General features: G+C 45.3%; 1 pseudogene; it reads left to right on the top strand.

Annotated features, from left to right (window-relative positions):
• The first annotated feature begins 21776 nt into the window (after window positions 1–21776).
• Window positions 21777–22742, top strand: LOC132583430 (olfactory receptor 14A16-like; annotated as a pseudogene).
• Window positions 22743–72089: the final 49347 nt, after the last annotated feature.

Raw genomic sequence — 72089 nt, 5'->3', positions numbered from 1 at the left:
AGAATTAGAGCTCCTCTGGGAGATGAAAGTCACCATCATGCCATTTGTCACTGTAGTCCTTGGAGCAGTTAGCTAGAAATATGAAGAAACAGTAGCTCAACTCCAGAAGATAGTGTTGCTTGGAATAGCAAGAATCCTATCAATCCTACAACCCCCAAGATCTTTTTTGTATAGTCCCAAATGAATTTATAGAACTTAGTAGTGTCAGATGCAGATGCAATAAGTGGGAAGTCTGAAGCATTCACATGTTTGACATTGATGTACACAGATATTAATGTTACTTTGATTAATTGAGTTGCACTAAAATATAATTAGGGGGAGCTTTGTGCACAGCATTGTTTCTTTATTTGGATATTATACTACTGTGAGCCTCTACTGTATATACCATTGGAACTCTGACACAATATGCCTCTTAAAATTAACATATTGTTTTAAAATATTTTATTGCATAAGAATATAGACGATAATAGATGTAGGATAACCATTCAGCTAACAGGTAGATAGTTGTATCCAGTTAAGTGCATACTAATACATGGTGATGTGCCAAGCACCATTTATATCTATTTTTGTATAGTCCCAAATGAATTTATAGAACTTAGTAGTGTCAGATGCAGATATAATAAGTGTGAAGTCTGAATCATTCACATGTTTCACATTGATGTACACAGATATTAATGCTACTTTGATTAATTGAGTTGCACTAAAATATAATTAGGGGGAGCTTTGTGCACAGCATTCTGTTTGTTTATTTGGATGTTGTAGTACTGTGAGCCTCTATTGTATATACCTTTGGAACTCTGACACAATATGCCTCTTAAAATTAACATATTGTTTTAAAATATTTTATTGCATACAAAAAGTAATTAAAGATATTGTGCTAGCTTAAAAAAGATCTCATCTGGCAGCATCTGTCTTCATTTTACAGGTATCTAACACACTTATAAGAGCCCTATGGTACAGAGTGGTAAAGCTACAGTACTACACTCCTAAGCTCTGCTCACAACCTGAATTCAATCCCAGCGGAAGCTGGGTTCAGTAGCTGACTCCAGGTTGACTCAGTCTTTCATCCTTCTGAGGTCAGTAAAATGAGTACCCAGCTTGCTGGGGGAAAAGAGTAGATGACTGGGAAAGGTAATGGCAAACCACCCCGTAAAATGTCTGCAATGAAAACACTGCGAAAGTAATATCACCCCAGAGTCGAAAACGACTGGTGCTTGAACAGGGGACTACTGTTACCTTTTTGAACACACATTGGACCTGTCGGCGGCGTTCGACACGGTCGACCATCGGCTACTGAAGGGTCGCCTCGCCGACGCAGGGATTCAGGGGTTGGCTTTACAGTGGCTTTCCTCTTTCCTTGAAGGTCGGGGACAAAGGGTCGCAGTTGGGGGGGAGCTGTCCCGGAGGTGCACACTTGACTGTGGTGTGCCTCAAGGGGCGGTTCTCTCCCCGATGTTATTTAACATCTATATGCGACCTCTTGCCCAGATTGCCCGAGGGTACGGGCTAGGGTGTCATCAGTATGCTGATGACACCCAGCTCTATCTATTGATGGATGGCCAGCCGACCTGCGTCCCGGAAAATCTAGACCGGGCACTATATGCCGTGGCTGAATGGCTCAGACTGAGCGGGCTGAAGCTTAATCCTGCGAAGACAGAGGTCCTTTGCTTGGGTCGCCGTGGTCCGGAAGGGGGAATCCCCCTACCAGCCTTTGACGGTGCGCCGCTGATAGCGGCGGACAGGGTCAGGAGCTTGGGGGTGCTGTTGGAGCCTTCCCTAAAGATGGAGGCTCAGATAGCAGCCGCTGCCAAGTCCGCGTTTTTTCATCTTAGGCGGGCAAGGCAGCTGGCCCCCTTTTTGGAGCGCGACGACCTAGCAACAGTGATCCACGCTACGGTCACCTCGAGGTTAGACTACTGTAATGCCCTCTACATGGGGCTGCCCCTGTCCCGAACTCGGAAATTGCAGCTGGTGCAGAATGCCGCGGCCCGGCTGTTATTAGGTCTCCCAAAGCGGGAACACATTCAGCCGGGTCTTCGGACCCTGCACTGGCTTCCAGTAATATACCGAGTCCGGTACAAGGTGCTGGTTATCACCTTTAAAGCCCTATATGGCTTGGGACCTGTCTACCTGAAGGACCGTCTTTCCCCGCACGTTCCCCAGAGAGTACTGAGGTCGGGAACACAAAATCTCCTTACTATCCCTGGGCCGAAGGAAGCCCGGTTGAAGTCCACCAGAGAAAGGGCTTTCTCTGTTATGGCCCCTACATGGTGGAATCAGCTGCCGGAAGAGGTGAGGGCCCTGCGGGACCTTGTTCAGTTCCGCAGGGCCTGTAAGACGACCCTCTTCCGGCTAGCCTATACTTAGCTTGAGAATTTTACTGTAACTTGCTGGATTCCTTTTATATATAGCTGAAATATTTATGTGTATTAATAACTAGGGTTTTATCTGTTTTATCTGTTTTAAATATGGATCCCTTTATATGTGTAATTTTGATGGATCTACTATTGGAAGCCGCCCTGAGCCACTTGTGGGAAGGGCGGGGTATAAATCTTAAATAAATAAATAAATAAATAAAAAACTTATCCTAATTGAAAAGGTAGGTGGAAAAACTTATTCTGTTGGCAATCCACTTATGTGAGGAAAATAGCCCTATTTCCAGAACATCGTAGTCACCCATTTGGTTGCCAGGGTGACTGGAGACTGAACTCACACACATTTGCTAGGAGAACGTGGGTTTTGTCTACCAAACTGGAAGGGACTTATGATTACTAACAGCCATAACGTTGTAGCAGCACTCCATGGGCGTTTTCGCACTCTCCTTCAGCCGGCGCGACCCCCCTCTTCACCGCGCAGGATCTGAGTGGATTTCACACGTAAAGCTGCGGAGCAGCCGAAAGAGCCGGAAACTCCCGGCGCAAAAGCCGCACAAACGGAAACTGCTTTTTGGCGGTTTACGTTTGCGCCGCAAAAGCGCCAGGAGTTTCCGGCTCTTCCGGCTGCTCCGCGGCTGTACGTGCGAAATCTGCGCAGATCCTGCGCGGTGAAGAGGTGGGTCGCGCCAGCTGAAGGTGAGTGCGAAAACGCCCCATGTCTCTGGAAGAGTGCTAGCCAGGAGAACAGATGGTTTCCAGTTGCTCCGTGCAAACTCCATCTCGGCCGTTGGAGCGGAAGAAGTTGTGCAGCCAGGAACTGTCCGGGCAAGCGGTTTTCAGCCTTGACCATAGAATCCTCTTTGGGAGGCTAACACCACCAGCAACTATCTTCCTTCAGTGCCAGACTCCATTACCTCAAAGCAGGAGGCTCACGTACTCAACAGATGTCACCTGTGCATGAGGGAGGCCATCAAGCTGTCTTTATCCTCTATTATAATATTCTAAGTATAGAATTATTACTAACCCTGAATTAAACCTAGGCACATCAAAGTAGCAACCCCCTCCTTTCTTCTTTGGCGTTTACTAACAAATGCAGGGATGTCCTCTTTGAAGATAAGACCTCTTGGGACTTGTTCTCAGGCTCAGCCAGGCCTGAACCCAGGATGTGCTAGCTGCAATATAGATAAGGGACCCAGCGTGTGAATTTCTCACGTGAATGTAGAATTGTTTATAGAACCTAGTGTTACAGAGTATCAGTTCCAATTCCCAGCTCGAATGAGCCACATGGATTATCAATAAAACCAATCTTTGTTTCAATATTCAAGGACTGGTTATTTTGAGATCTCATGCTTGACAGTTTGGAACTGATCCTTTATTAAGAGTTCATCTGACCTGGCAACTTTTAAGCCGGGTGGCTGAAAGAGCACCAGATAACAGAGAACCTACTGATCCATTTGAAGGAGTAGAGGTGTGAACCCCCCCACCAGGCACATTGTTGGGACTCGGAGAGTTGGGGGGTGCGGGTCCCCTCTGCATGTACAACAATTGTTTATCACCCCTCAGAAGTGGGAGCCGCATACCTCCACAGCACTCCCCAGCACGCCACAAGATCATCCGGTTGAGACCAGCACGAGGGGGCAAAGGCGGAGGGAACCCCAGGGAAAGGCGGGAAGAATGCCCCATAAGAAACAAGGATGAGTGGGGTGGACCCCAACCAGAGGACGGCTGTCCAGCTGGGTCCGAGTCAGAGGAGGAAGATGGGGGCAACCCAAAAGAGCCAGACATCCTGGAAACCATGAGAGGAAAAATGACTACCATGGCAAGGGAACTACGGGACGAAATCCAAACTAGCGCAAGAAATGCAGAGGCAGATCGATCGGTTGCTGAGGCGTGACCAACGACTCTGCCAATTGCATTGGCACCAGCCCCCCAGGTACCACCCATGCCGGCACTTCAAGTGCCTCCAGCGGTACCTGGGCAACCGAGAGGCCTTGTACCACTGCTGGGTCCCCCGGCCCCTCAGGATTATGGGAGGGGCCAAGAACTGGATGCCACCTTCAACAGCGACCCAGAGGAGATAGAGTATTTCACCATTCAAGCAAATAGTTACATGCACTATTGGGAGAACACGTTCCCTGATGAATTCAGCCATGGACTACCTCGCTTCGAAGCTGAAAGGAGCCGCAAGGAGGTGGTACGTAAGCCTGTACAAGATGAGGGGACACCATAGCCGGGTTCCTGCAGGCACTACTGACTCAGTATGAAGATCCCTTCCAAAAGACCCGGACCATCACCGCCTTGCATGAGATGCAGCAAGGGGCAAAATACGTGCGTGAGTATGCGGCCGATTTCAGGGCCCACTCGGCCAAGGTACTAGGTTGGAGTGAGATGATGAAGATTGGAGAGTTTCAGAGCGGGCTAAACTCAAGCCTGCTGGATCAAGCCCTGCAGCAAGCCTGCCCGACCACACTGGTAGAATGGGTACAGCTAGCAGGCAAAGTAGAGACTAATATGAAATGAGTGGCCCTCCAACGGCAACTGCAGCAAGGGGGAAAGGGGGGATGTGAGGCTTGGTCGGGGGCTAAGACAGACGGGAAGAAGAGTGTGGCTCAGGGGGGGACCCCCAAAACTCCCCCAGTGTGCAAATGCTTTCGATGTGGCAACCCAAACCACTTAGCAGCTAATTGCCCGGAGAAACCTCGAGCCCCCCCCTTACTCCGAAGCCGACTGCAGCAGGACCGAAGAAGACTTCGACCAGACCCAAGGAGTCAGTTCGAGGAAGCACCACAACATCAACGGTGCTAGATGAGAATACTATAATTCTGGATGACACAAGTGAGGAGTCTTGGGAAACAGAGCCGGCGGAAAACGAGAGCGACCTGCACTGAGGGGTGCCAGGAGGCAGGTCGTGGATCTAATGGCACAGTTGCGGGTGAGAGTGACTGGATCTTTATTTTTTGTACCATTGACATTGCTGAATCAAAAGCTTAAATGCTTTATCCATGCCTGGGCCCTAATTGACTCAGGGTGCACAATGGAGATTATCACCCCAAAATTAGTAGACGCTTTGGGGCTAGTGTGGAAACCCCTACCCCACCCGATCCAATTCGAACAAACGGACGGGTCCGTTATGAGGGGGGAGCCTTGTGTAGAGGAGGCTCAGGAAGTGCTGGTGGGAATAGAAGATCATTGGGACATAGAAATGTTCATGATCGCCCCCTCATCCTCCTTTGATGTAGTATTGGGGGTCAGGTGGCTAGCTAAGTACCAACCGGATATACAATGGGGAGACCAAACAATAGACTTCACCAACAGGAGGTGCAAGCACCATCACTGGTTGACAGCCTGGGGGCCTAATCCTCCCCCCAGGAAAAAAAAAAGTGTGTGTCAGTGGAGGAGGTGCACTCCATCCCCAGAGAGTACCAAGACTTGCGCAGAGTATTCAGCGAGGAGGAGGCGAACGAGCTTCCCCCGTATCGAAGCACCGACTGCACGATTGAACTAATCCCTGGCCAGGAGCTGCCTAAAGCCAAAGCTATATTCCATGGGGTGGGCTGAGAAGGCAGAACTAAGAAAGTTCATAGAAAAAAACCTCAAAAGAGGCTTTATTCGGCTGGCCACTGCCCCGCATGCCGCGCCGGTGCTTTTCCGGAAGAAGAAGGACAGGAGTCTTAGGCTTTGCACTGATTTTCATGGGATAAATGGGATCTCAATGTCTAACGCGTACCCCATTCCCCTGATCAAAGATCTCCCATTTTGGATTTTTTAAAGACTTTTTTGTTAAATATCTTTGCTTTGGGGGCTCAGAAACCAGCGAAATTGGGCTTGCTGGAAAGGGCAAGCCCTGCTCTATTGAACCTGACTGTCAGATTTTAAATTGGTGAGGTCAAAAATTTCGTCATTTTTTTAAAGGGGAAAAATTCTTCAAAAATTTATATCTGGGCCTGGGAAGCTCAGAAGAAAACAGAACAAAGTTTAATTGAGAGAGAAAATTTAGACCTTCTGAACTTGGTAGTCAAACTTGCAAATTGTGCGACGGAAATTTTTGGTATTTTAATTGCATCCCCCTTGCTCTTTGCTTAAATGTCAGAGCCCAGGCAGCTCCGAACAAGAGCCCTTTCATTAGAAAAAATGCAAGACCAAATGGAGGCTATGGAAGCCAGGATTATGAAAGGAGTTAAGAAAATGATGGAAGAGTTGAAGGAAGAACTTACTACAGTGATTAAAAAAGAAGTGGATGACCTCAAAAAACAAATTGGGAAAATAGACAAGAAAGTACAGGAGGTGGAGGAGAAAGTTAAAACACATGATACCACCTTGCTGAAAGTACAAGAAAAAGTGACGATTCACGACTGCAAATTAATGGAAAATCAGCTACGTTTGAGAGGAGTACCTGAGGAAGAGAATGATGATTTGAAAGGATATATAACAAACATAATCGCAGAATTCTTAGAAGAAGACCCTGATAAGACTAAAAGCATGTATGATCACATGTATAGAGTCAACTCGTTATATGCCAAAAAAAATAACTTACCAAGAGATGTGGTTGTAAGATTCATGACAAAGGAAATGGTGGGAAGGATTATGAAGAGAAACTTTGAACAATCATTGATAGTAAGAGGTAACAGAGTGAGAATTATGAAGGAGCTACCGAAAGAAGTGATAAATGACAGGAGAACATATAAAAAGTTGACAGAAAAATTGAAAGACAATGGCACAAGGTATAGATGGATAATCCCCGAGGGTGTGAGCTTTGAACTTCAGGGGAAGAGAGTCACGATCACAAATGCCCGAGAACTGAGGAGATTTTTTGAAGAAAATAAAGAATTTGCACCATGATGGATTACAAACTATTGTCTTGGAATGTTAATGGACTAAATTCACCACAAAAAAGAAGGGCAACTTTTCATTGGATTAAAAAGCAAAATTGTAATATAATTTGTTTGCAAGAAGTCCACATTAAACAAAAGGATTATAAATTTTTATGGAACAAACAATTGGGAAGGGAATTTTTTTCGTTAGCTGACCAGAAAAAAAGGGGAGTAGTTTTTTATATTAAACAAGACCTGGAGCCAAAATTGGTATTTAAAGATAAGGATGGAAGATTTGTAGCAGTGGAAATAACATCAAATGGGAAAAAAACGCTGTTATTGGGACTATATGCACCTAATGGTGCAAAAGATGTTTTTTTTAAAGACATTACACAACAACTAGATGAGTTGACCTACGATCAAATACTCTTAATGGGAGATTTTAATGGAACAGTTGAGAACTCATTGGATAGATCCGGAGGGAAAAAAAATAGTGGAAAAGAAGGAAAATTGCCAAAGTCTTTTTTTGAATTAGTAAAACAGGAAAATTTGGAGGACATATGGAGAAAGTTTAACCCTGAAGTGCGGGACTATACTTTTTTTTCTGCAAGACATAAGACATTTTCTAGAATTGACATGCTATGGGGAACCAGAGATTTAGGCCTCATAACAAGAAAGATAGAGATTTTGCCTAAAATTGGCACTGACCATAACCCAATAATGTGGATTACAAAACTGTCCAAAAGATTGAGAAGATGGAGATTGAATGAAGACTTGCTACAGAACAAAGAAACAGTGACTTTCCTAGGAAAAGAAACTAAAGAATTTTTCCAAGTGAATGATAAAGAAGATATCGATTTTCAGACGGTCTGGGATGCTTATAAAGCAGTAATGAGAGGGTTGCTGATTACTTTGAACAATAAAGATAAAAGGGAAAAAGAAAAACAACTACTGGATATTCAAAATGAAATAAAGAAAAAAGAAAGAGAGCTGAGGAAAAGACCAGGGAAAAAGAAAATTCTAAGGGAAATTTCAATATTGCAAACGCAACTAAGACATTTATTAAACAAAGAAGTAGAATGGAATTTGAAAAGGCTCCAGCAAAAATCGTTTGAAGGAGCAAATAAGACGGGGAAATACTTGGTGTGGCAGCTGAAAAAAAAGAGGGAAAATAAAATAATTAATAGAATTGTGATAGATGAAAGAGACGTAGTTACTCAAGAGGGAATAAAAAGAGAATTTTTTAAGTATTATGCCAAGCTGTTTAAAGGTGCTGAAGTAAAGAGAAAAAAGATAGATGAATATCTACAGAAAATAAAAATTGAGCCATTAACTGAGAATATGAGAAAAATTTTGAATGACCCAATTGAAAAAATAGAAATTGAGGCAGCAATCAACGTGATGAAAAATGATAAAGCTCCCGGGCCAGACGGTTATACAGCCAAGTATTTTAAAATGTTTAAAGATGAATTAATACCAAAATTACAGAAGCTGATGAATGCAATAAGAGTCAAAGGGAAGGTACCAAATACATGGAAAGAAGCTGTTATTTCTTTGATACCTAAAGAAGAAAGAGATGTTACAAATGTGAAAAATTACAGACCAATTTCACTTTTGAACAATGATTATAAAATATTTACAAGAATTCTGGCAGAACGTCTTAAGCAATATTTGATAAATTTTATAAAAGAGGACCAAGCCGGTTTTCTTCCCAAAAGACAAATAAGAGACAATATTAGAACTGTTGTAAATATTGTAGAATATTATGAAAGACATCCAGAAAAGGAAGTAGCGCTATTCTTTGCGGATGCAGAAAAAGCATTTGACAATTTAAATTGGGACTTTATGTTTGCAGTGATGGAAAAAATGGAGCTTGGAGAAAGTTTTATAAGAATGATAAAGGCAATATATTCTGAACAAAGTGCAAGGCTGTGCATCAACGCAGATCTTACAGATGAAATGAAAATTAGTAAAGGTACCAGACAAGGCTGCCCGCTTTCGCCATTGCTGTTTATAATGACTCTTGAAATTTTACTAATGCAGATTCAAGAAGAAAAAGATTTAGAAGGACTACAAATAAAAGGATTTACCTATAAATACAGAGCATTTGCAGATGATATAATGTTTATAAATGAAAATCCTTTACAAGTTACACCTTTGTTGTTAATGAGAATACAAGAGTTTGGGGAGTTGGCGGGACTTTATATAAACAAAGAAAAATCAAAAATCTTATGTAAGAATATGCAGAAAAATAGACAACAAGAACTACAAAGACTAACGGGTTGTGAAGTTACCTCTAAGGTAAAATACCTAGGGGTAGAGATAACAATGAAAAATATTGATTTGTTTAAGAACAATTATGAAAAGCTATGGCGTAAAATAGAAGAAGATATGCTAAAGTGGAACAAGCTCAATTTGTCACTGTTGGGTAGAATAGCTGCAGTAAAAATGAATATTTTACCAAGGATTATGTATCTGTTTCAAACCATCCCCATTGTGAAAGATGCTAAGCAATTTGATAAATGGCGAAGAAAAATTTCGGAATTCGTGTGGGCCGGGAGGAAATCTAGAATTAAAATGAAAGTCCTGATAGATGCGAAAGAGAGAGGTGGATTCCAATTACCAGATTTGAAACTGTATCATGAAGCAATTTGTTTAGTATGGTTAAAAGAATGGATAACGTTATTAAATAAAAAACTTCTAATGTTAGAAGGCCATGGAAAAAAATTCGGCTGGCATGCATATTTGTACTATGAAAAAAAGAAGATGGACGGTCTTTTCTCTCACCATTATATAAGGAGTAGCTTATTAAATGTGTGGATAAAGTACAAGAAATATGGTGATGAGAGGAGACCTTTATGGATAGTGCCGGCTGAAGTGATAAAGTTAACGGCCAAAACAGTCAAGGAAAAACAACTATCATACAACCAGTTACTAAAAATACAAAGCGGGAAAATAGAATTGAAAACTGCAGAAGAACTAAACTATAAATATGATTGGTTTCAAATGCAACAAATAAAAAGTTTGATGGAGAATGATATCAAAGCTGAAGGAATAAGGAAAGAACAAACAGAAATGGAAAGAGTTCTGCTTGGAGATAATGAGAAATTAATTTCAAAAGTGTACAAATTACTTTTACAATGGGCTACAGAAGATGAAGTAGTGAAATCTCAAATGATAAAATGGGCAATTAATGTAAATAAAGAAATAAAGATGGAATCTTGGGAATATCTGTGGAAAAATTCCATGAAACTCGCAACATGTCATAGTATTAAAGAGAACTGTTTTAAGATGATGTATAGATGGTATATGACTCCAAAAAAATTAGCAAAGATGAACAATAAGATGCCAGATAGGTGCTGGAAATGTAAAAAGCATGAAGGTTCTTTCTACCATATGTGGTGGACTTGTGAAAGAGCTAAAATGTTTTGGCAAATGATTCAACAAGAGATATCTAAGATCCTGGGATATGAATTCAATAAAGAGGCAGAGACTTTTCTGCTGGGATTACAAATGGAAAAATTTCCAAAAGAAGATAGAACATTAATATGGTACTTGCTCTCAGCTGCTAGGACATTGTATGCGCAGTTGTGGAAGCAAGAAAAAATACCAGAAAAATGGGACTGGATTATGAAAGTTATGTCATGGAGTGAAATGGACAAATTAACAAGAAAATTAAGAGACTGTGATTTAGAACTTTTTAACCAAGAGTGGAAGAAATTCAGAAGATATGTAGAGAAAGAGTGGAAAATAAAAGGACATTGGACAATTTTTGAGGATTAAGATTTTTAAGATAACAATATAACTCTTGAAGGGGGTTCTTCTTCCCTATGTTTCTTTTTTGTTTCGTTTTTTTTCTTGATAGTTAAGGGTACCTTTAATATCTGTTTTTTTAAAGAAAATAACACTGGCGGGGGTCAAGTAATTGGGGGAGGGGTGGGAGAAAGTAAGATGTGGGGTAGAATGATGGTCTTTTTCTTAATATATATTAAGCTTTTTATAAGTTGTAGTTATAGTTCTACTACCATATGTTACTAATAAAATTGTTTATTCACAAAAACACTCTAATGGGGCAGTTCGAGTACCTCGTAATGCCTTTTGGATTACAGGGGGCTCCAGGAGTGTTTATGAACTTTATCAATGAGTTCCTGAGAGAATACCTGTACAAGGGGAGGGTGGTGTACCTGGATGACATCATTATCTATTCAAAAGACATGGCCTCCCACGTACAGTTAGTGAGGAAGGTGCTTTCCACCTTGTATGAGCACCAGTTGTATGCTAAACTGTCCAAGTGCGAATTCCATCAAACCGAGCTTGATTATGTGGGATTCAGAGTGTCCGGGAAGGGACTTGCCATGGATCCCGCCAAGATACAAGCAGTATTAGATTGGGCACCCCCGAGAACACATAGACAACTACAATCCTTTCTCGGATTCACAAATTTTTACAGGACCTTCATTCAGGGGTGTTCGCCCAGGTGATGCTGCCCCTGATGGACTTGCTTAAGACTAAAGGGAAGGGACCGGAGGCGAAAAAAATGGGGGCGAAGCTGGCATGGACCCCCGTCTGCCAAAAAACATTTGAGAAACTTAAATGATTGTTCACAAGTGAACCAGTATTGAGCCACCCCGATGAACTTAAGCCCTTCGTGGTTCAATGCGACGCCTTCGATGTAGCCATAGGAGCCATACTAATGCAAAAGGACTCCGAGGGGAGATTGCGACCATGCACTTACATCTCTAAAAAGTTCCCGGCAGAGCAGCGCAACTGGTCGGTATGGGATAAAGATGCGTTTGCAGTGACTTTTGCATTAAAAACATGGTGGTCCTGGCTGGAGGGAGTGAGGGTACTATTTGAAATCTGGACCGACCATAAGAACTTAGAAGCACTGACTGGTCGTAGGAAATTAACTGAGAAACAGATGCAGTGGGCGGGATTCTTTGCAAAGTTTGATTTCTCCCTGAGACACATACCTGGGGCAAAAAATTTCTTGGCCAACGCGCTGTCCAGACTGCCCCAACACAAAAGTCAAAGGGAGGAAGTGTTGGACTCAACCATCCCTCTCAGTGCAGTGGCCGGTGCTGTGACCACCCGGTCGGGGAAGAAAAGGGAAGCGTCAGAGCTGTGGGTGGGCCATAGACCCGTAGAAGAAACAGAACCGGAGGGTGCTGGAAAACCGGAAGGGTTAACTAAAGGGACAGGGGGTTTCTGGTACCACGATGGGAAACTCTACGTTCCAAAAACACCAAGGCGGGAAATATTACAACATTGTCACTGCAATACGCTATCTGGCCACTTTGGATATGTAAAGATGTTACATCTGGTCAATAGGCAATTTGGTGGCCTCAGATGAAAAAAGACATTACTGAGTTTATAACCTCTCTCCCAGTGTGTAAAAAGACGGGGCGGAACCCCCCCCCCCCAGTCTCCTTCAGCCCACTCAAATGGCAGAGTGGCCATGGTCCGTGGTGTCTATGGACTTCATAGTGGAACTGCCTGCTTCTCAAGGCAGAACTGTGATACTAGTGGTGGTGGACACTTTCTCGAAGCAAGCGCATTTCATTCCCTGCAAAAAATTGCCTAGCACAAAGAAACTTGCACATTTATTTTTTCAACACATTGTTAAAGTCCACTCCTTCCCAGATAAGGTCATTAGCGACCACGGCACGCAGTTCGTTGCCAACTTCTGGCAGTAGTTCTGTAAACTAACAGGCATGGAGCAGGGGTTGAGTTTCACCTACCACCCGCATACGGACGGGCAGACAGAACGTGTAAACGCGCTTCTGGAGCAATATTTACGGTGCTACGTGAACTACCAACAGACTAATTGGGTAGAGCTGCTGCCGTTTGCAGAATATGGATACAACAATAGCCTCCACAGCTCAACTAAAGCATCCCCCTTTAAAATTGTAAACGGCTATGAGGGGAAGCCGTTCCCCCTGTTGCCCGGCGGCAGCGGAGACAAACCACCCTCTTCCTGTCAGCAATGGTGGGAGACACTGGGGAAAGGGTGGGCCATAATTGAAGAAAACCTGGAAGTGGCCAAACAGGACTATAAAGCACATTATGACAAAAAGCACTCTCCAGAATGGGACTTTAAAGTGGGAGAAACTGTGTTCCTATCTACGAAGAACCTGCCTTTGCCACAAACATCCAGGAAGCTTGCTTACAAATACCTGGGACCATTCAAAATAAAGAGAGTAATAAACAAAGTGACAGTGGAGTTAGAATTGCCAAAACTGTTCAGTAAAATTCATCCTGTTTGCCATTGCAGCCTTCTTCGGCGAGATCCGGGGTTACGAGTTGGCACCCTCGCCCGCCAGAGCCCAAACCTATTCAGGTGAAGGGCCAGAGTCATCATGAAGTGCAGGATATATTGGATGTGAGAGAAAAGAGGGGGGTCTTGTATTTCCTAGTACACTGGAAGTACTTTCCCCCCAGTTGTGATGAATGGGTGCAGGCATCCGACTTCCGGGCTCCGCTCCTCCTCAAAAGATTTTACCTACTGCACCCAGACAAACCCCAAGCAAGAGCTTGGGGGGGGGGGGCAGTATGTCAAGCATTGTATCTTTATCCTCTATTATAATATTCAAAGTATAGAATTATTACTAACCCTGAATTAAACCTAGGCACATCAAAGTAGCAACCCCCTCCTTTCTTATTTCGCTTTTACTACTAAATGCAGGAATGTCCTCTTTGAAGATAAGACCTCTTGGGACTTGTTCTCAGGCTCAGCCAGGCCTGAACCCAGGATGTGCTAGCTGCAATATAGATAAGGGAACCAGCGTGTGAATTTCACACGTGAATATAGAATTGTTTATAGAACCTAGTGTTACAGAGTATCAGTTCCAATTCCCAGCTCGAATGAGCCACATGGATTATCAATAAAACCAAACTTTGTTTCAATATTCACGGACTGGTTATTTTGAGATCTCATGCTTGACAGTTTGGAACTGATCCTGGAACACACACTTATCTTAGGCGTGGATCCTGTCTGACCACCTTGAAGACTACAATTGGTAATTATCACCCTGTTTGTCTATCCATGTGTTGTCTCTATATCTCTCTCTATTTTTCTTAGGACTGTATGTATGTTTCATGAGCACATTGCCTTGTATGTGAGTTCTATATTTTTCTGGAATACATTTTAATTGCTTTACTTAATTAGAGTCCTTGGTAAATTTAAGCAATAATTTCTGGATGTGTATTCTGTATAAATAGATCAAAAGATCCTTATTAAGCCAGGTGCCCTGTCAATTCCCCAACCTCGTTTTGAGGGCATTTTGGCTTACACTTCACTTGAGCCCTTCTCTTCTCTTCTCAGCCCAGCCATGTTTAACCTGCACTACTACTTATAAAAAATGACTGCTGATACTGAAAGAATGTGCCAATTCATTAATGACAACACTAGCTAGTGTTGTCAAAACATCCCATACACTTTGTAAGTTGAAATGTGGCAGGCCTTTGTATATACAATTTCAAAGTTCAAAAGACTCAGAAAGCTTTATAAGAATGGTTGCCACACTGCAAGACATTTATTCCTAGCAGGAAGTTTCCATGTATTTCCAAAATCTGATAAACAACTTGAGGGATTTGGTGCTTTTACAAGTAGCCTGTAGGGAAACTCACTGCTGTAGTTCAAGGATTTATGAGGGGAAAACAGGAGATTCCTTATGCATTTCCCATGACCCTCGCATATGTGTATCTCTTAGGACTCAGATACAAATGTATCTAACATCGCTGAGAGTACTTTCTTCAAATATCCACAACAGTACAGCTGAATGCATCTCCTAAATATAGTCCTATCCTATTACTTCACAACAGAACATCTGAAAGAAGGGGAAGAGATGAATAATTTCCTAACACAACAGCACTTTCAAATGCTTTGGCAGGTCAGTTTGAGTTTTGATTTTTCAACAGTACAGCAAAGCTTTAGTGAAAGATAAAAATAAAGAATAGGCAAATGAAACAGGATGGTGAGGAACACAGAGCTAATCTGGTGAAAAAATTGTAAAACAATAAATATCCATGGGTGATGCGTGAGTTTGTTACAGTACTTTATGATGAAATGGATATGTAGTCCAGGAAAGCTTATGCTAGAATAATAATAATAAAAAGTGTTAGCTGTGGTTGGAAAAAAATAGCTATTTATGGTATCTATAGTGCTGAAGCCCAGTTTAGGTGGGTAGACCAGCAGATTTTTTTTTTCAACTGTACAAAGTGAGCTGAAATGAAAGGACCATGAAATCTCGCTGTTCTGCTGAATGCCAATTACCGGGGTGCAGCAGCAATGGGGGGGGGGGTGTCAGAACTGGCAGAACTTCAAGAAAGGCCCAAGACTTAGTTGCAAGTATAGGCATTTATTAAGAACTTCAGAGCTTGAGGTGCAGAATAACACTGATAACAGACAGCCAGTATTCGATACACTTTATGTGGTTCTGTTGATAACAATAAACCGATCACTCACAGAGGTAGAGACAACAGTCTGCTTCTCAGGGTTGTTATCAGGCAAGGAGGATGGAATCCCGCTGAGAAAGTGTAGGCTGGCCCGGCTTCAAAAGGCCATCTGCAGATGTTGACCCTGGGCTTTCTGTTACCCTTCAGTGATCACAGTTTGTTTGAAATGCACAAGCATACACAGTAAGGGAACTGGTTAGTATTTTGGGCAGCTGCCTGGGTTAGTATTTGCTTTCAATATGGAGTCGGTTATGCTAAGGGCATATAGGAAAGTTACAAGTTCTGACGGGGGGGCGCTTTCTACCCCTGTTGTGGGCAGTCTGCACCCTTTGATTAGCTACTGTGAGAAATAAGATGCTGGCTAGATAGACTTTTGGACTGATCCAGCAGGGGTCTTCTTATATTCATCTAGGAAAAAGACAGGAAAGGATGCATATAAATATGTACATCCAGAAGTATGAAGATGAGTTCAAACTGCCTTTGACTAATAGTATGCAATAGTAAGAGGGTCTTTGGAGAAGTGGTTCACAGAAGGGAAAACTGTAATTTGGTTTACAGACATAAGGAATCTTCAAATACTGGCAACTTGCTGAAATAAACATTCCACCAAGGGCAATTCATGAAATTTTCAAGAAATTATCATAGTACATATTATCTCCATATTATCACTACTGTTAATATATATGAATTTATCCAGCATGGCACATGGTAGGTCTAGAAATTCTATGCATACTTTCTGAAAATAAACCCAGGGATTTTTTTGAGCAGGAACGCACAGGAACACAGTTCCATCTGGTTGTTGTCAGGGGATATGGCCTAATATGCAAATCATGCTGGACTTTTTCTATAAAAAAAGGTCTGTGTGAAATAATGGTGGCATTAGGGGGTGTGGCCTAATGTGCAAATGAGTTCCTGCTGGGCTTTATCTACCAAAAAAGTCCTAAATAAACCCAATTGAACTCTGAAGGAATCACAAAATAATTTGCCTAGAGTCACTTTGAGAATAATTTCATTAGCAGTTCATAATGAAATTATAATTATTATCTAGTTTTCATGGCACTAATCCACTCCTGACATTATGTAATATGTTTTAATCACTTTAGTAAAAAATGATTGTGCATATATCTTTTTAATTGGAAGTGAAATCTAAAAAAATTACAGTGAAATCTCAAACAAAGCAAATCCTTTTATGACCCTTAAAATCAGTGTGTGTAGAAGGGTGTAATTCTGTTTAGGACTATGATGTTAAAATTTTAAAAAATAAACATCAACACAAAGAGGTAAAGAAAGTGTTAGGGAAAGTCAGATAAATCAAAATGTCACATTAAATTTTTTTGTTAGCCCAGGATTGCTAAGTACCATCAAATCTCAGAAGCTAAGAAGGGTCAGGTTTGGTTAGCATTTGGATGGGAGACCGCCAAGGAATACATGAGTTGTGATGTAGAGGCAAACCACCTCTGAATGTCTCTTTCTTTGAAAACTCCAGAGTATCCATACGAAAGCTGTGACATAAAAGCAAAATAAAAATGTAGAAACAGGACACAAATTATTTTTCTTTGTTTCTGAAAACTTAAGTTCTGAAAAAAAGCTTAGATACACCTTGTGACGGAACCAGCCCGATTCTGCCTTCAGACCCGGTCCCGTCAGCTCCCTATTGAGTTGCCAACTCCTGGAGGGAGCTATTTCTCCTCCTGCCCCTTGGGCTCGCTGCCACCACCTGCTCAGTCTAGGGGTTCAGATTGAGAGGAACAGGACTCCCAATCCCCCTCTCCAGCTGTGAGGCCAGGCCTCCAGGTCCTCTGCCACCCTGCACTTGGGTTTCACAGAGACCTCAGCACTTCTTTGGGGCACCCCTGGAGGATTGGCACCTTATCCAACTGCATGCCTTCCCCCCCCTTCACCTGGGGCCCCCTTCTTAACACAGCGTGGTCTAAAGCGGTTTGGGGATCTATGTGGTACAGAGTTTGACTGCCAGCAATTAAAACAGCAAAAAAATATTTATTTAAAAGAGAAAAAGAAAGGGAAAGAAAAACAAAACAAAAACAGTTGCATTTAAAAAGTTAGCACAGCACAGCACCCGTACAGCAAACAGCCTGACAAACAAAATGTGTTATAAACGCATTTTACTGTCCCTGATCTAAACACGCCCTGCCTTTTTGGATGACTTACTTGGTCTTACTGCCTGGAGGCCTCATTTTCCTGAGCAGGCCTCCCCCACAGGCAGGAGTCCACAGGCAAGCAACCTCTCTCCCAGAGCGCCAGCTGCAAACTCAAAACTCTTCCTCCTAACTCACATGCAGAGAACAAAAGAACTTCCTGCCTCTCTAGGAGACTTTCCCCCTAGAGTTGTTGGTTTGGCTCTGGAAGGGAGGGGGGGAGGAGGGGAAGGCTAGGCCCAAGCCTGCTTGGCAGTTTAGCAATCCCTCCCAATGAAGCACCAACATGGATTAAAATGGCGTTTCTCCACACGCCCCCTCCATAAATTCTGAGCCGGAGGGGTTGCCTCCTACAGAGGTGACCCCGTAGCAGAATCCAACCAAACAAGGAGAAACCCATTAACCCAAACAGAACATTCACCAGATTAGGAATTTTCCCAACAATACACAGAGTCCAGCATCCTAGGTGCCCATGTCCCTTCTGGACAACAAGTCGCATTGCTGCATTCAGAAGGAATGTCCAGTCTTTAAGATGTACTCCTCCATCTCCCAGGACCACCTCTGGAGTTTGGTGCTCTCCCTTCGTTGCTGCTGTTGCTGGGGTGAGTGGTCCATCAAAGGAGGAAATTCCTGGCCCCCCATATGAGGTTGGAAACTGCCCAGTTCCCACACAGTTGCTTCTTTATCCCTCATTGGTGGAATGTTCCCTCTGTCCACTCTGACCTCCCAGAAAACCACCTCTGGGGCTCCAAACAATTGCTGTCCCAGCTTTTTTTTGTCTCCTTCCTTCCTACCTATATGCAACACCATGGACCTCGCAGAGAATGGCTGTGGTATATTCACCTGCACCACTTTAACTGCCTTTCCCGTCTTCTCCATACCCACCACATAAGTAGCATCGTCCAGGTCATCCACAATCACATGGGGTCCCTCCCATTCCGCTTTCCGTTCACCAATATGAAGTGGCAGGAAAACCATCACCCTATCCCCCATCTCAGCTTCTGAGAACTCCACTTTCTGGTCCCTTGCCACCTCACACAGTGGTTCCAGCCTAGGGTCACTTTGAACCTCAGACAGGAACATTTCAGGCTCCCCCAGACTTTCCATCGTCTGTTCCTTCAAGCCACCCCTAGTCCCACTGTTTCCAGGACACTCAGCCAAAGTTTGATCTGGGTTCTCCGCCCCCTCAGTTGGTTTTTCAGTGTCAGCCAACTGAGCTCCTTCATGCCTGGAAGGTTCCACAGCATCCTGCTGCCCTTGCGGAAATTGGCACCCCTCTTCCCATTGGGCACACCCTCCTGCAGGACTTGAGACAGGCTGGTCCTCCCCCTCCCTGGTTGGTGAGGTGGCTTCCCTAAAGTTGCCTTCCTCCCCCCACCTTTCCCTGAGGGTTTGGCTTGGGTTCTCAGTCCCCTCGGTTGGTTTTTCAGCACTACCCAACTGACCCCCTTCCTGCCTGGAAGGTCCCACAGCTTCCCAGGACTCCTGTCTGCCCTGCTTCAAGACCTGTTCTGAGAGAGTCTTGGAAGATCCCACTTCCTGATCCACAGCTACTTGGTGAACTGGTTCCAACCTAAGACCGCTCAGGACCCCCTTCTGGAACCACTCCCGTTCCCCCAAGCCTTCAGCTATGTGCTCCTCTGAGCCCACATTAGCCTTGCTGCTCTCAGAACCTCCTGTGAAATCTCCACTCTCCTCCTCGGTCTCTTCAGCATGCACATCCTTTATGCTAGACAGGTTCCTTTCCTCGCTAGGAACATCGACAGCCTCTTGCTGCACTTGGGGAAAGCTACACCCCTTTTCCCCTTGGAACACCCTACTCCAGGGCTTGAGACAGGATGGTCCTCCCCCTCCTGGGTGACTGCCCTCTCTTTGTCCTCAGTAACCTGGGTTATTTCCCCCTCCCTGGTTGGTGGTGAGGTGGCTTCCTTAAAGTTGCCTTCCTCCTCCCACTTTCCTCTGAGGGTTTGGCTGCGGGGTACAGCCTTTATAGAGTACTGGCCAACCAACAAATCCCGGCCCAATAACACTGGAACTGTCTGTTCCTTCATTACCCCACATTCAGAATAGAATTTACATTCTGGTGGAGCTAAACCCCTGAACTGCTTTCGGGAGTGGTCTGGCCCCAGTTTAAACCTTTTAAATACAGTGGCTTTATAGGCCGCAAAAGTTATCCCCCCATCTTCCATAGGCATGCTGTAATAGATGGCTGAAAGCTCTCCAGTCAGGTTGTTACAGAGGTAAGACATATAGTCTTCCTCTGCAATCCCCCACCGTTTGGCTGCCTTCTCAAAGTTGGAGAGGTATATGGAGGGGTCTTCTCCCTCTTGGTACTCTGCAAAGTCTTTGGGGGTGACTTTGATCTTTTTGCTTAGTTCAGCTTCCAGACGTAGCACCTCCAGCTCACGGCGACGTTGCTCTTCCTGCTCCCGTCTGCGGATCTCAGCTTGTCTCAGCTCCCTCTCTGCTTGTCTTTCCTCTCTCTCTCTTTCCTCCTGTCTGCGGATCTCATCCCTCTCTGCTTGTCTTTCCTCTCTCTCTCGTTCCTCCTGTCTGCGGATCTCATCCCTCTCTGCTTGTCTTTCCTCTCTCTCTCGTTCCTCCTGTCTGAGGATCTCAGCTTTCTCTCTTTCCTCCCGTCTGCGGTCTCGGTCCGCCTCAATACGCATTCTCTCCAGTTCCATCTGTAGCCGCAAAATTGCTTCTGACTGGGTAGGGGGCACTTTTGCAGGTGGCCCTGCATGCTTAAGATGCTCCAACAGGAGGTCTTTCATATCTACTACAGTCATGTTGTCACACTCCAGCTTTTGCTTTGCGCACTCTTCCTGGAGCTGTGGCTCTGTCATCTTCAGGATTTCCCGTCTCTTAGCACGCTCCATCCTAACTAGCTAAACTCTCCCTATTCCAGTTGACCCGAAAATAAAACAAAACCTCTGTTGCTTCCTCTGGGTGCTTGCACGTATCAAAAAACAAAAATGCCTGGCCAATCAAGTTCTCTGTTTGTTCTTATCCCACCGCTGCCGCCAAGTGTGATGGAACCAGCCCGATTCTGCCTTCAGACCCGGTCCCGTCAGCTCCCTATTGAGTCGCCAACTCCTGGAGGGAGCTATTTCTCCTCCTGCCCCTTGGGCTCGCTGCCACCACCTGCTCAGTCTAGGGGTTCAGATTGAGAGGAACAGGACTCCCAATCCCCCTCTCCAGCTGTGAGGCCAGGCCTCCAGGTCCTCTGCCACCCTGCACTTGGGTTTCACAGAGACCTCAGCACTTCTTTGGGGCACCCCTGGAGGATTGGCACCTTATCCAACTGCATGCCTTCCCCCCTTCACCTGGGGCCCCCTTCTTAACACAGCGTGGTCTAAAGCGGTTTGGGGATCTATGTGGCACAGAGTTTAACTGCCAGCATTTAAAACAGCAAAAAAATATTTATTTAAAAGAGAAAAAGAAAGGGAAAGAAAAACAAAACAAAAACAGTTGCATTTAAAAAGTTAGCACAGCACAGCACCTGTACAGCAAACAGCCTGAAAACAAAATGTGTTATAAACGCATTTTACTGTCCCTGATCTAAACACGCCCTGCCTTTTTGGATGACTTACTTGGTCTTACTGCCTGGAGGCCTCATTTTCCTGAGCAGGCCTCCCCCACAGGCAGGAGTCCACAGGCAAGCAACCTCTCTTCCAGAGCGCCAGATGCAAACTCAAAACTCTTCCTCCTAACTCACATGCAGAGAACAAAAGAACTTCCTGCCTCTCTAGGAGACTTTCCCCCTAGAGTTGTTGGTTTGGCTCTGGAAGGGAGGGGGGAGGAGGGGAAGGCTAGGCCCAAGCCTGCTTGGCAGTTTAGCGATCCCTCCCAATGAAGCACCAACATGGATTAAAATGGCGTTTCTCCACACACCTCATCAAATACTATATCTGTTGAGGCCATTATTTTGACAACATGCTTTATTTCCTCTTCACAGAGTTTGTCCAAGTAATCAAATGGTGACCTAAACAACCATCACAGAATTTGTCCTTCTGGGATTTGTCAGTCTTCAGAAACTACAGATTCTACATGCTGTGATCTTTCTCTCCATTTATTTGGTGGCTTTGATAGGAAACTTTCTCCTAATTGCAACTGTAGGTCACAATCAGCACCTTCACAACCGCATGTATTTCTTCTTGGTCAACCTTTCCATTGTTGATGCCTGCTACATTACAACTACAGTTCCCAAATCTATTGTTAATTCTTTGATGGACAGCAAGCAGATTTCCTTCTCTGGATGTGTCACTCAGGTTCTCTTGGTGATTATGTTTGCAAGTGCTGAGCTCTTCTTTCTCACGGCCATGGCTTATGACCGCTACGCCGCCATCTGCCATCCTCTACGATACCAGCTGATTATGAACTGGAATGTTTGCTTCCAAATGGCAGGAGCTTGTTGGGTTACCTCTGTCACCATTGCAGTGGTACAGACAGTGAACACATTTCCATTACATTTCTGTCAGTCCAATGTTATTGAACAATATTTTTGTGATATCCCTCAGTTATTAAAGATAACTTGCACTGATACAACAACTGCTCTGACCCTCATTTTTGCCGGTATACTTATTATAGGCCCATTTTGTTTTACTATCATATTTGTTTCCTATGTTTACATCTTCTCTGCTGTGTTCAAGATTCGGTCATCTCAGGGCAGGCAAAAAGCTTTCTCTACCTGCACTCCCCACTTGACAGTCTTTTGTTTGTTTTTCTTCACAGCTTCCTTTTCATACATGAGGCCCAAAGCCTTGTCATCTCCAACTGTGCATTTGCTGGCTGCTGTTCTATATACAGTTTTGCCCCCAGTCATGAACCCCATCATCTATAGCTTGAGAAACAAAGATATCCAGTTGGCTCTGGACAGAGCTTTGACTAATTTTTCTTGCATTTCCTGTGTGAGTTTGGAAGAAATGGATTGGAAATATTGATCCTTCCTATCTAACAGAATCCTGTCTTCAACCCCCTGCTGTCTATATGTATTTTATTGTCTATAGAAAGTCAGCTGAGAATACTGTGAGATCTAGAAGAAGAAGAAGAATTGCAGATTTATACCCCGCCCTTCTCTCTGAATCAGACACTCAGAGTGGCTTACAATCTTCTTTATCTTCTCCCCCCACAATTGGAGATGACCTTAACTACATACTAGACCCATTCCTTGATAAGTCGAACTGTAAAAAGGTAAAAATTCAAACTTCTGTAAAAACAGGACTACATGCACTGCTGCAGTCTTTTAACTTGGTAGACATCTGGAGGACGCTGAGTCAAGGAATGTGAGAATAAACTTACTTTTCCAACATTCATAATACATATTCCAGAATTGATTATATTTTAACTTCCTTGGCCCTACTAAATTATGTACAGAATGTAAATATTGGATCCAGAACAATCTCTGATCACTCGTGGTTGATCAGAGATTTGGCAGTACAAGAAACAGATAACAAAGGTCCATCTTGGACTCTAAATAAATTGCTCTTGTCAAAGTACATCATGTGTGAGGACATAAATAAGCAAATACAAAACTATTTCCTTCATAATAATGATTATGGGGTTTCTCAGCACATAGTATGGGATGCTTTTAAAGCAGTACTCAGAGGAAATCTCATTTCAATTGCAGCTGCCTGTCATAAAAATAGAAGCAAGGTGGTATTGGAACTGAAAGCAAAGATAGCAGAACTAGAGCAAAGGTGTAGTGTCTTGTGCTTAAACTAAGCACCACGCGGCCCCGCAGTAAAGGGTGACCAGGGGAAGTCCCTTGGTCACCCTGCGCAGCGTGGGAATAGACTCCACCTATCAAGATCAGCGGCGGGAAGTTTGACTGGCCAGGATTGGGCTGGCCAGCTAGGGGGCTGTTCCGGGATAAATGTATATAAAGCGGGTCCCGGCCCACGTGTGGCAGTTCTGTGATGTACCATCCATTAAAGCATGTTGCCTTCAGCACGTCTCGTCTCTGAGTACATTACACTGGCGACGAGGATGGGATCCAGCTAGGAAGGCTTTCCCGTGCGGAAAGCGGCTGGCCTGGCTGAAGACGAGGAAGGCGCAGGACCGCAAGAAACTGAGACGCCTGCTGCCACAATGGCGAACTCTAGCGTAACGATGGGCCATCTTGCTGAGTTCAATCCTGACCACCCCAAACGATGGGAGACCTACACCGAACGGGTCAAGTGCTACCTGCGGGCCAACATGATCACGGACAACAACCGCATGAGGGACATCCTGTTGAGCGTCTGTGGAGAGGCAACCTTCGAGATCGCACACAGTCTCTCTGCCCCCGCGAAGCTCACCGAGAGGACATATGGGGAGGTCGTCAGACTCCTCACAGGGCACTTCTCGCCCCAACCATCCATTGTAGCCCGCCGATTCCTCTTCCATAAGAGGGATCAGAAGCCCAGGGAAACGGTGGCAGTCTACCTGGCCGCTCTCCGGCAGATTGCAGGGAACTGCAGTTTCGATAAGCGGGAGGAGGCCCTGAGAGACCGATTCATCTGGGGCCTCCGAGACGAAAGGCTGCAGCAGAAGCTCTTCGCCAAGGAAGAGCTCACCCTCCAACAAGCCTTCAACGAGGCAACGGCCTTCGAGAGAGCCACCAAAGCATACAGCCACCCACGTGGAGAGACCGTCCACCAGGAAGAGATGGCGCCTGGCGGGCCGGAGGACGAAGAGGCTTTCCAGCTCTGGCGGCCACAAGGGACAGACCCAAGGGCCCCCATGAGACAGCAAGCGACAGAAAGACTCTCCACCATCAGATGCGCCAGCTGCGGCAACCCCCACGAGAGGAGGGACTGTCCATACTGCAACATGGACTGCTGAAGCTGTGGAAAGATGGGCCACATCGCTCGGGCTTGCCAGGCCAAGAACAGCTGCCGGAGACCGACAGCGCATCACGACTCCACCGAGGCCCACACAACAGTGTCTACCAGCCTACAGGTATTGAACTTGCCCCTCTCCGCCCCTGACAAGGTCAAAATGTTGGTCCTCATCAAGGGCGCCCCCTGTCTTATGGAAGTAGACTCGGTTTCCTCCATCTCCATTATCTCGGAGGAAACCCTACGGAAATTATGTCCCCGCCGCCGCATCTAACTGAGGCCGGCTGACTTTGTTCTAAGGGACTTCCAAAAAAACCCGGTATGCATCGCGGGCTGGGCCCGGGTACGGGTAGAGAAAGGAAACTTCAGGAAACCATTAGATATTCTGGTGGTAAAGCGCCAGCTCACCACCCTATTGGGGCTGGCCTGGTTCCAACCACTCGGGATTCAGTTAGTGGGGGTGGAGCAGGTACAGGCGAGCAGTTTTGAGGACGTCTGCCGAGAGTTCCCAGCAGTATTCGATGGGTCCCTGGGAAGCTACAAAGGGCCGCCCATCACGCTGCCACTCGACCCCATAGTCAGACCGATCCGGCTCAAGGCAAGGCGGGTCCCGTTCACCTTGAAACCAAAAATTGAGGCAGAGCTGGACTGCCTCACAGCCCAGGGAGTTCTAGAACCAGTGTCCTATGCGGCCTGGGAAACCCCCATAGTAACACCAGTAAAGCCCAATGGGGATGTGAGGATCTGCGCTGACTATAAGTGCACGATCAACAAAGCGCTCCAGGACAACCCCTACCCTGTCCCGGTGGTCAGCCACTTACTGGGGACGTTAGCGGGGTCCAAAATTTTTGGGAAGTTGGACCTGGCACAAGCGTACCAGCAATTGCCGGTCGACGCCAAGACCGCCGAGGCTCAGACCATTGTAACCCACCGGGAGCCTTTAGGGTTTGGAGGCTACAATTTGGGGTTAGCATAGCTCCGAGGATTTTTCAGAGTATAATGGACTCTCTTCTTAAAGGGATCCCCGGAGTACAGCCATTTTTTGACGATGTTCTAATCGCCGCCCCAGACGCAAGAGAGTTCAGCTGCCACCTGAGAGAGGTACTCCGCCGCTTCCAAGCGGCGGGGCTGAAAGTTAAAAAAGAAAAATGCTTGCTAGGAGTACCGCGGGTGGAGTTATTGGGATTCGCCGTGGATGCAGCGGGAATCCACCCGACGGAGGAAAAGACCAGGGCCATAGTCCAGGCCCCAGCCCCCACGTGCAAGGCGGAGCTACAGAGTTTTTTGGGGTTGTTGAACTTTTATCATTCGTTCTTGCCCCACAAAGCTGCCATAGCGTAACTGCTCCACCGGCTGCTGGAAAAACAAGCCCCGTGGGTTTGGGGCAAGCGCCAAGCTGCTGCATTCCAAGCGGTGAAAGACCTCCTTGTTTCGAACGCCGTGCTTCACCACTTCGACGAGGGCCTGCTGCTGATTCTGGCTTGCGATGCTTCCCCATACGGAGTGGGTGCAGTTCTGGGTCACCAACTCTTGGACGGGAGGGAAGTTCCGGTGGCGTACTATTCCCAGATACTGACCCCAGCGGAGCGCAACTACGCGCAGATCGACAAGGAGGCGTTGGCAATCGTGGCGGGGGTGCACAAATTCAACGACTACCTATATGGTAGGCATTTCACCATCACCACGGACCACAAGCCGCTCCTAGGCCTCCTCGCCCCTGACCGTCAGACCCCCCAAATTTTGTCACAGCGAGTCCTAAGGTGGAACCAATTCCTGAACTCATACACTTACAACCTAGTACACCACCCAGGCAAAGCCATGGGGCACGCGGATGCCCTCAGCCGCCTGCCGCTTCCTGCGATGGACCCAGATCCCACACCGGCCCACCGGGTGATGCTCATTGAGTCTCTGCCCGAGCGGCCCCTACACGCCGCTGAGGTGGCTCGGGCAACAGGCAGGGACCGTATCCTCGCACGGGTTTTGGACTGGGTGGGGAAGGGGTGGCCCACGGGCAAGGTGGACAGTGAGTTCAGGCTGTTCGCATCCCGTAGGGATGAACTATCCACGCACAAGGGGTGCATACTGTGGGGCAGCAGGGTGGTGGTTCCCCCCCCCCCATGTGCAAACAGGTACTAGAGGCCCTGCACGAAACCCACCCGGGGATTGTGAGAATGAAAGCCCTGGCATGAAGCTATGTGTGGTGGCCAGGTATGGATGAGGAGATAGGGGATGGGTGAGAAGGTGCCAACCCTGCCAAGAGTCCAGGCCCGATCCGCCCTCCGCACCAGTCCACCGGTGGGAGTCCAACCGGCGGCTGTGGTCCTGTCTCCACTTAGATTTCGCTGGGCCATACCAGGGGCAAATATTCTTCATACTGGTCGATGCCTACACAAAATGGCTAGAGGTGATCCCGGTAGCGTCTACCTCCATGGCAGCAGCAGTCAGAGCCTTGCGGAGGGTCTTTTGCACGCACGGGATCCCCGATACCCTGGTCACGGACAACGGCACCGCATTCACCTCCCGGGAGTTCATTGGGAGATACCTAATAAAACACATTAGGTCCGCCCCTTTCCATCCAGCCACCAGCGGCCAGGCCGAACGCATGGTGCAAACCACCAAAGAGGCTCTGGATCGCATTGTTCAAGGGGACTGGGACCACCGCCTCGCAGCCTTCCTGTTCCATAACAGGATCACCCCCAACCCAACAACAGGGTCCAGTCCCATGGAGCTGCTCATAGGGAGGAAATTGACTACCAGGCTAGACAGGCTACACCTGGACCTAGCCACAGACGTCCGTGGTTCCCCAGAACTCAGGGAAGTGGTGCGGGGGTTCTTTCTGGGCGATCCCGTATATGCGAAGAACTTTGCAAGCGGTCCAGAATGGGTAGCCAGCCGGGTACTGAGGGTGACGGGGTTCCAATCATACGAGGTAGCGACCGAGGGGGGCCAGGTTCTGAGGAGGCACATTGATCAGCTGCGCCGCTGCACCTTGCCGGAGGAACTACACGAGGCAGAGGAAGCGACAAGCGAGGGAGAGCCAGCAATGGAAACCCCAGAAGCGGCCCCGCCAACGCCGAGCCTGCCGAAATACGATTCCCCGTACGACCCTGAACTGCAACCAGAGCCGGCCCGCCAGCCATTGAGGGAGAATCCCCAAGAGGCGGCCCCCCGTTTCCACGCCGCAAGCAACCCCACGGCAATCTACCCGGGAACGCAGGGCGCCAGCCTACTTGCAGGACTATGTATCTTAGACTAGGGGGGGGGAGGAGTGTAGTGTCTTGTGCTTAAACAAAGCACCATGCGGCCCCGCAGTAAAGGGCGACCAGGGGAAGTCCCTTGGTCACCCTGCGCAGCGCGGGAATAGACTCCGCCTATCAAGATCAGCGGCGGGAAGTTTGACTGGCAAGGATTGGGCTGGCCAGCTAGGGGGCTGTTCCGGGATAAATGTATATAAAGCGGGTCCCGGCCCGCGTGTGGCAGTTCTGTGATGTACCATCCATTAAAGCATGTTGCCTTCAGCACGTCTCGTCTCTGAGTACATTACAAAAGGCATATGAAATATGGGAGGAAAAAAACACTGAGAAAACTAACGATAGAAAGAAATAAACTAGAGCTTATTGAAACCTCTAATATACAAAAAAAAGTTGCTATATCTGAAACAAAAGTTTGTAAAAAGAATCACAAAATCTCTTCAGCTACTTAAATTTAGACTCCAGCAAAAATGTGCTAATTTATTGATTCACTCCATTCACTCATCCCAAGGAACCAAGGATATAATGAAAGTTTTCCATGAGTATTACTCTTCTTTATATCAAACATCATTGGGGGGTGAGCTAAACCTTATTGAATATTTAAAAAATGCTAAATTTGATCGGAAACTATCCAAAGACGATATTGAATTCATGGATAGACCTTTCACTGAATCAGAAGTCTCAGAGGCATTGTCCTTAATCAAAAATAATAAAGCAATGGGGAAAGATGAATTCCCTGTTGAATTCTATAAAAAATTCAAAGCCAGCTTATTAAATCCTCTCACAAAAACTTGTAATTTCGCAATGAAAGAAGATGTTCTGGAAGGACTCTAAGATGATTGTGCTATACAAAGAAAGTAAAGACAAACAAAATCCCAAATCGTATAGACCTATTTCTATCTTCAATCATGATTTTAAAATTTTCTCAACAGTTTTGGCCCGTTGATTAAATAGAGTTGTTAATATTTGTGTTCGTACTGACCAGGCAGGTTTCATACCTGGTCGTATAATAAATGATAATACTAGGAGAACCCTCAATTTGATTCATTATGGCAAAACATCACATGTACCATCTTTAACTCTTTCTCTAGACGCTGAGAAAGCGTTTCATATGCTAGAAATAAATTATCCTAAAGCTGTTTTACAGCACGTGGGTTTTGATCCTCATTTTGTAAATTCAATAGCAGTCATCTATAAGTTCCCAAAACAGCAAATAAATATTAACGATTTTAGATCAGAAGAGCCATATTTGTCTAGGGATACTCATCAGGGATGCCCCCTTTCGCCAGTTTTATTTGCACTATCGTTAGAAGCCCTAGCTCATGTGGTGCACTCAAATCCAGAGACAGAGGGAATAATGATAAATGGAGTTTCTCATAAGATATGTCTTTTTGCAGATGACATAGTTTTTTATTTAAGCAATCCCCTACATTCTCTTATTAAACTAATGAAAGCAATAAATACCTTTAGCAAATGCTCAGGGTTCACATCGGAAAATTTTTCCAATATCTGTTCCTCCAGATGTCTACCAACAAATTGCAAGTGTGTTTTCTTTTAAGTGGGTCACTAAAACATGGTGACATTTGGGTGTTCACATCCCCATAATGTTGACAAAACTCTTTGAGTCAAACTATAAGCAACTTTTTATGACAACCAATTTATCTATGTCAAGTCGACGCATTCAAGAATGAGTCAACGTTGATACTAAGACTACATTTATTGATAACCGGTACTCATGGCGCAAGCCTCTAGCTTGCTAAGAATGAAACCGATACATTGATACATGAGTTTTAAGATACACTTCAAAAACATTCCTACGGGGGGGGGGGGTTTACAGAAGGAAACATTCACACATAACTACTAGATACTTTCTCAGGCGATATCTTGCCAGTGCCCTTGAATTGCTATGCAAGGCTTCCTTCCACCTCAGGCCCTGAGAAGGCGCCGACTAGTTCCTTCACACCAATTGCAAATCAAAATAAAAAAGGGGGGGAAGGGAAGCAACTAAGGTAAAACATTAGCAGCAGTGGATCCATTATGATTTTAACAGGGCCTATTGCTTAGGCCATGATCCCCCAGTCTTAAATCATTATTAGTCGATCTTGATAATCTAGCTGGTCTAAATCTACTAATCTCAATCTTTTGGGGGAAAATGATTTGTTAAAGATGTTTGCTTTACCTAAGTTTCTCTTTTTGTTCCAAAATCTCCCTAACCCTATTCCAATTCTGGATAAAGAAATGAAGGCCTGACAAAAGCACATAACTTCTTTTTTTGTGGCAGAATAAAAAGCCAAGGATCGCCTTTCATTTACTCTCTAAACCAACAGCACAGGGCAGGTTGAGTGCACCAATCTTAGACAAGTACTATGTGACTCCCCAACTCCGTAATATCTTGTTATATGCTAGAAAGGAATGCCATATACCCTGGGTTCAAATTGAGTCATCAAGTATTCTCCCCACTTCTCTATATGAATTTCTCTGGATTACTAAATCAGAAAGAAAGAAAGTCCAACTGAGTAATCCTTATTTACGCTTTACAATGGGGATTTAGGATAAATATAGGGCTTCTGTTGTTCAACCCTTGACACCAGTAATGGCTTTTCTAGAACAACCCTGGTTTCCTCCTTCAAATTTTAAAATCTGGAGGCAACAAAAGATTCTCAGGCTCATGGATGTCACTATAAAGGGCCATTTGTGCTTTCACGATCAGCTGGAATCTAAATTTAAAATAAATGTGCCTTGGTATGAATACTATCAACTACATAATGCCTTAAATAAAGTGATTCCAGTGATAATAACAAGAAATCAGCTTAATGTTTGAAAAACTCACACAGAAAGAAAGCACAAACATGAGAGAAGCAGTTTCAAAACTATATTTATTATTAAAACAGAAAAATTGGTCACACTTTACAACTCAACAGAACTCCTGGCACAAGGACTGTGCCATTCAGATCACAGAAGAGCAATGGTCTAAACTTGGGACCTCACTGCCATCTAATTCGAAATCTGCTAGCTTTAAATTGCAACAGTACAAAATATTTTCCAGATGGTATTTAACTCCACTTTCTTTAAGCCGTGCAAAACTGAATTCCAATCCCTGTCAAGCAATGTTAAACCTTTTCTGATGGTAAAATGTTATCTGAATGTAATTGCAATGCTTCATAGATGTTACTAACCCTGAACTAAGTTGGGCACATCAAAATAGAGAGTAACTGGTGCCACTCTCGCACCCCTTTCACTTTTACTAACAAATGCAGGAATTTGCTCTATGAAGATAACGCCTCCAGGGACAGGCTCCCAGGCCTGGGCCCAGAAAGAGAAACCACAGGAGAGATAAGAAAGTCACTGTGTGAATCTTCACACATGAATATAGCTTTGTTTAGAATTTGTAGTTTTGTTTAGAGAACCTTTGATGTGCCATCTTTAAATATGCTCTGTACTGTTACTTTGTATCAGTTCCAATAACTAGCTCAATGGAAGCATATGGATTATCAATAAAACCATACTTTGTTTCAACTCAAGGACTGGTTACTTTGAAATCTGCTTGCTTGACATTTTGGAACTGATCCACTATTAGGAGTTTATCTGAACCGGCAACTTTTAAGCCGGATGGCTGAAAAAGTTCTGGATAACAGAGAACCTACTGAACCCTTTGGAGCAGCAGGTTCAGATTCTGTGAGACTGGCCAAGGGTGACATGAATGACAGGCAGAAGAAGAGGGGCCCTGGGGGCAAGGCCAAGGAGAAGACTAGAGGGGTGGAGGGGAGGGGGAGGACCCAGGTCTCCCCCCCCACCTGTGTGTGGGGCCACAGCTGCCTAACAGCAGTCCGACCTCTGGCCAAAGTGTGATGAAGAAGAAGGCCCGCCTTGGGCCCTTCATTGAGGCTGCTGCTAGGGCTCTCTCAGCATAGGTGCAATTAGGTGCTGGCACTGAGCAGGGGTCTGCTGCTAGGGCAGTCTCTCCTCCAGCTGATGTCGCTTGGCCTCAGCAGCCAGAAGAGGGGCAGCAAGAGCAGCCCTCTTTGGAGATGAGCTTTGGGGACAGTTTTCTGTCCAAAACGATCACCCCAAGGAGGGTGCAGAGTGTTGTGCACGAGCTGGAGGATAAGCTGGTTGAGGAGGACCAGCCCCCTTCTTCGGTTCCTTCAGGCACCAGCAGCCCTTCAAGGGATGGCCAGGAGGGGAGTCCGCATGGGGTAAAGGGGGGAGAGATGGAGACACACGAGGTGCCTTCATCTCTGCCCACTTCCCCCCGGTGGCCAGCCCCTCCTGCCACCCCGAGAAACGATGTGTCTTTTCCGAGCACCTCAAAGGAGGTGGCTCCGGACACCCAACCTGCCAGTCAGTTTGGGCATCCGTTCACCTCCAAAGTCTGGAAGCATTTCCAACTTATGGAAGATCCACGATATGTGCAGTGCAAGCTGTGCAGGGCCCGGATCAGTCGTGGGCGGGACCCTGCCCACCTGACTCTGAGGGGGATGCGGAATCACCTCCGGAAGCACCACATGGGGGTGCTTCTTAAGGGGGAGAAGCAGGCTGGTGCTGTGTTGCCCAAATGGCCAAACAACACCACCCAGCCAGGAGGTCCGTCCCATCGCGACTACCTTTGCTCTCCAGAAGCATTCCATGGGAGAACAGGGATGCCAGGCATCTCTGCCTGAGATGTTAGGTAGAGTTGGCACCTCTGTGCCAAGAGGAGGAATCAGGCACGGCAGGAGGGTGATTGCCTGGAACCTTGCCAAGTCGATCGCCCATGGGCTTCTATTTTCAGTGGTCGAGAATCCTGGGGTGCGGGGGTTGCTCGAGTACCTGGTGCCCTGGTACAAAGTTCCTTCTAGAACCACCCTTAGCAGGGCCATTGTGCCAGCTATTTTCAGGGCGACCAGATCTGTGGTGAAGGAGCATTTGTCCTTTGCAGCTGGGGGGACTGTTCATTTCACCTCAGATATCTGGAGCTCCCAACATGCGTTCGAGGGGTATCTCTCCCTGACTGCGCATTGGTGGCAACCCAGAGAGCTGCAGGGTGGGGGTGGCAGTAGCGACAGGCAGTGTCAGGGCTGCCGGGCTTGCTATCGCTGGGCCTTGCTGCACGCCGAAGCAGTCGACGCGCCGCACACGGCGGACACTCTCAGAGCCATCCTCTCACGGCAGTTAGAAGGCTGGGTAGGCAGCGGGGACGTCGCCAAGGGCTTCGTGGTGATTGATGGTGGCTCCAAAATCAAGGCGGCTGTCCAGCATCAGGGCCTGAGGCACCATCCTTGCATGGCCCACCTTCTCCACCTCGTAATTAAGGATGCATTGGGCCAGACGAAAAACCAGGATCGTCTGTATCTAGCCACGACCCATGAGTACCGACTTCTGCTCCAGAAATGTCGGAACATCACGGGTCACTTCTCACACAGCAATATGGACTCGTATTGGCTGTGTGAGAAACAGACACAGATCGGTGATGTCAGCACACACTGGAAATCCACCTGTGCCATGCTGGGGAGCATGGTGGAGCAGAGAGCAGCCCTGGATGCCTTTGTCTCTGAGACGAGGGTCTTTCGGGATGAGAACCGTCTCACCCAAGAGGATTGGGTGGCCATTTTTCAGACTGTGGAGGTTCTTGGGCCCTTCAAGACCTACACAGAAATGCTCTCGTCTGACATGGCGAGCATCACACTGGTTGTACCCATGGTCCAGATGGCCTGTGAGGACCTGGCCTCATTTCTAGTGCCACCTCAAGGCCATGCAGATTTTCTTCCAGAGGTGTGCGCCCTGGTTGTTAGGCTGCAGGAAGGGCTTGAAGCCCACTTTCAGACTTTCACCCAGGATAAGGTCTACATGATGGGGACCATGTTAGACCTGCGCCTTAAGGGCACAGTCGCCGAGTGGGCCAATGAGCTCGATTGCTGGTGAGATGAGCTCTCCCAGAAGGTCGAGCATTCCAGAGTGAGGAAGGGCCCAGTGCCAGTAGTTGAGGAGGAGGGGGGTGGAACCAGCTCATCTGCTACTTCCACTGCTGTTGTTCAACCACAACCTCCCCAGCTAGGCAGTGTTTCCCATCATACTCACGCCACGAATGAGGTGACATTCATCGGAGTGGTAGGGCACTGAGAGTGAAGACAGGTGCTGCGATGGTGAGGGACAATCTTTTTGAGCCCCTCGAGCCACAGGAAGCATCTCCTTTGGACTACTGGGTCATGAAGGAGGAGGTCTGGCCGGTCCTCTCCTCTGGCCAAGGCATTCCTCTCATTCCCACCGACGAGCGTGCAGAGCGAGCGTGTCTTTTCACATATGGGCGACATTGTCTGCCCACATCGCAATCACCTGCAACCCTGGACAGTTGAGCAGTTGGTCTTCCTGAAGGTCAACTTGCCTATGTTCGGTTCCCTGAACATAGACTTTGAGAGTGAATGAAGTCAGCACCTACTTGTGCCTGCATCCTCTCTTGGCCCGCGCTTGGAAGGTGGTTGTAAAACGCTCCTCCACTAGAAATAGACTAGAGTCCAAAGACAGCCCAAAAACTCACTCACAAATTGAATGGCAGTGCATCCCCCCCCCCTTCATCCCTTCCCAAACCAAAAGTGAATGCTGGTTTAAAAACTGCAAAGCGATCCAAATTTCTCCAGTCCCCCATCCACACATGCCTAATAATACTGAAAGGGCCATTGCAGCCCCCAACTGTAACTGACAGCACCCACAGGCCCAGCCAGGATAACCCACCCAGTTTTTTTTCAGGGGCAGGAGGAAGAAAGAGGGAGGTGCCAGTGATGATGACAGGCAGCCAGCAGCCATACCAATGCTGAGATACCTCTAATGGGACAGTGATGCTTGTGTGTTACTGCTGAGCTGAGAGAGAAAGAATGGTTGCCTTCCTCTCACACAATCTGAGGCCCTCCCAGTGATCTTTCTCATTTGGGGTGCAATTCTGGCTCGCCTCCTCATGGTGCACCCTGGGTAACACAAAAGAGTCTGGACCAGCCAACCATCCATTACTCAAGGTAAATCAAAATGCTTCTTGCTTTGTATCAGATACAGAATGATGTGCAGCTAGGTGTGGTGGTCCACCACTTCTCTTGTTTGAGAGTTGTGCTGTTTGGGGCAGGGCTGGAGAGCTGGCATCTGTAGATTGTGTGTTCTGTGGCAGGGAAGCTGGTACCTGGGTGAGAGACCCAGAGCCAGCATGCTTGTTGTGCTTGGCCAGCTCTCCCCACGTTCTTTGGGGCAGGGCTGGAGAGCTGGCATCTGGGTTTGCTGCAGCCAGATCTGCAGAGCAGACCTTGAGCAGATTGTGTTTTGTGTGGCGGTTATGTTGGCAACTGGGTTTATATTGGTTTCAAGCCTGCACTGCAGGGTTCATAGAGTAGATAGAGGGATGTAGTGCATTTGGGTCCTATAGAGATTCTCTGGTGTGAAGTTAAGTTTGGCTTTGGGTGCCCCAGGAATTGGACCCCCTAGTCCAATTTTTTTTTTTTGGCCTTGTGGGTTTTGTGTGGGACAGTGCCCTGAAGCTGCACAGCAGTTTGGGGGGGTTCTCCTCAAAACGTCCTGCTCCCCAAAGCCACTTTTCCCACGGCAATTACAGTGAAGAAGTTGGTCTAATTGTTTTTTTCTCACCATTGTGAGCAGTGTTCCTTTTGGGGTGCCCACAGATGGGTGCAGTCTTTTTGGGCCAGGGGGGTTTCATGCTGGGGAGTCCCCTGAAGCTGCCCTGCAGTTTTGGGAGCTCTCCCTCAAGCCCCCCTCTGGCCATAGCCACTTTCCCCTCAGTAATTGTAGTGGAGGAAGTGGCTAATTGGGCTTTCCCCATCATTTTTGGCAATAGGCCTTTTGGGGAGCCCAAAGACAGGGACCCCCTGGCCCAATCTTTTTGGGCCTTGGGGGGTTTGTAGGGGAGAGTCTCCTGTGGGTTCCCTGCAGTTTTTGGGGCTCTCCCACAACCCCCCTGCCCCCCAGTAGCCTCTAATTGTGCCCTATGTTGCCATTGATTTCAATGACCCATAGGGTATAATGGTGGAATAGGGGCACCCTCTTTGTGTGCCTTTGTTGTGGGATCCCCTGGCCCAATCTTTTTGGGACTTGGGGTGTTTGTAGGGGAGAGTCCCCTGCAGGTTCCCTGCAAATTTGGGGGCTCTCCCTCAAACCCCCTCCCCTCCAAGCGGCTTCAAATATACCTTATTTGCCATTGGTTTCAATGGCCCATAGGGTATAATGTGGCCATATATTCGGAAATAGCTGCACATCTACCGTATATGCGGTAATTCCAAATATGGTATTCAGTAATATATGGGATTCCGAATGTTTTTTCCCCATATACTTCCGAATCCGTGTAATTCCGAATTATTATATATATATTTTTTGCGCATCCCTACTGGAGAGCTACTGTTGGCCACCTCTGTCTTACACTAAATTCACCTTTGCTAATTATGTTCGAATAAGACCCTGGAGAGTAAGTCTCTGGGTAAACAAAATATATAAATTAACTGCTACCTATAGACAAATGTTAGTGCTGACAGATTTGCTTAAAAACGGAAAGGGTAAAAAGACAACTTAAATGATGGTAAGCAACCTATATTTCAGAAAGGACTGAGAAAATACGCATTTGAGAAAATATACATTTGGACATGAAATACAAATCCATAAAAACACTGGTAAGTAATTTGATCTGTTGATAACTGCAGGGTTTTACTCTATGTGTTAAGTGAATGGTATGGCCATGTCTTCTATCAGCTCTCCCAATACCTTATTGGTGGTGAACAGGGCTGTCAGCAGAGAGGGACTACATGTCAACATTTGTGGATCTCAGAGTCATTTTGAAGGCCTTGAGCTGGAGCTGGATGAGATCTTTCCTGCCTGGTGATAGTTCCCAGGGGATTTGACAAAAGAACTTTATGGGGAATGATGGTCCATTGAGTGTGAACCATATTCTACACAAAAGAAAACTAGAGTGGTCAATTTAGAGTCTAAAATTCACTATTGTAACTCCTCCGGGAGAGATAATAGGAAGACAAAAGAGATGGGGGAAAGGGGAGATGGGTGACAGGATGTGGCTGGCAATGGGCTATCATTCCAATGATGTTCTATTGAGGGAGGGATTCTCTTGAATGGGTTCTTTGTCTTGTGAACGATGTCACAACCATCCTTTGTTAACAACCAGGCATTCGTATACATATTTGCAAAGTTTATCAAGACTCTGGAATGTAGTGTGCGAGAAAAAAACCCTCTCTGCATGACTGCTTGCAGGAGAGTATGTTGTCTTCTTGAAACAACTAAGGAACATGGCTTCTCTCAGGACTGCTTCTGGTTCTGTCTTCCATAGAGCAAACATCTTTTAATTTTATGGGTACAGTCACCATCTGCAGTGATCTTGGATCCCAGAAATGTGAAGTCTGTCACTACTTCCATGTCTTTTTTTCCCATTTTTTTTATTATTTCTTAATTAAAATATACAATTTTTCATTATCTCATTGTTCCAATATACATTTTTCATCCCCATCCCTCCCCCGTCAGTCTAATCTTCTTCTGTCATCCAGGGGCATAGGGCTTGAAGCTTCCACCGAACGTCTTCCTTCTGTTCCTCTTTCATCTATTTCAGGTAGAGCGACCACTTTTCTTTGATCCTTGATGTTTTATCTTCCCATGGCAAATCTCGGTTTATTATGTCCATTATCTCTGATTGAACAAATTCAAACAGGTAATCATACCAAGTTCTTTCTGTCCATTTGTTTTTATCTTTCCACCCTAAAGCCATTACTGCTTTACCGGCTAATATCATTGCTTTTAATAGATCTTGATTTTTTTTTTCTACTATTGCATTGCCCAAAGTACTCATCAACATCAACTCAAAATCTATGTTTAGCTTTATATGAAAAAGCTTATTTATTGTTCTTACTATATTTTCCCATACTTTTTTAACTTCACGGCATTTCCACCACATATGGGAGTACCATCCTTTCGCTATTCTACAATGCCAGCAGTTTGGACTTAGACCTGGAAACATATTGGCTAAGGTGGCAGGAGTTTTATACCATTTGGTATAAAATTTTAGCTCCATTTCCCTAAACTTACGTATTTTTATTCCCTTAATTCCTTCCATTAATTTTTTAGCTTTTTGCTCTGTTATTTGAAAATCTGTACTCCATTTTCTTTGAAGGTGGGCTATTATTCCTTCTTTATCTGAGGTCATTTTCTTATAAATTACACGTACCAATCCTTTTTTAGTTTTTTCCATTAATTTATAAATCTCTTCTATAGGTTCTTCTGTGTTTATGTCACTATTTTCAATTTTTTTTTTAATTTTTGTGTATAAGCCTACAGCTTTTAACCAGTATTTTGGACCTACTGCTTCCCCAAGAGCTTGAAATGGTTTTAAAATATTTGCAGATAGCAAGTCCTTTATTCTACTATATCCTTTTTGTTTAAGTAGTTCCCCCCATCTATAGTCTATGCCTTCCTCTTCCAAGGTTTCCAAAGGCGCCCATCTAGATATTCGTTTTAACTATTTTGGCTGCCACTTTTTCCAGATCATTAATGTACTTTTCCTTGGTCCTGTATCCAATTTAAGACCTCTAGCCCCTATATTTGTAAAAATACCAAATTTTCCTACCCCTTTGTTAGCTTCATTTTCAAACCTAACCCATTTCTGATTCCCCTCTCTTTCTATTTCTAATAATGCTTTAAGTTGAAAAGCTTCATAATAATTTATTATATCTGGTATTCCCCATCCTAGTTCAGAGTTATGATTATATACTACCTTTTTTGCAATTCTAAATTTCCTGGTACCAAAAATCCATTCTCGTATTTTTGTGTTTCAGATACTCATTTTTTGTTTTGTCCATTTCTAATGGGATTGTTTGAAATAAATATAATAATTTTGGTATCCAAAACATTTTAACACTATTTACTTTAACAGTTATACTCATGGTCTTCCTCCTCCATCCCTTCATATCTCTTATCTTTTCCCATACCTTTTACTTATTTTTTCCACTATCTTATTAACATTTTTATAAATTTCTATTTCCAAATATTTAAATTTCTTGACTCCCAGTCCTATTTTGGTTAACCTATTAATTTCTTTCCTTTCCTTCGCGTTCACATTGTAATACATTATTTCTGATTTCCCCATATTAATTCTTAATCCTGATATTGCTTCAAAATAATCTAGTATAATTTTCGTTTCCTTAATACCCTCTTGGGGATTTGTTATAATCATTATTATATCATCTGCAAATAAATTAATTTTCATCTCCTCCTTGCCCATCCTGCATCCTTCTATCCTACCTGAATTCCTGTCTGTCACTACTTCCATGTCTTCCCCTTCTATTTGCCAAGGTGTGATGGGGCCAGATGCCATGATCTTAGTTTTTCTGATGTTGAGTTTCAAGCCTCCTTTTGTGCTCTCCTCTTTCACCCTCAACAAGAGGTTCTTTAGGTCCTCCTCACTTTCTGCCATTAGAGTGGTGTCATCTGCATATCTGAGGTTGTTGATGTTTTTCCCACCAATCTTAATTCTGGCTTCTGCTTCATCCAGGCCAGCGTTCCTCATGATGTACTCTGCATATAAATTAAATAAGCAGGGTGACAATATACATCCTTGTCAAACTCATTTTCCTATTCTAAACCAATCAGTTGTTCCATATCCCGTTCTGACAGTTGCTTCTTGACCTTTATACAGGTTTCTTAGGAGACATGTGAGGTGGTCTGGTTCTCCCATTTCTTTAAGGACTTGCCACAGTTTGTTGTGATTCACACAATCAAAGGCTTTACCATAGTCAATGAAACAGAAATAGACGTTTTTCTGATACTCCCATTCTTTCTCCATAATCCAGTACATGTTGGCAATTTGACCTCTCCTTCCTCTACCTCTCCAAAACCCAGCTTGAATTTCTAGTAGCTCCTGATCAACATACTGCTGAAGCCTAGCTTGTAGGATCTTTAACATGATCTTGCTGGCATGTGAAATGAGTGCAATTGTTCAATAGCTGAACATTCTTTGGCATTACCCTTCTTTGGGATTGGAATATAAACTGACTTTTTCCAATCCTGTGGCCACTGTTGCATTTTCCAAATTTGTCGACATAGAACTTTTTCACACAGCCTAAGTATTCCGGTTTGGCAGCTGGTCAGTTACTGAACAGTAACGGATTTCTGCTGGCATTTCAGACAGACCCAATTCAGTAACTGGCTGCTACCGGAATACTGTTACCTTTTCACAGTCCCACGGCTGTCCCAATAGTGAGGCATGCCTGAGTTGTTATTAACAAACAGCAGCTTCTTTCAGTTTTCAAACCCTCCTTCCGGGTTGAAATCGCTATGGGATGCTGTGTGAAATGTCCCGTAGTGATTTCGGGAGTACTGTTTTTGCACCCTTTTTTGCCCGCTGGCAAATGATCTCTGGCTTTTTGTATTTTTGGAACATTGGGCTAAGATTGCTATAGCACTATAGTGCTATAGTGATGTTTCAAAACAGCACCACCATAGGGATGCCTGGGCTCCATTGAGATGCCTGAGATCGCTGCAGCTGACACTTTGTAACAAGCGCCCCATTGAATACACAGTTCAAGCAGGAGATCAGGGCATCAGGCATTGGTTTTTCACCTGTTGCTATCACTTCCATGCCCACACAGGAGTCACAGGAATGCGATTGGTTGGTAGGTGACTCTGAGGCACATTTATGGGGGGGGGGGCTGTTGCCACCTGGAGAGGGGTTGCCCATAGGGTAGCAGGTTTCGGTGGGAGAACAGACCAACAGTGATTGGTGAGACTGGTGAGACAGATGTTGCTAACCCAGTTGGATGTGCTCCATGCTCACAGGCTATTGTGATCCATGCTCACAGGCTATTGCCTGGAAAGTGACTTGTGCCAAGCTACAGCAGGTATAAATGTTGAGGGGGGTGAAGGCCACAGATCATGTTCAGATTGCCAGGCATTGTAAAGTCTCTTCCCATTTGAACTGTGTATCCAATCCTATGGTGGTGCTGTTTTGAAACATCACTATAATACTATAGCACTATAGCTATCTTAGCCCGACGTTAAAAAAAAAAAAAAGCTGGAGATAGTGCGCCGGCAGGCAAAAAAGGGCACAAAAATGGCCAGCGCTCATGGAAGTGAGATAAAAGCAGAATAGTATGAAATGGCTCACTTCAATCACAGAACCCTACTGGGAAGAAAACCATGTGTCTGAAAACTTCCATCCCTGTCCTGGATTACTCCAGGTCGGCACAATACCAGCTCCCTTCCAGCTTCTACTGGTAAGTGTGAAAAGGGCCATAATGTGTGCATCACTTTAATAGTATCATCTTTTAGGACTTTGAATAGCTCAACTGGGATACCATCATCTCCACTTGCTTTGTTGTTAGTAATGCTTTCTAAAGTCCATTTGACTTCACACTCCAGGATGTCTGGCTCAAGGTCAGTGATTTCACTGTCATGGTTGTCAAGGACATTGAGGTCCTTCTTGTATAATTCTTCTGTGTAATTCTTGCCACCTCTTCCTGATCTCTTCTGCTTCTGTTAGGTCCCTACTATTTTTGTCCTTTATCATGCCATCTTTGCATGAAACTTTCCCTTGATTTCTCCAATTTTCTTGAAGAGATCTCTTGTCCTTCCCATTCTATTATTCTCCTCTGTTGCTTTGTATTGTTCCTTCAGGAAGGCCTCCTTATCTCTCCTTGCTGTTCTCTGAAAATCTGTATTCAGTTGGGTGATTTTTTTTCTTTTCACCTTTGCCTTTCGCTTTCCTTCTTTCCTCAGCTATTTGTAAAGTCTCATCAGACAGCCACTTTGCTTTCTTGCATTTCTTTTTCTTTGGGATGGTGCTGATTGCTGCCTTCTCTAGTTCTAGTCTGTCTTAGGTCCCATCAATCTCCCGTCAAGCATGGAAATGACCTGGAAACATATTTTTTCTTTGAACTGAGGAAATTGGTTATAGTAGAGTTATTTTCCTTGTTCCCAGACCAGATCCGAGAAATACATCTAAATCTACCATTCCAAGTTACATTGCATACTTAATTACATTCTTAATTGTCAAAAGTAATAAACTGAGAGTCAACTAACGAACTTTTTCTTAGAGGTGAGGTGCAGTGTTATATTACAGAGTCATATTTCAATATTCATTGTATTATATTACAATATATTATTCCAAAAAAGAAATACATTATAATACAAATGATGTATAGTGTTTTTTGGTGAGAATATATATATAAGGACTGAATGAGTTTATCATCTGTCAGACAAATTCTTGATATTCCAAAATGTGTGTCCTACTTTGGTCTTTGCTTTGAAGTGGGTCAGTCATTGGTTGAGACAAAAGCCTGGATTGCAACATTAAAATTCTGGCTAAATATGTATTTTAGAACAGATTCTAACAGTCTTCTTGGTTGTCTGAAAAGAGATTCATACATCTCATCCTGGTCAGTGGTTCTTATGTCTAAACTCAACAATTAGGGATAGCAGTTGACTATTTCTTTTATGTCGAGTCAAATATTTTCAGATGCATTAAACAGAGACTGTTGGACTTGGAGAAAATTAAACTATGTCCAACTAACCCTTATATTTGCTTCCCAGCATCCTTAGGTCTTGATGCTTTTGTGGTAAGATGCCATTACTTATCAGGCTTAATGATTCCAAGTCACCATAGGGCTTTCATTCTGACTAGACTAAATCCATTCCCCTCCTATGTTTTACAGGGGAGACATCATCAGGGCTGGCCCAGGGGCACATGGCACCCCAGGCAGACTCACTGCCCACTGCCCTCTCCACCAGCAGACTCCAGGATGCCCAGGAAGTGGCAGTGAAGCACTGTGTTTCCTGGGCTCTTTAAAGTCCCCCTTCCAATCAACTGATCGGTGGGTAAAACATTGCATCCCTCCATTCCTCTTCTTTCCTTCCCTTCTGCTGCACTCCGCCACCTCCACTGCCTCCTCACTCAAAGGAGAGTTAGAATCAGCCCTACCTGCTTAAACATGGACTGAGCCTTTCAGCGCTGAATGAGGCTTCACTCCTCCCTCACATTGGAAGTGAGAGAGGACAGAGGCCTTGTTCAGTGCTAAGAATTAAAGAAGCAGCTGCCATTTGGAAGCAAACATTCCAGTTCATGATCAGCTAGTATCGTAGAGGATGGCAGATGGCTGCATAGCGGTCATAAGCCATGACAGTGAGAAGAAACAGCTCAGCACTTGAGAACATAATCACCAGGAAAACTTGAGTGATGCATCCGGAGAATGAAATCTGCTTGCTGACCATCAAAGAATTGACCATGGATTTGGAAATTGTAGTTGAAATGTAGCAAGCATCAGCAATGGAAAGGTTGACCAAGAAGAAATACATGAGGCTGTGAAGGTGGTGATTGTGGGCTACGGCTGCAATTAGGAGAACATTTCCCATCAAGGTCACTAAATAAATTGAAAGAAAGAGCACAAAATGTAGAATCTGTAGTTCTCAAAGATTGGCAAATCCCAGAAGGACAAATTCTGCCATGATTGTTTTGTTTATCATTTGATTACTTAGACAAACTGTGAAGATGAAAGAAAATGTATTATCAAAATGATGATTTCAGTAGAGATACCATTTGAGGATATATATCTAGCCCCTTTCAAAGACCAAGGGTGCTTTTACACTGACACTTTGTGACTCTCTATCACCACATTGGAAACTCACCTTTTACATTACCTAATGCTCTCACAACTGTTTTGCATTGTTGCTGCCCAAAGCATCTGCATTTGTTTCGGTGAGACGGGTTCTGGTGCTTCTGCTGCAATTAGTTTTGATCCCGTCATTTCTCTATAGGTGTTTCAAACTTGTATTGTAGAAATTTTCATGCATTTTAAAAGACTCCTCCAAAAGCCACAAGGTGCAGTAATTTGCAGGAGAACTGACAGCATTTTAAATTTTTACATATCATTGCTTCCCTCATCTTGTAATTTAAATTTGTATTGTTTTTGCAGTGTTGACATGATTTCAAAGCAATCATATACATTTAACTAAGCACTGGTATTCCAGCTGCCCCCCAATTGAAACACTTCTTTTGTTCTTTCTTTTCTATTGTGCTGTCTCCTGGGATTTCAGTGTTGTTGATGATGATGACGACAACAATGTCGACGACAACGATGGTGATGACGTCGACGATGATGACAATGGATTTATATCCTGCCCTAAAGTCTGAATCTCAGGGTGGTTTCACAAAGATTTGCCCTGACCTATCGTTGCCTCCCATTCAGATTAAAAGTGCACGATCACACAAGCACATCTGACCTCCGAGATGCACCCGTTTTCATCCCATCTTCAGACTCCTTTTATCTACATTAAAAAGCTACTTGGATTTCCTGGTAGCATCCCCCTAAATCCGATGTAGGTCGCATAATTGGCTGCTGTCTGAATGCCTTGGGGCACCAAGCCAAGCTATTTCCGGTAAGGTAGAGGTTTTTTTCCTCCTCACCCCTCTCCGAGGTACGCTTCTCCACTTCTCCAATTGAGTGCGCACACAGGGGCCTTTTTAAAAGAGACAACACGTTCTGCATTGGGTCCGTGGTTGAGCTGGGCTAGCAGTGTGAATGGGCAACCACTGACTGCTGCCAGGATCCTGCCGCTTCAGCAGCAGCTGTCTGATAGCCCAGAAACAGTTCAGACTTTAGTGGATTTTTTCTAAATGGGATAAAATGGTGTCAATTTCACAGTATGAAACCAGCCCCAGAGTCTCAGAGTGGTCACAATCTCCTTTACCTTCCCCCTCCCCACACACACACAACAGACACCCTGTGAGGTAGGTGGGGCTGAGAGAAGCTCTTACAGCAGCTGCCCTTTCAAGGACAACTCCTGAGAGAGCTATGGCTGTCCCAAGGCCATTCTAGCAGCTGCAAGTGGAGGAGTGGGGAATCAAACCCGGTTCTCCCAGATAAGAGTCTGCACACTTAACCGCTACACCAAACTGGCTCTCAAACCCTGTTTCTCATTTCCCCTCTACAATTGTGATATCAGGAGAGTTTGCTCCAGCTGTTTATCTGTATGTAACTGGAAGTCCCAAAGAACGTTTGTATAATATAGTGCGTTCTATGCATTAAGGAGGCGAGATGGTAGTGATCATCAACTCTTTATTAGATACAGCATGGTAGGTGGCTGCACTATAAAGATTGGAGAACTGGGCCAACGTGGCCAACTATATACAACTCTGGGTTCCTGCACAAGCATTTTATTGGATCATTCAAACCAGTCGGGGGTCTCTGATTGGTGCAGGGCAGCAGGGATTTGGATCCTGCTGCCCATTGTTCCCAAGTCCCCAAGCTCTGTTTGCATGGTTCCAATGCATGGCACCTAATTCAGTCTTTACTTGAGTCCAGTACATAACAGTTTGTTTCATTCTTCTCCATGATCTTGTCTGGTTAACATAAGAACGTAAGAGAAGCCATTTTGGATCAGGCCAATGGCCCATCCAGTCCAACACACGTTTGTTCACCCCCTCAAAGAAATGTAACAGGTTAGTGAGGCAAGATCTTCCCTTACAGAACCCATGCTGAGTATTCCTCAATAACCAGTGTTCATCAATGTGCCTACTCATTCTGTCCTTGATAATGCTTTCTACCAACTTTCCCAGTATTGAAGTCAGACTGACTGGCCTGTAATTTCCCGGATCTCCTCTGGAACCCTTTTTAAAGATGGGGGTGACATTTGCTACCTTCCAGTCCTCAGGAACGGAGGCAGATTTCAATGAAAGATTACAGATTTTTGTCAAAAAATCCACAAGTTCAACTTTGAGTTCTTTCAGAACTCTCGGATGTATGCCATCCGGACCCAGTGACTTATTAGTTTTTAATTTGTCTATCAGTTGTAGGACCTCCTCTTTTGTCACCTCAATCTGACTCAGGTCTTTCAACACCCCTTCCAAAATTAGTGGTTCTGGGGTGGGCAAAAAGTTCTCATCTTTCACAGTGAAAACGGAGGCAAAAAATGCATTCAGCTTCTCAGCCATAATGTCAGCGTAGGGTTCATGGACGCTCCAACAATGGACAGACTCTTTTCATTTGAAAATAAGTTTCATTTATTGGATACATACATGTTACTGCTACGAGAGTTCTTTGAAAGTGATAAGGTACACACAAACTAGCTGGCCCTTATGGCCGAGGATCAAAGCTGGGGGGTTTCAATCATTCCCACAATACAATCACATTCTACTTCTGAGAGGTGCGAGGTTCACACACTGATACCTTGCATAGCTAGCTACGTCCATTCCCTCTCCCCCACAGGCGGCCTTGCCGCGGCTGAGAGCTGGCTGCATAGTTTGCACTTCAAACACCTTTACAGCTCTTGGCGCCAAGCTCCTCTTCTCCCCCCCCCCACTCCTCTTGCTCTCACAGCTAAATTACGGTTACAGGTCACAGGGTTAGTAAGCCATACAACAGTTTAGGCATTCTGGTTAGTATTAGTTTGAACACAAGCAGACAATTTCCCTATCCTCCTTCAGTAATCCTTTTACCCCATGGTCATCCAAGGGCCCCACTGCCTCCCTGGCTGCTTTCCTACTTCTAATATATTTGAAGAAATTTTTATTGTTGGTCTTTATGTTTTTTGCAATATGCTCCTCATAGTCCCTTTTTGCCTGCCTGATCACAGTCTTGCATTTGATTTGCCACAGCCTGTGTTCCCTTTTACTAATCTCACTTGGACTGGTTTTCCACCGCTTAAAGGAGTCCTTCTTACCTTTTACAGCTTCCATTACTTTGTTTGTTAACCACGCAGGCCTTTTCTTATGCCTGTTTGTGCTTTTCCTAACTTGTGGTATGTATTTTATCTGAGCTTCTAGGACTATAGTTTTAAATAATCTCCAAGCTTCCCCAAGGGTTTTGACCATATTTACCTTTTCTTTTAGTTTCCTCCTCACATGCCTCCTCATCTCAGGGAATTTACCCCTTTTAAAGTTAAACGTGGTGGTGGCGGTCTTTTGGGGCAACTCTCTATTTATACAAATGTTGAAATCAATAACATTATGGTCACTGCTCCCAAGCGGCGCAATCACTTTTACATCTCTCACCAAGTCTTGGGTATTACTTAGGACCAAATCCAGGATCGACCCACCCCTGGTAGGTTCTGTTACCATTTGCTCCATAGCACAGTCATTGGGAGCATCAAGAAACTCAATCTCTTTCTCTCGACCTGAACACATATTGACCCAATCAATCTGCGGGTAGTTAAAATCACCTATTACGACACAGTTTTTACATTTAGCCGCTATCTTTAAGCCTTCCATCATATTATAATCGTTCTCTCTCTTGATTTGGTGGGCGATAACAAACTCCCATAGTTAAATTTCCTTTTGGGCCCTCTATTTCAACCCAGAGCATTTCTAAAAGGGAATCTAATTCTCTGACCTCAGTCTTACTGGATTGTATATCCTCTCTGACATACAGAGCCACCCCACCTCCAACCCTTCCCTCCCTATCCTTCCGATATAACTTATATCCAGGAATCACTGTGTGCCACTGATTCTCCTCATTCCACCAAGTTTCTGAAATTCCCACAATGTCTATGTTTTCTCCCAACACTAAGCATTCCAATTCACCAATTTTACTTCAGACACTTCTAGCATTTGCATACAAACATCTATAATTTCCCAGGCAAGCTAGGCCCGCCACCTTTCTCCTGACGCCTTGAGACTCTGGCAGACAGTCCATACTGCTTGTCACCATCACAGTGGACAACTCTGATCCGTTACCCGGTAGAAAAATAGCAGCCAACCCTTCATCTCTTTGAATAGAAAATAGTGGATGTAGGATAACCATTTAGCTAACGGGTAAATAGTTGTAGCCAGTTATATGCATAGTAATATATGATGATGTACCAGGCACCATTTATGTCTGTTTTTGTATAGTTCCAAATGAATGTATAGAACTTAGTAGTGTCAAATCCAGATGTAATAGATAGGAAGTCTGAATCACTCATATGTTTCCCAATGGTTTACACAGATATGAATGTTACAAAGATGTTGGATTTATATCTCGCCCATTACTCTGAATCTCAGAGTCTTGGAGTGGTCACAATCTCCTTTACCTTCCCCTTCCTACAACAGACACCCTGTGAGTTAGGTTGGGCTGAGAGAGCTCTTACAGCAGCTGCCCTTTCAAGGACAACTCCTATGAAAGCTATGGCTGACCCAAGGCCATTCCAGCAGCTGCAAATGGAGGAGTGAGGAATCAAACTCAGTTCTCCCAGATAAGAGTCCGCGCACTTAACCACTACACCAAACTGGCTCTCAGATGTACTAGATCTAATTAGGGGGAACTTTATGCACAGCATTCCATTTGTCTATTTGGATACTATAGTGCAGTGAGCCTCTGGAACTCTGACAAAGTATGGTGGGCACAATGACACAATGGCTGCTGTGAAAGGTGCAGCCAACTACAAAATGCCAGAGAGTGAGGTTATGCATAACTTTAACAGTGGTTTTTTCAGGCAGAATCTCTGTTTAACAATATGCTTCATAATATTAACATATTGTTTAAAATATTTTATTATATACAGATGAGCTAGCTAGAGGCTCTCATCTGGCAGGGCCTGTCTTCATTTTGCAGGTGTTTAACACACTTATGCTAATGGAAAAGGTAGGGGGGGAAAGCTTCCTCTGTTGCCTATCCATTTTACATGAGCCTTTTTCTCCTCAACCCAGCCATGTTTTACCTGCACTATTATTCATAAAAAATGACTGCTACTGAAGTTAATGTGCCAATTCGGACCCACCCAGCCGAGCGGCTGATTGGCCGCCTTAGGCTGGGGGCCGTCCATTGCCTCCCCTGCTGGAGGAGGGGCAATGGTCTGCCCTGAACTGCTGGGGGGTGGGCGGCCTTTTATAGGCTGGCCCAGCCCCCTTGTGTTGCGGTTCGTTAGGGCTTCTATCGGTGATAGGCAGCTCGACCCATCGGCTTTGTGAGCTGCGTCAGTCCCGAGGGGTGTCTCGGCCCTGCAGCGGGCCTCGGCTGGAATAGTTGGCGTCGGGAGGCTCCTGAGAGCGGCATGGAGCGGCGAGGGGTGGCTCGGCCGTGCAGCAGGCCTCGGCGGCGCTTCGGCTGGTTTTCGGTTCGGTGCCTTTTCACGGCGACATTTCGTTCGGGCGGTTTGTCGGCTGCGGCCTTCCACACCCCACCCTCCCCCTCTCTTTGTCTTCTGAGTGGTTTTAGGGCCTCTAGCCTGCAGGGAGTGAATGGTTGGTGCCTTAGGGGTGTCTGGTCAAGCAGCTGCGGGGTTTTCTCCCCCACACACCCTCTTTTTGTTCCTTTCTGCTGAGGCCAGGGCTGCTTGTGGCAACTGTGCAGGCGGCTGCTGGAGCTATCGTGGGTTTTTTGGGATAGCTGCAGCCATTTTTCCCACCCCCTCCCTCTTTATTATACATTGTAGGAGCCATCCTTGGTGGCAAGTTGGGGGGATTGTAAGGGGACGGCCTTAGGAGATTGGAGGCTAAAAGGGGGCCTCTGGGTAGTGGGCCGTAGTTTTGTCAAGGGTCCCAGGTTATTTTTTGTATCTCCACCAAAAAGGGGCCATTTGTCGTAGGCAAGTGGTAGTGGCTGGTAATGGCTATGGGGCCCAAGAAGGGACAAGGCCCTTCAAAGGGTAAACAACCGGCCAAGAAGCCGGTTAAAAGGCCCACTCCTGCGGAGCTGCCGGTGGATGAGGTGGATGATGCTGGCATGCGACAGGCGATACTTGAATGCTTGGCTGCTTTGGAGGGTGAAAGAGGGTTGGCAGGCCCTTCACAGAGAGTCACGGGGCTCACGGGTACCGGCAGGGCCACCATGATTGCATTCCAGAAAGAGGTTCTTGCACGTCTCTCTGCCTTACAGGGCGGGGAGGACGGCAATGAGCCGGACTTAGGGACATCGGAGGAGGAGCACAGGCAGGAGCCTGAGGAGGTGGCAGTGGTTCCACAGGACCATGAAGGTAGGTTGCCGGTGCAACCTTGGGGGATGGCATGGCCATGGGGCCCTTGGGGCCCAATCATCGAACCCGGTCTGGGCACACCTGGGCCGCCCCATTCAGCAGGTTCCCCATATGGAGGTGGTGGCCTGTCTATGAGTCAGCAGGTGCTGGCTGGGTGGCCATCTATTTTGCCTCCTGCAGCGGGGCAGGTTGGGTCTTGGTCACCTTGGTCTTCCTCGCCATTATTGGTGAGATAGTCCGGTACTGCTGGGGGGGGGATGAACCCCAAGGCCGGAGGTGTTCTCCCTTGGGGAGCTCAGCTAGCTTCCGCTTCTCCTATATCCTGGTCCCCGCAGCAGTGGGGAGGCTGTGGGTTTCCCTCACATCCCCCAGTCCCATACAGTTCAGTGGCTTTTCATGCTATCCCCTTCGGAGCTCCGGTTATGCCACTGGGCGACCACCTTACAGCAGCAACTAGGGAAAAGATTTTGAAAGGGGAGTATGTGAACGTATTCAGTTTGCTATATAGGGAATTGGAGAAGAAGCCCAAAGAGGAGATGGATGAGAAAGATAAAGAAAAACTGAAGAAGAGAAAGGAAGACAGGTCGTGGTCAAACTGGCTGCCGGGTTTCTTAATATATGCGGGTGTAATTGCCAGGGCACAGCCTTGGAGGGCGGCCCCTTTATTCCAATATTGCAATATTATTTATCGCGCTTATAATGATTTTGTTGGCGGTGCGTGGCTTCAATATGATGAAGCGTTCCGAATGTGGGCAGCTGTTAACCCAGGGCTTCCTTGGGACCAGATCATCCAGCAGCTTTGGCTGCAGCTTATGGCGCCTGCGAAACCCAATCTGGGTGATAGATCGGACAGAGGTCATCTGGTTCAAAAATCGACTCAACCTGCTGGTGCCCACATTACTGCGGGGCAGTCGGTTCAACCTCGGCTGCTTTGCTAGGAGTTTACCTCCCAGGGGGCGTGCGCCAGAAAGGCCTGTCGATACAAGCACGAATGTCTGCTGTGCGGGGGCCCCCATGCCTTTACGGCATGTAACAGGTCCAAGCCAAGAGGGGGCTTTAAGCGACCGGGAGGCACTAACCAACCTGGAAAAGGGTCCCAGCCCCATCAGAATGACGGTTCTTAGAGAATTGTTGCAAGACTACCTGTGTTCGGAGGATAGGCATTTTTTGTTAGCGGGGTTTGAGCGGGGGTTTAGGATCCCTTACCAGGGTCCGCGGATACCGTTTGTGTTCCAATTTGAAGTCTGTAAAAGGGTTGGAGCATGTAGTGAGGAATAAAATAAGGAGAGAATGTGTTGAAGGACGAGTTTTAGGTTTGTCGGCTGTGGCCTTCCACACCCCACCCTCCCCCTCGCTTTGTCTTCTGAGTGGTTTTAGGGCCTCTAGCCTGCAGGGAGTGAACGGTTGGCTGTGCAGCTGGGTGTCCCATTGGCAGCGGTAAAAACAGAGGGTCCCTCGACTGTTTTGACGTTTTTGGGAATAGAGCTCGATACCGTGCAGCAGTTTTCCCAGTTACCGTTGGATAAGTTGCAGATCTTGCGGGGAAAAAGTGGCTGATGTGAAAGGAAAGCGGAAAGTTACACTGCTTGAGCTTCAGCAACTAGTTGGCCACCTGAATTTTGCATGTAAGGTGGTGGCGCCAGGCAGGGCGTTTTTACGGCAGTTCTGTGAGGGCATGTCAGCTTTGCACTCGCCCCATCACTTTACCCGTGTCACCAGGGGTATGCGCAGCAACTTAGAGGTCTGGGAGACATTTTTGAGGGGCTTTAATGGCACATCTTTTTGGTGGGAGGTAATGATGTTGGAGGCCGAGTTGCAGATCATATCGGATGCTGCTGGTACCACCGGTTTTGGTGTGTATTTTCGGGGACAGTGGTGTGCTGAATCTTGGCTGAGGGAGTGGATGAACTCAGATTTAATTCGTAAATCTGAGTTTGACGTTTTTGGAGTTCTTTCCTATAGTAGTTACTGTCTTTATCTGGGGGCAGTCCCTCGCCAACCATACAGTGCACTTTTGGTGTGACAACATGGCAGTGGTTCATGTCGTCAATAACCTTACCTCTAGGTCTCCCCCAGTTATGAGGTTGGTTAGGGTTTTTACATTACGTTGCCTTGAGTTGAATGTTCTGTTTTTAGCACGGCACGTAACGGGCACCAGTAATGGTGTGGCGGACGCTCTGTCTCGCCAACAGATGGTGCGTTTCCGGCAGCTTGCCCCAGAGGCCGACCCTTGTCCAGTGCGCATGCCGGCAGAGTTGTGGCGAATTAGAGAGATGAAGTGAGCTGGGCCATTCAACTGGCAATAGCACCTAGCACAAGGAGGTTGTATGACCGGGCAGCGAGACAGTTTTCTGTTTTTCGGGCAGGCGCTGGCCTCGAGGAGACTTGGCCTTTACCGGTCAAGCATTTGCTGCAGTTTTGTGTGCGGCAGAGGGAGCGTGGCCTCTCCGTAAGATCCATTAAGGGATAGCTTGCTGGGTTGTCCTTTATTAGCAAGGCGCAGGAGTATTCGGAATTGACGAAGGATTTTCGGATTTCCAAGATGTTGGAAGGGTGGTCGCAGAAAGTGGGGCGACAGGTCGACAGCAGGCGCCCTATTTCGCCCGCTATCCTCCGTGGGTTTTACGCCACCTGGGCAGTAGTTTGTGCCTCAAGTTACAAGCAGGCATTATTTCATGCTGCTGCGTTAACAGCGTTTTTGGGGGCGTTACGGGTGTCCACGTTGGTGGCACTTTCCCGTAACAATGTTTCGGGCAGGGCCTTGCAGGCCGGGGATATTAAGTTTGTGAAGGGGCAGGCGGTCATTCGTATCCGTCGGTCTAAGACTGACCAAGGACAGAGGGGTTGCACAATCACCGTGGGCCCCTGTGCTGACAGTGAACTATGTCCGGTGCATGCTCTTGCGCAATATTTGGAGATGCGCGGACCGACGCAGGGTTTGTTATTTTGCCATAAAGACTCGTTCCCTCTTTCTAAGTTTCAATTTTGGGCAGTTACCAGTTGGGCCCTGGAGAAATTGGGACTTGGGGAGCAAAGTTTGGCACTCATTCTTTTTGGATAGATGCTGCATCCACAGCAGCAGCCATGGGCTACGAGGGCGATGTTATTCGCCGGGTGGGCCATTGGAAGTCTGGGGTTTTTCGGACTTATATACGGCCTCTGCCATTGTAAGGGGGGAGTGGTTCAGGCTCCCCTTCAGAATGTTATTGTTATTTACACAGTTCTAAGTTCTTATGTTTCCCTTCTGTAGGTGCTGTGGCTGGCCTGAAAAGGAGGAGGATCCTCATTTGCGGCCACAGTATTGTTTTCTGGGTGGCACATCAGGCCCATCGGATGCCGGTTGGATCTCAGTTGGGCCTGAGTGAGCGGGCCGTAATTGAATGGCAAGGCCGACGTGGCATGAAGTGGGCGGGTCTCCTTTTACTTTTGTTTAAGGAAAGGAGGGACCCGCCGCCGCATATCTTGGTGATTCACCTGGGGGAGAATAATTTGGGCTTAATGAAGGGTAAGGCCCTATGATATCACCCTGATCAAGAGGAGATGGCCGGGTTTCCTCGTCCTGTGGTCGGCCATGTTGCCGCGCCGCATGTGGTGGGCGGCTTGGGAGACAGCAGGCTTGGAGTGGGCCAGAAAGAAGGCTAATAGAGCCCTATGTGTCGCCATGGAGGCGGGTTTGGGAGTTTATGTGCCCCACCTGTCCATCAGAGCCAGTTGTGCGGACTTGTACAGGCCTGATGGGGGGCATCTTTTGATAAAGGGCAACGCGGCCTTTCTGGCAGAATTACGGCAGGGGCTGGAACATGTTCTCGTTTAGGTGGGGGACAGTGGCCTAAGCTGAGGCTTGGCTCTGTCTGTGGCAGTTTTACTGTTGGGAACATGTTCTTTTGGGGTATTGGTGAGCTCACATGGCAACACACCGTTGGGGTGTACGGCGTCTCTGGGGTGACCTAAGCTGCATCCCAGGCTGCACGGCTCGGGTGAGGGTGGAGCTCTGTGAATGGGATCTCGTGCCTGGCCGGCCAGGTTTGAGCCACTGGGTCGGCTCACACCAGGGGCCCGGAGCTCACCCAGTTTTCGGGTTGAGGAGGTGGTCGGTGTTATGACCCCTGGCTTAACCTGGCCCTATTTTCCCCATTTGCCGTTAAGTTTAAATAAAGTGGCCCTTTATCCCACACTGTTGTTTGTCTCGTTATTCCGAATGGGGGGGGGCAATTCTCTAGTGCCAAAGTCAGCTAGTGTTGTCAAAACATCCCATCCATTTTGAAACTTGAAATGTGGCAGGCTTCTGCATATACAATTTCAAAGTTCAACATGGACATTTCATAAGGCCCAGAAAGCTTGATATGAATGGTTGCCACACTACAAGCCATTTATATCCAGCAGGAGGCTTCCATGTATTTCCAAAATCTGATAAAGCAACTTGAGGGATTTGGTGCTTTTACAAATAGCCTGTAAAAAAGCAAAAACAGGGAAATGGTAGATCCCTCCTAATTTCAAAGTGATGTTTTTGACTTTTCCCCCAAGTCCTTAAGGATAACACATTTCTTTAATGTTTTCTCATAATTTAATTCCTCTTTTATTCCTTCTGATTATTTTCTCCCCATTTCCCCCCACACACACACCCTTTCCCCTTTTTGTATTTCATACACAATTTAGGGCATGCTGTCTTTAAGTGGCCTAGAAGTATTTCAAATATATATGCTAAGTACATCATCCCAGTTTGCACCACTTGTGGTTTGAGACCTCCCTTTGACCTACACAGATTCTCCAAAAGGAAGAACCCAGACTTCTGGGTGAGCATGCCAGGAGACTGAGCTGCACACTTATCAGTGACACCAGCCAATAGAGGGGCTGTGGCTCAGTGATAGTGCAGCTGCTTGGTATACAGAAGGTCCCAGGTTCAATCCCAGGGATCGGCAACAAGAAGGACCAGGCAGTAGATGACGTGAAAGACTCAACCTGAGACCCTGGAGAGCAGATGTGAGTAGACAGTACTGATCACAATGGAACAAGTGTTTGATTCAGTATAATTTCAATCCCTGAGTCCGCTCTTAAAATGGGTAGAATATAAATCAAAGGTAAATAGTTAAATAAATAAAAATACCTTTATTGGCATAAAGATTCAGTATAAGGCAGATTCATGTGCCCACTTTAGGACTAAGCAGGATCATTTGGATCCATTCTACTAGGCCAGAATTTTCTTTTTAGCCATCTTCCCTCTGCTACTTTTTCTGTAATTAGGTCTTTGTTAAGACTGGTTGAGCCGGAATAATGTCAGCTTTTTGCTGAAGTTGGGGATCTTTGTCATGTACAAACGGAGGCATTATTTCAAGATAGGGGAAGTTTTGAAAAGGAGCTTTTCATGGCTTATCATCAGGGGAGCTGGAGAGGGGCCTGCTTGGGGCTGGGACATTACCATTTTCAATCTTAGTGTTTACCATCATGGAGGGAAGGTGGTGATCTACAGCAAGTGACCTACAGAATAACAGAAGACCAAGACTGCCAGGCTTGCACACTCCATGTTGTTGTAAAGGAAGGATCAGACTGTATGTTCTTCCAGCCTAATGATGCCACATCTGATTAGTTTCATCATATCTTACAAGATATGGACACCCACCCTCTATAGACAAAGATAACATATGTGCAAGTTTGCATAAACCTTCTTAAGAACAAGCTATTGCATTAGTTTCTGTAATTTTCCCCTCATTTTAATGGGCTTGTGAAATTGAAAGCAAACCTAAATCGAGGCTTTTGTCATTCCTAATCAGGGCTTCCAATCCCCAAGTGGGAGCAGGGGATCCCCCGGTTTGGAGGCCCTTCCACCACTTCATGGTTATCAGAAAGTGGGGGGGGGGGGCGGGATGTGTGCTAGGCATGTCATTATTCTCTATAGAGCCCAATTTTCATGGGGTATATTGGAGAATTGATACCAGGGTATCTGGAAATCTGGGGGGCTGTTTTTTGAGGTAGATTCACCAAATATTTAGCACAGCATCCATTGCCTCTCCCCAATTTTCTCTCCAAGTTTCAAAAGGATTGGACTACAGGGTCCAATTCTATAAGCCCCCCCCCCCCCCAAGCTGCCCCTATCCTTCATTATTTCCAAAGGAGGGAAGGCATTTAAAAGGTGTGTAGTCCCAATAAATGTGATGGCCAGAACTCCCTTGGTTCAATTATACTTCTCCTGCCCCACAAAGTCTCCTGGCTCTACCCCAAAGTCTCCTGTATCCACCCCCCCCCCCAAAAAAAAAATCCCCAGATATTTCTTGAATTGGACTTGGCAACCCTATTCCTGTTCCAGGTTTTCCATTTTCTTCTCCATGCTTTTTTCTCTCAAGTCCCACCTCAGCTCTAGGCCTCTTCCTAAAGCAGGTAAACAATGCAACCCAGAAGCTTCAGTGGGGCAGAGACTTGGAATAAAGACTTAATTTGCCACCATGTTGCATAGATGGAAATGACATCATACTGTTGTGCAACATTATATAAAGTTCCTCAATCACTATAATCTTAACCATAGATTTGGGAACTTCCTCGAGCATTGTGTGACACCATGACATTATTCCTGAGTACTCAATCAGAAGCAGCACCACAGCCTTGCTCTACACCTGCCCCCCTCCATTTTGCTCCCACATTCCCACTGAGCAGCAGTAGGGACTTGGTTAATGGGGACCTGACCCCCTGACATGGACTGAGAGTCAGATAAGCACTGCAGTCTGTCAGAACTTGGACGAACTTCAGACGAGTCCCATACTTGTTACAAGTTAGGATCTTTATTGAAGAACTACAGTACTAGAGGGACTGAATAACAGTAATGCCAATTCCTGGCAGTTGGTTACATTTTATGCCATCAGTAAAGCACAATAAAGCAATCATTCACACGGTTTCAAACAAGCATTTCTTCTTCCCAGACTCCGTTATCAGAAGGGAGGATGCTCCCCTGTTGTGAAGGCCAAATGGCCTGTCTTCAAAGGGCACCTGGGGATGTTAAGCAGAGACTATCTGTCGCCTGCCCTACTGCCCTAAATATCTGGCATAGCACAGGGGCCAGGGTTAATTGCAGTGGTCAGGCACTCTAGGTTATTACTAAGGTACAGCATGGAGTCGGTTTGGCTAAGGCAAATAGAGCAAAAGTTACAAGTTCTGACACAGTCATCCATTCATTTTTCTCCACTTTTGAGGCCAGCACAAGGACCAGATATGAACTGGTATCAAATTATTCTGTAGAGTATGCCTTCCATTCATGCATGAGTGATTATACTCTCTCTTTTTGGTAGCAGGCAAAGTTTCTGAAGCTGAAAAAAACAACAACTGAGAGAGAAAAAAATACTTCTGTGACATCATTTTGGTAAAGTGTTCCTCAAGGTACCTTTCCATAATGCAATTCCCTGAGAGACCATCCAAACCACAAATGATTTCTTATATTCTTTATAATGGGCTTTTAATTGTAAATAGCAAACTGAGGCAAAAACAGAATCATCATTTGTGACAAGCAGCTCCAGAGGTGAACATTATCCTCATTGATCATATAACACTGCCAATTTTCAGATGCTATTTTGAAGAACTGTAGAGCATGTAGTGTCTGATCTTGAAATAGCATTTATGTGGTATACCATAAAAGCAGATGAAAATATCTTAGAACTATTCTTGGGTTTTGGTAGAATTGAACAAACTCAATTTACAAATTCACACAAGTAGGGTATACAAAAGTACTATAGATTCTCCACAGCAGCAGAATTATTCTTTTCATCCATGTAGGTGAATAAAGGCACTCAAGCACACATATTGCTAAGGAATGTTCAGGTTTCCCTCAGTAAAATGGGATCTTTGAATGTGTGGGTTTGTATCTGCATAAGAAGCAATCTTGCTAGATCTAACATTAGATGCAAGTAGATAATTACAGTATGATACTACATGCAATTGAGTAGATTTTCAAGGAAGTTTTTAAAAAAAATGGATGAAAGGGAGGATATAGGATCAATATAATTAGGAAACTAATGTTAGATATTGAAAATATGCAACTTGAGTGATAATGAGGATTCTTCAGAAGAACTTTGCTAAATTCCACAAAAGCATGAAGGGGTGAAAGTCCACACAGAGTACAGTCCCTTCCTTACCAAGGTCCAGGTTTCGCCATCTTACAGAGCAATTTGAAGAAAAACTACAAACCACTAAGTCCATTTAAGCCAGGACTTAGGCTGGTATAATGCTATTTAGAATTGCATGGTCAGTAAACATTGCATGTGTGAATTTAGAGCATCGCCCCCTAAGATATTTTGAAATTTTATCCTTGACGGAGGAAGGCTTTTTGTTCTTGAAGAAGGCTTCAATATTTCCTAAATGACAAGATAGGTTACAAGCCACTCTTAAGGTTTTTTTAAAAAAATATTTAGGAAAGATAATTTTATTTCTTAATACATTTCCCCTGTAAATTCTGCAAATATTGACACATGAGGGCTGAGTGAGGTTTTGTTTTATTTTTATTTATGTGTGAGTTTTTTGTAGTTATTGATTTTTGCTTTAAAATGGTCTTAAAATCTCTTCTGTAACCAAAATATTAGAATTTTAGAGGGGTTAAAAATTAGGTGACAGAAGGATGAAAAATGGAGTAAGAATTAATCTTCAGTTTTCACCAGCGATTAGTTTGTCAGCATGTACAACCAAGGCTCTTTTTCTAGCAGGAGCTCCTCTGCGTATTAGGCCATGCCTCCTGATGTAGAAAAGTTGGCAAGGAAGTTTGGGAAGCAGGCAAAATTCAGCCCTAGGGAAGGGGATAGATCTTTTAGAGAGAGAAGAAAAGTTCATGTGAATTTGTCCTGCACGGCACATGATACATCTGGAAATCTTATGTATACTTACTGAGACCCTTTTTATAAAAAAAAAAAGCCAGCCAAAACTCATTTGCATATTAGGCCACACACCCTAGCATCACCATTGTTTCACATATGTGGCCACACCCCCTGATGACAAGCCAGCCAGAACTGCATTCCTGTGCATTCCTGCTCAAAAACCCTGCTTACTGAAAATAAATTCAATTGAACTCTGTGAATATCACAAAATAATGTGCCTAGGATCAGTTGGTTAGAAAATAATTTCATTAGTGATTAATGAAATCATAATTCTTCTTCAGTGTTCATGGTACTAATGCATTCCAGATACTATGTAATATGTTATATTCTCTTTTGTGAAAGAGGATTGTATATACAAGGATTGTATACACAAGTTTTTAAGAAGAAGATAAAATCAAAAATTTACAGCGGAAGCCCAAGCAGAGGTACACCCTTCTATGTACTTTAAAATCAGTGGATGTAGAAGCGTGTAACTCTGTTTAGGACTGTTCTGAACATTTTAAGAAATAAAAAGCAATGTAAAAAAGTAGAGAAAGTGTTAGGAAAGTCAGGTAAATCAAAATGTGACATTTTAAAAAAATGGGATAGTTTAGGCTTGCCCGATACCAAGCTAAGCATGTGCTGAACTGTTTTTTCTTCCTGCCAAAGCTTATGACCACTATGCAGCCATTGGCCTCCATCTAGTCATGAGGCCCAAGTTTTTGGAACCCCATAACATATCTATTCTAGAAAAAGAATTATGTCTTGCTGAGAAGAAGGTATAGTATCTTACTTCAGGATTAAATTTTCTCCAAATATCTTCCAAATTTTCTTGTTTAACTAACTCAAAAAAAGAATTTGGTAATTTTCCTTCTTTGTCTTTTTTCTTTTGGCTTGATCTATCAATATTATTTTGTATTGTCCCATTAAAATCTCCCATCATCAAAATCTGGTCGTACGACATTTCATCCAACTGTCAATTGATGTTTTTAAAGAACTTGTCTTTTGCTCCATTAGGCGCGTACAATCCAAGTAACAAGGGTTTTTTTGCCTCCATTGTCACTTCTACTGCAATATATCTTCCTTCTTTATCTTTGAGTATCAGTTTTGGCTCTAATTGTTCTTTAATATAAAAGACTACCCCTCTTTTCTTTTGTTCTGCCAATGAAAAGAATTCCAATCCCAAATTTCTGTTCTTCAAATATTTACAGTCTTTTTGTTGTATATGAACTTCCTGTAGACAAATTATATTACATTTTTGTTTTTTAATTCACAAAAAAAAAAAGGATCCCACTCATCTATGGACCCACCTGCCAGTAGATGCTCTGCTGGTCACCTTGGGATGTCAGGTTAGGGATTCCACTAGGGTGGAAGCCCAGGAGTGGTCTCCGCTGCCACGTGAGCATGAGGGTAATCCCCCAGTTTACATGCCCCCGGGCTGGGCATCTCAGTCACCCCTCATGCCAAGATCCCTTAAGAGGATCCCCATACTCTGGAAGTGGGCATGCAGGCCGTTTTTCCAGAGAAAGGATCCAGCCCCATGCTCATACTGCCACAAGAGCTGAGCCCCAGCCTGCTCCCGCCAACACTCCTACAGCTGTAACTAGGGGCATAGAGAATCCCCAATTCTGTGTAGCCAGCTATCCATACAACAAATGAACCCCTGCAGAACAAAGCAGGCCCTTCAGCCATGTTGAAATGTCATGGTGCTGAATCCAATGACCTTCCATAGTGTCCATGATCATCTGCAACCTCTTGGTCAGCTTCCACATTGCCAATTCCACCTTATCCACAGAGTGTGCCCCTTGCCAACTGCTGCTGCAGCCAGTTCCAACCAGAAGGTCATTATCACCAGAAGTATCTCCCCAATGTCTGCAATGGCCCTGCATACCAGCCCTCTGCCAGAGTGGGCTCCGAGTAGTTCTCACCAAGTTGCATCGACAGCATGTGGGGGGAGGGGCATGGGTGACCAAATGAGACCACACACTGAGGGAGAGGACCTTTAACTTCACCTCTCACTCACCTCACCACCTTTGTCCTGCAGGCCAGTGTTCCATCCCTAGCCAGACAATGTTTGTGTCTGCAAATCCAGACTGACTGGTGCAGTTTCCCCTGAAATTAGAGTGGTTAGCGGTAAAGGAGTCAATGGTAAAGAGTCAAAATAACATGGCAGGAGCCAGATGTGGCCTACTAGAAGTCAGCAATGCTGTGTCTGCCAATCCACCCTGATCGGTCCTGACTCCTTAAAATGACTGAGTCAACTGTAAAGAACAACAATGCACAGCTGGAACCCAATGCAGCCTAAGATAAGTCTTGTAGATCTCTGAGTCAACATTAAGTGGCAGAACCAGGGGCATCCCATTTTATACCTCCCTATGTCAATTGACTCCCAACTAAGTCTGCATAGATTCTTGACCAGTGTACAATGCTATGCCACATAGACTTGTCATGCTGTGCCCGCAATCCAAATGGACTCCTGCCAGCCCCTTGGAAACAAATGAATTGATGTTAGGTATCAGCTGTTCCCCTGAAATGGAATAATAGAAGAAGAAGATATTGGATTTATATCCCGCCCTCCACTCCGAAGAGTCTCAGAGCGGCTCACAATCTCCTTTACCTTCCTCCCCCACAACAGACACCCTGTGAGGTGGGTGGGGCTGGAGAGGGCTCTCACAGCAGCTGCCCTTTCAAGGACAACCTCTGCCAGAGCTATGGCTGACCCAAGGCCATGCCAGCAGGTGCAAGTGGAGGAGTGGGAATCAAACCCGGTTCTCCCAGTCCACACTCTTAACCACTACACCAAACTGGCAAATAGAATCATAGAGTTGGAAGAGACCTCCAGGGTCATCTAGTCCAACCCCCTGCACAATGCAGGAAACTCACAAGCACCTCCCCCTAAATTCACAGGATCTTCATTGCTGTCAGATGGCCATCTAGCCTCTGTTTAAAAACCTCCAAGGAAGGAGGGCCCACCACCTCCCGAGGAAATCTGTTCCACTGAGGAATCGCTCTAATGGTCAGGAAGTTCTTCCTAATGTTGAGCTGGAAACTCTTTTGATTCAATTTCAACCCATTGGTTCTGGTCCTACCTTCTGGGGCCACAGAAAACAATTCCACACCATCCTCTCTATGACATCCCTTCAAGTACTTGCAGATAGTGATCTTATCACCTCTCAGCCACCTCCTCTCCAGACTAAACATCCCCAGCTCCTTCAACCTTTCCTCATAGCACTTGGTCTCCAGACCCCTCACCATCTTCATTGCCCTTCTCTGGACCCATTCCAGCTTGTCTATATCTTTCTTAAAATGTGGTGCCTAAAACTGAACACAATACTCCAGGTGAGGTCTTACCAGAGCAGAGTAAAGTGATACCATCACATCATGTGATCTGGACACTATACTTCTGTTGATACAGCCCAAAATTGCATTTGCCTTTTTAACCATCACATAATAATGTTGACTCATGTTCAGGGTATTATCCACTAAGACCCCTCGATCTTTTTTGCACATACTACGGCTAAGACAAGTCTCCCCCATCCTATAACCATGCATTGGATTTTTCCTACCTAGATGCAGAACTTTACATTTATCTCTGTTAAAATTCATTTTATTGATTTTAGCCCAGTTTTCCAGCCTGTCAAGGTCATCCTGTATCCCAGGGATGTCCAACTTCGAACAGGTCATGATCTATTTCTTCTGGACAAAAGTGCTGGTGATCTACCTCCATGAAAATTAAGTTTCAAATTAGTTTTGAATTAGATTTTAATCCACCAAAGTTGGGTTCCACTGCCCCCCCTCCCCATTTACAATGCATTTTCTGTCATTTACTGGTAAGGAAAATAAGCAAAAACAAAACAGTGAGATAAAGATCCAGAAAGAACTGCGAACAGTTTTTCTTAAATTTTTATTGCTATAACTTTCTTTAACTGTCTTAATAACTTTCTTTAACTTTTATTGATTAATTTGTGCTAAATGTAGGTCAAGTATTGATCCAGACTGATCTTGAGCAATCTTTAAAACTTCACTCTTGCTAATTAGTGAGATGTCTGAGCCTGCATTTCATCCGCCAGCTTTTTGAAGTTGGGTGAATATTGTGTGAGGGCCAGTCTCAGGGAATCCTGGAGATGTTCATCTGTCATGTTGGAACGCTGTATACTCTTTGTCATTTTCAGATGGGAAAATGCAGATTCACACAAATAAGTTGAACCGAAACAGGAGTGTACAGCTTCACTGCATCTTCTCAAGTTGGGAAATTTGTCTCTAGGCATTAGCTTCCAACGATTCTTGTTCAGCACAGGTCTTGAAAAAAATGTCATTTTTAAGGGTTACTATTTTGTTTTCAAGAGATGCCTTGTTCAATGAGTAATTTTTACTGATAGCAGCTGCAGTTTCCTTAATGTCCATATCTGCTTTGAATGAATATGACAAGTACTCCACAACTTTTTCAATTCTTTGGAAGTCACAGAATCCTTTTTTGAATTCCTGGGTAACAAAGCAGATTCCTGTCACATACTTCTCATTCTGAAAAACAAAATTTGAATATTGTCCTAGATGGTCCTGCGTATTAGGAAAATGATCAGAAGTGTTGTTTGCAAGGTCAGTCATCATTAGCTCAAATTTGCTCTTGAAGGATGAAACTGTACTCATCATCTCGCCAATGCATTTGTCTTTACCTTGTAGTTCAATGTTCATATCACTTAGTTCGCCTGTAAAGTCAGCGAGAAATGCCAGATCACATAACCACTCCTCATCTTCCAACTCTGCTTTGTCATCTCCCCTCTCCTTCAAAAACCTTCTTATTTCATTCAGCAAATCACAAATTTTTTGCAGAAATTTGTGCCTACTTAGCCACCTTACATCTGTGTACAAAATGATTTCCGCTGCCCCTTCATCAAGAGTAAGATTGAAAAGCCATCTTTGAAGTGATCTTCCACGAACTGAATTTACAATTTTGAAAATGATGTCCATGACAGTCTTTGTATTGAGTCTCTTGCTTGCCAAAACTTGCTGGTGAATGATGCAGTTGTAAGAAAGAAAAACTGGAAAGTCATCATGTTGTCTACAGAGGCCTATGAAACTGTTAACCTCACCTGTCATTGCTCTTGCACCATCAGTAGTGATGGAAACAAGTTTATGCAATGGAAGATTACACTTTGTCACAAAAGATTGGAAAGAACTGAATATTTCCTGACTGATTTAAATAAATCCTGACTGATTTAAATAAATCATTTCCTGACTGATTTAAATAAATCATTCCAAGTAGTTCTTCTTTAACACTGACGTCTTCAAAAACCATCTGGATAAAGACTAGTAACTGGGCTATGTCTCTTATGTCGGTAGATTCATCCAGTTGGAGTGAGAAAGCAACACAAACTGAAACATCCTCCAACAATTGTTCAGTTGTGTCTCCACACATCTTTTCTATTCGCTGCACGATGGTGTTTCTTGACAATTGTACATCTTGAACAGCAGCTATGATCTCTTATTCTTAAATCATTCCAAAAGATTGCTGCTTCAAGAAAATGTTTTACAAATTCTCCTTCATTGAAAGGTTTGCATTTCTTTGCGATCAGGTTGCTGACCTTGAAGGATGCCATGGCTGCATTTGCCATCAACTTTTGCTGTACAGCCAATTTAGATTTAAATTTCAGTTTACGAATTTCACTTTTGGGTGGAAAATCAGCATCAAACTTATTGCTATGCAGAGCCTTATAATGACGCTCCAGATTACACTTTTTGGACAAGGATACAGCGGCATTACAAAGTAGACAACAACACTTGTCTTTCACCATGATGAAGAAGTAGTCCATTTCCCATTCATCATGAAAGTGGTAGGTTTTGCTTTTCTTTGGAACACTCATCTTCGTTATACTAAGGTGGCTGGGGTGCTAAGTTAACACTGGCTGAGTCTGGTCCAAAACTGTCACTGTCCCAAAGTATTAAAGATCAACAGGAACTGAAGACCTCTGGATGATGCCAAAACCACACATGCAGTTCTAAAAGTAAAAATAAGAATTCATCATACTGGCACCAATAATCAAATACCACCACACCAAACAATCATAAAAAAACCCCAAACACCTTCCAGCAAACCATGAGACCAAGTGGGGCTGGTGGTCTACCTCTGATCCCTCCGTTATCTAATGGTAGATTGTGATCTACCTGTTGGACATACCTGCTGTATCCTGTTTCTGTCTTCTGTGTTTGCAACCTCTCCCAATTTAGTATCATCTGCAAATTTAATAAGCATTCCCTCTATTCCTTCATCCAAATCATTGATAAAGATGTTGAACAAAACAGGTCCCAGGACAGATTCTTGAGGCACTCCACTTGTCACTCCTCTCCAAGAGAATGAGGAACCATTCACAAACACTCTTTGGGTGTGATCTGTCAACCAGTTACAGATCCACCTAATGGTAACAGGATCCAAACCACATTTTACCAACTTGTCAACAAGGATAGTATGTGGAACCTTATCGAAAGCCTTACTGAAATCAAGATAAATGATGTCTACAGCATTCCCTGATCCAGCAAGGTAGTAACTTTCTCACAAAAAGAAATCAGGTTAGTCTGACATGACTTGTTCTTGAGAAACCCATGCTGGCTCTTAGTTATCACATCAATTCTTTCTAAATGTTCCAAGACCAACTGTTTGATGATTTGTTCTAAAACCTTTCCAGATATAGATGTCAAGCTGACGGGTTGGTAGTTACATAGATCATCTTTTTTCCCCCTTCTTGAAGATGGGGACAACATTCGCTCACCTCCAATCTTCTGGCATCTCTCTTGTTCTCCAAGAATTCTCAAAAATAATAGCCAGAGGCTCAGAAATTACATCCGCAAGCTCTTTTAGAACCCTTGGATGCAATTCATCTGGCCTTGAGGACTTAGTTTCATTTATAGAAACTAGGTGTTTAGGTACTACCTCTATGCTGATCCCAGGTTGGAACTTCATACCCTCCTTACATGTTTTGTTTTTGCCATGTTGAACACCATTTCCTTCAGAAGAGAAGACTGAGGAAAAGTAGGAATTGAGCAGTTCCACCCTCTCTTCATTACCTGTTACAATTTCACTTTCTTGTCCTCGCAATGGGCCTACCATGTCCTTGCTCTTTTTCTTACTCTGAACATAAGAAAAGAACCCTTTTTTGTTGTTTTTAGCATCTTTGGCCAGCCTATGCTCAAACTGAGCATTAGCTTTCCTAACTTTTTCTCTGCAAGCACTGGTGATTTATTTATTTTCATCCTTGGTTATAAGGCCCTCCTTTCAATTCCTAAAGGAGTCTTTTTTATTTCTCAAGTCTTTAGAGAGCTGTTCATGGAGCCAACTTGGCTTCTTTAGGCTTTTTCCATTTTTTCTTCTCATAGGAATCGTCTGTGATTGTGCTTTCAGTATTTCACTTTTAAGAAACTCCCACCCCTCCTGAACTTCCTTCTTCCTAAGTATTTCTGACCATGGGATTTTACCCAGCATAGTTCTAAGTTTATCAAAGTTTGCCTTTCTGAAGTCCAACCTAGAAGTCTGACCACGTATAGCTTTTCCCTTCCCTAAGACTGTAAGTTCCAAAATCACTTGGTCACTACTGCCCAGGGTGCCCACTATTTCCACTTCTTCAATCAATTCTTCCTTGTTTGTGAGAATCAAATCAAAGATAGCAGATCCCCTTGTTTCCTTTTTTACTTTCTGGAAAAGGAAGTTGTCAGCAAGACAAATCAGGAATCTATTTGACTTTTCATTTTTAGCAGAGTTGGACTTCCAACAGATGTCTGGGTAATTGAAATCTCCCATGATCACTGTATCCCTTCTCTTGGAGACTGCAATCTGTTGTAGGAGTATCTCATCCAAGTCCTCTGCCTGGCTCGGTGGTCTATAGCAGACTCCCTCAATAATATCACTGTTATTTCTTATTTCTTTTATTTTTACTCAGAGACTCTCAACAGAGCTGCCATACTCAGATTCACATATTTCCTCACAAGTATATACCTCCTTCACATATACTGCTATGCCTCCGCCCTTTCTCATTTGCTTGTCCCTTTTAAATAAGTTGTACCCCGAATCCTAATATTCCAGTTGTGAGTGTCGTCCCATCAAGTTTCAGAAAGGCTTATTAAGAATAAATTACTGTTACATATCTAAAGCCAGTTGCAAAAGTGTACCTCTGGTCACCTCAGTGCCATTTCTGGGCGAACCCCTGAATGAAGGTTCTGTAAAAATTAGCAAACCCAAGGTATGACTGTAGCTGTCTACATGTCCTTGGGGGTTCCCAGTCTAACACTGCCTGGATTTTGACAGCGTCCATCACTAAACCCTTCCCCGACACTCGGAATCCCAAATAGTCAAGTTCCGTCTGATGGAATTCACATTTAGACAACTTCGCATACAGTTTGTGTTCATAAAGGGTGGTGAGCACCTTTCTTACTAGTTGGATGAGGGAGGTCATGTCCTTTGAGTAAATAATTATGTCATCCAGGTACACCACTACCCCCTTGTGCAGGTACTCTCTCAGTACTTCATTGATAAAGTTCATAAACACTCCCGGAGCCCCCTGTAGTCCGAAGGGCATCACAAGGTACTCGAACTGCCCCATCGGAGTGTTAAACGCCATTTTCCACTCATCCCCCTCCTTGATCCATATTCTAAAGTAGGCATCCCTCAGGTCCAGCTTGGTGTAGATGGACCCTTCGGACACCATGCTCAGTAGATCTTTGATCAGGGGGATGGGATAGGCATTGGACATTGAAAACCCGTTTATCCCACGAAAGTCAGTACAAAGCCTAAGACTTCCGTCCTTCTTCTTCTGGAATAGCACTGGGGCGGAGTGCGGAGCGGTGGCCAGTCTATGGTTTTCTTCTGTGGTTTTTGTCTATAAACTTCCGCAACTCCACTTTCTCAGCCCACCCCATTGAATACAGTTTGGCTTTGGGTAGTGTTTGACCAGGAATTAGTTTGATCGCACAATCCGTGTCTCGGTGGGGGAAGGGGGAGTTCATTCGCCTCCTCCTCACTGAACACTCTGTGCAAGTCTTGGTACTCTCGGGGAATGGATTGAACTTCCTCCACTGACACACACATCTGTTCATTTCTCGGGGGGGGGGGATTGGGTCCCCAACCTCCCAGCCAGTGGTGGTGTTTACACCTTCTATCAGTGGAGGCTGGTTTGATCCCCCCACTGTATGTCCAGTTGGTACTTGGCCAGCCATCCAACTCCCAACACTATGTCGAATGAAGAGGAGGGGGCGATCACAAATACTTCTATGTCCCAGTGGTCCTCTATCCCCGCAGGTACACCCTGCACTTCTTCCACACATGGCTCCCCCCTCATCACAGACCCGTCCATTTGCTTGAACTGGATTGGGTGGGGTACGGGCTTCCGTACCAACCCCAGAACATCTACCAATTTCGGGGTGATAATCTCCCTCGTGCACCCCGAGTCGATTAGGGCCCGGGAATGGATGAAGTGTTTGAGCTTCTGATTTAACAAAGTCAATGGGACAAAAATAGGGATCCCGTTATTCTCACCCGTAGCAGTGCCGTAAGATCCACGACCTGCCTCCCCGCACCTTTCAGTGCAGGTCGCTCTCGTTTTCTGCTGGCTTGGTTTCCCACGACTCTTCACTCAGGTCATCTAGAATTGTAGTATCCTCGTCTAGTGCCATCGACGTCGCGGTGCTTCCCCGGACCGATTCCTTGGGTCTGGCCCCATCGCTGTTGGTTTTGGAGTCAGGGGAGGGGCTCGAGGCCTCTCCGGGCAGTTAGCAGCTAAATGGCCCGGATCGCCACATTGAAAGCATTTGCGCACCGAGGGGGTTTGGGGGGGGGTCCCCCCCGAGGTCGAGCCTTTTTTCCCCTCTGCCTTAGCCCCCGACCAAGCCTCACGTCCCCCCTTACCCACTTGCTGCAGTTGACGCTGGAGAGTGACTCTCTTCTTGTTGGTCTCCACCTCACCGGCCAGTTGCACCCATCCCACTAAGGTGACTGGGCGTGCTTGTTGCAGGGCACGATCCAGTAGGCTTGCGTTTAGCCCTTGCTGGTACTCCTCGATCTGCATCATCTCACTCCAGCCCCGGATCTTCGCGCATTGGGCTCTGAAGTCCGCCGTGTATTCTCATACCGACTTCACCCCCTGTTGCATGTCCCTCAAAGTAATGATAGCCCGGGTTTCTTGGAGGGGATCATTATATTGTGCTAGCAGCGCTTGCAGAAACCCAGCTACTGAGTCTCATAGAGGCTCACATACCATCGCCTCGCCACCCCCTTCCGCTTTGAACCCGGGTAGTCTACTTGGCTGAAGTCGTCAGGAAATGTTTCCCCCCAATAGTGCATGTAACTATTGGCCTGAATCATGAAGTATTCTACTTCTTCGGGGTCACCATCAAAAGTGGCGTCCAATTCGCAGCCCCTCCCGTAGTCCTAGGGTCCCAATGGAGCCGGTACTGGCACTGGGGCCCTCGGAGCGGCTGGGACTGCTGGAGCCATTGGTGGGCCTGGCACCACAGGTGGCGCTGGTGGTTGTGGTGGGGCCAGCGGGGGTCTCCCAAAATCACACAGCAGTAGTTGATCGATCTGCCTCTGCACTTCTCGTGCCATGAGGGTGGCGTTTGCTTGCATCTCTTCCCGCAGTTCTCGGGCCATAGCGGTCATCTCACCACTTACGGTCTTTAGAATATCTGTCTCTTTGGGGGGACTTCCATTTTCCTCTTCTGAATCCAACCCTCCGTGGTGGTCGTCATCAGGTCTCAGCTCTCCCCTTTTGTCCTCTTCTTGGATTGGGCACCCGTCCCTGTCGTCCCTGGGGTTCCCCCTTTTGCCTCCTCTCACCAGTCTAGTTAGGAGAGTTTTGTGGCACGCTGGAGCCTTGTCCATTAGAGTCATGGATATCCGTGGCTCCCACTTCTGAGGAGTGATGAACAATTGCTGCACGTGCAAGGGAGACCCGGGTCCTCCACTCTCTGAGCCCCGAGGATGTGCCAGGGGGGAGACTTTGCTTCTGCTCCTTCAATTGGTTTGGTAGGCTCTCTGTCATCTAGCACTTTTTCGGCCATCCGGTTTAAAAGTCGCCAGTTCAGATAAACCTTTAGTGGATCAGTTCCAAAATGTCAAGCAAGGGAGTTCATGAGATTTCAAAGTAACCAGTCTTTGATTTAATGAAACAAAGTTGAGTTTATTGCTAATCCAGGTAACTCATCCAAGCTAAGGATTGGAACTGATACATACTAGCAGTGAAATGCATACTTAAAGATGGCACATCAAAGGTTCTATAAACAATACTAGGTTCTCAAAACATTCTGGTATTCAAGTGTGAAACTTCACACAGCGACTTCCTTTTCTCTATTATGGCTAGGGCATCCGGGGCGGCCTTGCTGGCCTGGGAGTCTGTCCTCGGAGGTTCTGACTTCAAAGAGCACATTCCTGCATTTGTTAGAAGAAGCGAGGGAAGGGAGGGGGGAGTTCTACTACTTTGATGTGCATAGCTCAATTCATAGTTAGTAGCATTTCTATATTTTGATGACTATATTAAAAAGGAATAAACAATCAGCATACAATGAACATTGCTTGACACAAGGACACTAGAAGCCCTTCCACCGTTGCTCCACCAAGCACCAAGAATATAGAGTATCACTGCCTCAGAGTTCCATCTATACCAGTGATTCCCAACCAGGGTACCGCGAACACTTCCTAGGGGTACTGTGAGATATAGATGTACCATGAAGCCAGCCAATCCCCTCACCTGCCAACTCCCTCCAACTAGCGTCCTGAGTGACAGCTCCAGTCCCACCTCAGTAGCTGTACTGCCTGCTTCATCCTGCGCTCTATTGCTGGCGGAGGGAGGAAGAACTCAGTTCTGATCAGCTATTCACACCATGGAGACTGAGTACATCAAGCAGCAGGCAAAGGCAGATTTGTGCACCCTTGAAGGTGACCGTTAACCAGAAGTACTGACAGAAAAAGGCCTGGGTAAGTCTGTTCTCTGCACATACGCAGATAAAGCTATTTTACTTTTGGGAGTATTTAAGTATCCCACCATAAACTTTTTTAAAAAAAAATGTAAGATTGTTCTGCACACACACACATATATATCCCTCCATGTTTCCCCTATATGCAGAAATACATATCTGCACATAGCCTCACATAGGGGGCATAGTTGGAAATTAGATATATAGATTTACCTGGGACACTGAAATTAGATGTTGATATTCGAGAATATCAACTAGATCAAATGTTCATGGGTTGGTCCTGCTGGGGAAAAGGAGGAGCAGGTCAAACAGCTCATGCTGGGAATTTCGAGACTTGTGTGCCCAAATGCCATGTTAGGTGTAGTGTGTAGCTTGCAGGGGAACTGGGTAAATGGAGGTGATATGATAGCTCAATCCAACACCATGAATCCAATAATTGTGATTAAATTTGAAACATTACAGATACTAAAGAATGGAAATTGGATCTTGGTAAGTTATGTTCCTACTGCACATCAGGGTATAACACCAGGAATTATGGTAGCATCACTTTTTTCAGAGTGCAGCTCAGAAGCCCTATCATCGCGTGTGCGTGCAGAGGGAGGAATAGAGAACTGTACAAGAGTAAACTCCGGAAGCTTCAGGACAGGCACGCAAGAGGTGAGATGCAGATCCACATCTATAGCAGCGCCTCACAGCCAACGCTCTCGGCTCTATCTCAGACTTTGGCTGCTGGCCGGCAGAACGAACCGGCTCCTCTCTGGACGCTTTCCCAGACACTCCTGCAGACACACGCTCACCAGCCGACACTCCTGGATGGATAACAGCTGCCACTCACTCCTGGTAGTCGTATAGATGGGCACACACATATTACATTGTTAGTGCAGCCACGTCCACCGTCTCCAATGAGGTAATGAGTGGAGAGAACTCTGGCAGGAGGGATGATAACAGTATATAGACCCTGTCATCGTCAGCAATCACCTTCCCCCGGGTCTCTAACTCAACAAAGCAGTCAGTCAAGGTCTTAATGTGCTGCCTTATGCACCCTCCAGCCGGCATCAGCGTACGGAACATCTTACGCGTCAAGGCCATTAGGGAGCCTGCAGTAGTTTTAACATACACACCACTGAGCGCATCCCACGCAGCCTTCGCAGAGTCCTTGCCTCTCACATAGATAAACTGGTCATCCCCAACAGCCAGCACTATGTTTGCAAGTGCTTTTTCAGCCAACACAGTCTCAGCTGAAGATAATACAGCAGGGGGGTTCCTCACGAATAGCCATTGACCCTCACGCTTTAGGAAATGCTCCATTCTCAAGCTCCATACAGTGTAGTTAGCAGACGTAAGTTTCTCCACGGCCACGGCAAGCTGTTGTTGAGCCATCTCACCGACTCCTCCAGACAGCTGGCTGCCGTCCTCCCCCTCGCTCTCAGATAGAGATAGCTGGAAATCCTCGTCTTTGTCCTCCACGGCTTCTCTCGCCTCCGGCTCCACCACAACGTCCGGTCAGCTCTCAACACTCCTCTGCGCAGTGGAAC

The sequence above is a fragment of the Heteronotia binoei genome, chromosome 15 (assembly GCF_032191835.1).
Source record: "Heteronotia binoei isolate CCM8104 ecotype False Entrance Well chromosome 15, APGP_CSIRO_Hbin_v1, whole genome shotgun sequence".
NCBI lineage: Eukaryota > Metazoa > Chordata > Lepidosauria > Squamata > Gekkonidae > Heteronotia > Heteronotia binoei.
Note: the sequence above shows the minus strand (reverse complement) of the source record. Positions and strands in the feature narration are given on the sequence as shown.